At 35.2% G+C, this 60,948-nt stretch overlaps 1 protein-coding gene across 4 annotated transcripts; it reads right to left on the bottom strand.

Annotated features, from left to right (window-relative positions):
- Nucleotides 1-8,831: 8,831 nt before the first annotated feature.
- On the bottom strand, nt 8,832-51,950 carry TMEM168 (transmembrane protein 168). 4 transcript variants are annotated; one of them, XM_007504155.3, is made up of 5 exons: nt 51,727-51,950; nt 42,894-44,153; nt 19,650-19,792; nt 15,185-15,459; nt 8,832-12,237 (listed from the first exon to the last, which is right to left on the bottom strand). In XM_007504155.3, exons 2-5 carry the CDS (start codon nt 44,019-44,021, stop codon nt 11,690-11,692), a joined length of 2,094 nt encoding a protein of 697 aa, XP_007504217.1. In that variant the 5' UTR covers nt 44,022-44,153; nt 51,727-51,950; the 3' UTR covers nt 8,832-11,689. The 4 variants fall into 4 exon arrangements, with proteins under 4 accessions (XP_007504217.1, XP_001363649.1, XP_056655541.1 ...); XM_001363612.5 differs by lacking the exon at nt 51,727-51,950 and adding an exon at nt 51,165-51,300; XM_056799563.1 differs by lacking the exon at nt 51,727-51,950 and adding an exon at nt 24,659-26,198 and having other exon boundaries at nt 42,894-43,027.
- Nucleotides 51,951-60,948: the final 8,998 nt, after the last annotated feature.

Here is a 60,948-nt window from a genome sequence, read left to right on the forward strand (position 1 = left end):
TATCATCTGTATATCTGAGATTATTGATTGTCGCTTGGCAATCTTAATTTCAATTTTTGATTTGTCCAGCCTGGCATTTTGCATGATGTTTCTGCGTGCAAGTTAAACAAGGTAACAAATATGCATTTTTGTCAGACTCCCTTACCAATCTTTTTTTTTCTTTTTAATTTTAAACATTATTTTATTTGGTCATTTCCAAACATTATTCACTGGAAACAAAGATCATTTTCTTTTCCTCCCTGCCCCCCCCCCCCCCACCACCACCTTTCCCTCTCCGATAGCTGCCACACGATTCCACTGGTTATCACATGTGATCTTGACTCGAACCCATTTCCCTATTGTTGGTATTTGCATTAGAGTGTTCATTTAGAGTCTCTCCTCAGTCATATCCCCTCAACCCCTGCAGTCAAGCAGTTGCTTTTCATTGGTGTTTTTACTCCCACAGTTTATCCTCTGCTTGTGTATAGTATTTTTTAGATCCCTGCAGATTGTTCAGGGACATTGCATTGACACTAATGGAGAAGTCCATCACCTTTGATTGTTTCACAATGTATCAGTCCCTGTGTACAATGTTTTCCTGGTTCTGCTCCTTTTGCTCTGCATCACTTCCTGGAGGTTGTTCCAGTTTCCATGGAATTCCTCTACTTTATTATTCCTTTTAGCACAATAGTATTCCATCACCAACATATACCACAATTTGTTCAGCCATTCCCCAATTGATGGGCATCCCCTCATTTCCCAATTTTTGGCCACCACAAAGAGCGCAGCTATGAAAATTCTTGTACAAGTCTTTTTCCTTATTATCTCTTTGGGGTACAAACCCAGCAGTGCTATAGCTGGATCAATGGGCAGACAGTCTTTTATCACCCTTTGGGCATAGTTCCAAATTGTCCTCCAGAATGGTTGGATCAATTCACAACTCCACCAGCAATGAATTAGTGTCCCCACTTTGCCACATCCCCTCCAGCATTCATTACTTTCCATAGCTAGCCAATCTGCTAGGTGTGAGGTGATACCTCAGAGTTGTTTTGATTTGCATCTCTCTGATTATAAGAGATGTAGAGCACTTTTTCATGTGCTTATTAATAGTTTTGATTTCTTTGGCTAAGAACTGCCTGTTCATGTCCCTTGCCCATTTGTCAATTGGAGAATGGCTTGATTTTTTGTACAATTGATTTAGTTCTTTGTAAATTTGAGTAATTATACCTTTGTCAGAGGATTTTGTTATGAAGATTGTTTCCCAATTTGTTGCTGCCCTTCTGATTTTGGTTACATTGGTTTTGTTTGTACAAAAACTTTTTAATTTGATGTATTCCAGATTATTTATTTTGCATTTTGTAACTCTTTCTAATTTTTGCTTGGTTTTGAAGTCTTTCCCTTCCCTAAGGTCTGACATGTATACTATTCTGTGTTCGCCTAATTTTCTTATAGTTTCTTTCTTTATGTTCAAGTCATTCACCCATTTTGAATTTGTCTTGGTGTAGGATATGAGGTGTTGATCTAAACCTAATCTTTCCCACACTGTCCTCCAATTTTCCCAGCAGTTTTTATGAAATAGTGGATTTTTGTCCCAAAAGCTGGGATCTTTGGGTATGTCATATACTCTCTTGCTGAGGTCACTTACCCCCAGTCTATTCCACTGATCCTCCTTTCTGTCTCTTAGCCAGTACCAAATTGTTTTGATGACCGCTGCTTTATAATATAGTTTGAGATCTGGGACTGCAAGACCCCCTTCCTTTGTATTTTTTTTTCATTATTTCCCTGGATATCCTTGATCTTTTGTTCTTCCAAATGAACTTTGTTATGGTTTTTTCTAAATCAGTAAAAAAAAATTTTGGAAGTTCCATGGGTATGGCACTAAATAAATAGATGAGTTTGGGTAGGATGGTCATTTTTATTATATTGGCTCGTCCTACCCATCAGCAGTTAATGTTCTTCCAATTGTTCAAGTCTAGTTTTAGTTGTGTGGAAAGTGTTTTGTAGTTGTGTTCATATAGTTCTTGTGTTTGTCTCCGGAGATAGATTCCTAAGTATTTTATTTTGTCTAAGGTAATTTTGAATAGGATTTCTCTTTCTAGTTCTTGCTGCTGAGCTGTGTTGGAATTATATAGAAATGCTGATGACTTATGTGGGTTTATTTTGTATCCTGCTACTTTGCTAAAGTTGTTGATTATTTCAATTAACTTTTTGGTTGAATCTCTAGGATTTTTTAAGTAGACCATCATGTCATCTGCAAAGAGCGATAACTTGGTCTCCTCCTTGCCTATTTTAATGCCTTCAATTTCTTTTTCTTCTCTAATTGCTACTGCTAGTGTTTCTACTACAATGACAAATAATAGAGGTGATAATGGGCATCCTTGTTTCACTCCTGATCTTAATGGGAATGCATCTAGTTTATCCCCATTGCAGATGATATTAGCTGATGGTTTTAGATATATACTGTTTATTATTTTTAGGAATGACCCTTCTATTCCTATGCTTTCTAGTGTTTTTAGTAGGAATGGGTGTTGTATTTTATCAAAGGCTTTTTCTGCATCTATTGAGATAATCATGTGGTTCTTGTTGGTTTGCTTGTTGATGTGGTCAATTATGTGGATAGTTTTCCTAATATTGAACCAGCCCTGCATCCCTGATATAAATCCTACTTGATCATGGTGGATGACCCTTCTGATCACGTGCTGGAGTCTTTTTGCTAGTATCCTATTTAAGATTTTTGCATCTATATTCATTAGGGAGATTGATCTATAATTTTCTTTCTCTGTTTTTGTCCTGCCTGGTTTTGGAATCAGTACCATGTTTGTGTCATAAAAGGAGTTTGGTAGAACTCCCTCTTTGCTTATTATGTCAAATAGTTTGTATAGTATTGGAGTTAGCTGTTCTTTGAATGTTTGATAGAATTCACTGGTGAATCCATCAGGCCCTGGGGATTTTTTTTTAGGAAGTTCTTTGATGGCCTGTTGGATTTCATTTTCTGATATGGGATTATTTAAGAATTCTATTTCCTCTTCTGTTCGTCTAGGCAGTTTGTATTTTCGTATATATTCATCCATATCATTTAAATTGGTGTATTTATTGCCATATAGTTGGGCAAAGTAGTTTTTAATGATTGCCTTAATTTCCTCTTCATTGGAGGTGAGAGCCCCCTTTTCATCCTTGATGCTTTTAATTTGCCTTTCTTCTTTCCTTTTTTTAATTAGATTAAACAATACTTTGTCTATTTTGTCTGTTTTTTCAAATTACCAGCTTCTAGTCTTGTTTATTAGCTCAATAGTTCTGTCACTTTCGATTTTATTAATTTCTCCCTTAATTTTTAGGATCTCTAGTTTGGTTTTCTTCTGGGGGGTTTTAATTTGTTCGTTTCCTTTACCAATCTTAAAACCAATCTGAATTTGGTTCCAAATGTTGCTTCTTGGCCTGTATACAGGTTCTTCTGGGGACAAATAAAATGATCTGGTACTCCTTTTTCTTAGAGAACTTGTTCTGTTTTTAAATTATTTGATATGAAATGCTAATTTGGCCAGAAGTATGGACATTTGACCTGAAAAAGTAATAAGTTCTAAGGAATCACTTAATATTTTTTCTACTTCCTTTGAATTCAGTTTATTAGGAACAAATAATAAAACTTAATCTCCTTATCTCTTAAGTTATCTTATCATTCCTCTAAAATTACAAGTTTCCTTCTTTTTTAAATTACCCATTTGGGACACCACTATCTTTCTAATAACCCATGTTTAGAACAATCAGTCATCTTTGGCTCTTCCTTTTCCCTCATCCCCTATATTTAATGAATTGATAAATCTTTGTTAATTGTACCTCCATGTCTTTCTACTCACTCTGCTACTATGCTAGTTGTTTTCTTTTCACTGGGACCACAACAGAAGTCTCATGACTGGTCTCCTTTCTAGTCTTTCCTTCCTATACACCACCCTTTACTTAGTTTTCAAAATACATTCCCCAAGCCACAGAATTGGCCATGTCACTCCCCTGCTAAAGGATCTTTAGTAACTTTCTAATACCCTTATGGTCAAAACCTGGCCTAGCATATAAAGGCAACCACAAAAGGATTCTAATCTAGAGATATATTTCATATTGCTGCCCTTCTTACATGTATATCCCAGGCAATTTAGGTGTTTAGCAATCCATCTCCCATTCCATGTGGATGTTTATTTTGGACTTTTTTGATTCTGAGGTACATCTTGGTGGGAATATATGTGGATCTGAAGCTTAGAAGGATCAAAACTGAAGAACAAATTTGGAAATGATTTGTCTAGAGATGAAATGAGAATGAATGAGATTATTGAGGCATAACTTAAGTCCTTGAGGGCAATGGCTGCCTCATTTTTATCTGTTTATTCCCAGGGCCTTGCATATTGTTGGCAATTAAGGTTTATGAAATTGAATTGAAGGGAGATTGTAGTTAAGGGAAGCAGCCCAAGGCCAGAACCCTGGGGAAGAATCATATTATGGATTTATGGTCAAGAAGCCAACAGAGGAGACAGACGAAGAAAAAGCGATGAAGCAATGTGGAGGAGAACCTGGAGCAGCATCCTGGAAGCATCAAGACCAGAGTGCACCTAAAGGAGGGGATGGTTATGTATAATTGAAAATCAGTGATCCTAAAAAAGAATATTTCCCAGAAGCCTACTGACTTCCTGTCATTATGTACTTCCTGTAGGCAGGGGATAAATATTGAGTGGGCAGTCCTGCCCCTCTCTCTTTGGCATGATGACATCGAGCTTGGTGGTGGTGGTAAGCTAAGCACAGGGATTTTAAATGGGTTGATCAGTCATGGGTATGTGGTCTTTATTTTGTATCCTCTTGATTTCCTTGATTTCTAATGATCATTCATAAATCCCTTAAAACATGTAATTTTTATTATTGAGTTTTAATTTTAATAGCTAATCAAATTAAAATGGACAGAGAACTCTTGGAAGATAAGGCCTTTGGCTAAGGTGATACGGCCATTCTTTATTATTTGTGATGAGGATCTGGCCAAGAGTTGTCGCTGACGTCTCAAAACCTGAATATAAAGTAAAAGTTTATCAACTTGGTGCCTTACCGGCTAGTTTTAGAAAGTAGGATACACACTCATTTAGCAACCTGACTAAATTCACCAATTCAACTTAACTCCTAAGTAAACACTTTCAGATAGTTAACTGAGTAACATCCACTTTGGAATCCAGAATGCTCCAGTGAGATGCCATTTGTTCCGTCAGGGCCTCATCCAGTCATTCTTCTTTGGGGCTAACATTGAATGTATTTGCAGATCAAATCCTAGTATCATGGCGGGACAAATTTAGTGCTGGACGAGACCTTGAAAATCATCTCGTTCAACCGCAGAAAGATTTGAACTTGGGTCTTCCCGAGTCTAATAGCTGCCATAAAGATGTCTCCCAGCTGCCTCATTTGCGTACTTGCATGTATGCATATAACATATATATAAACACACACACACAGCATATTTGCATATATGCCACCATGCTTTTTAAAGAAGGAAATCAGACCTCTGCCCCATTGGGCCTCACCTAGCACTTTGCTTCTCTCGCTCAGGTAGTTTTCCTGTAGCATCAGGGTTGAGATCCATAAACAGGAATTACTTTGGCTAAAATGTTTTTTATTTCATCTTTCTTAGCATGTAACACAGTGCCTTGCAGATAGCAGGCACTGGACGTTTGTTGAATTACAGGGGAAACTAACCCAAACCTTTCCCACCCCCAAAAGCTGGCAATCGCTGCCCCACAAATTAAGTGATTTTATAACATGGCATGATTCAGTGATAAAATGCTAGGGCTATCCACAGCCATTTCCAGATTTTATTACACCTCTGTAAATACCCTATAAATACCCCAGCTTCCATGCTAATTGGAATGGCTGCTCAACTGGCATGTGTTTCTGTTCCCACTGGGGTGGGCCAATTAAGAGTTTCTATTGAACTCTTACCTCAGCAGATACTTGAGTTACTGAGTCACTGAAGTAGGCAAGTGCCTCTAGTCTTTGAAAAAAATCTGTGTGGGGGAGGGGAGAAGGGAGGGGATTGGTTCACCCCAACCCCCCATCCCCAAAATAACAAAGTGATTTGCTGAAAGGTTGGGTTTTTTTTAGATTCATAGCAAGAAAAATTGTTTAACAGTTGGTTGAGGAAAGACAGGGAGTTAGTAGCAAACTATATATGTCTCTCTATAGGTGGGGTATAGTGATATGTATGGGCCCAATCATTAAACATTTTAAGGTGACCTCGCATTATTTAAGTGAAGGGCAGAGGCCTTGATATGTCAAACATGATAAAAACTCTAGTTGTGTTCTGGGTCTAAATCATATTTGTTCCTATTGTTTGAATGAAGATGATCAGTCTTGTCTTCACATAGCAGCACCTGAAGTGCTGACCTGAAATCTGACTTTTGTGCCAGCTGGTGTGTGGGAGATGTTATGGCACTTCACAAAGGATAAAGGTTTAAAACCTCCCGGAGCTTTGGCTTGTTTTAGAGTAGGTTCTGCTCATATCAACGTATAGGAAAGGAAGGGGAAAATATTCAACAGTTTATGTATAAACAAATGAATGTTTCTAAAACTAAAACCTTAGACCTTTGTGCAAAAAAAATTTAAACTTTGGAGCTAATTAAAAACTTGCCTGTAGGGGCCCTGGACCGCTCTCATGGCTGAAGTAGGAGAGATTCAGAATCTGGATATCAGAAAGTAAATTCACATCTAGGCTTTGCCCTGTTGATCGGGTTCACTTTTTCCTTTGGCTCTTAAATGGTCACTCTTACTCTGAAAAAGCACTTGCGACCACATTAAAGATTTTTGAATCCCGGCAGGCTGACAGAAAGGGCTGATTTGGGTTAGGTCATTTAAAAGCTAAAGCATTCCTGGATTTACATAAACTAAGGATGAAAATTTTACCTTGTGTAATAATAGATTAAAACTGTTTCATTTTCCTTACTATTCTTTAGGTATTAACACATACACAAAATCAATCGATCAGTGTTTGAACTTGCAGAACTCAAAACTTCTAGAGAAAAATGAACTCTTGCTTTAATCCGACTATTAAGTAATTTTACTAGTTCTTTCCAAAAATTAAGTAATTTGTGGAAAAACTCACTTTGCTTGTTCTGTGTCCCACTCTAAAACATTAAATGCTCTACCCATTCAATTATCAGTGTACTAAAACACATCTCCATATGAGCGATGCTATGGAAATAAACTATCAATTATTGGTCTACACTTTGTGGATAAAATCATTCTACCAGGTTTTATGCTTCACACTGGTTGTTTCAGTGTCTTATAATAAGTAACACTGAGCATAGGCCCATGATGTGGAACAAACTCTCTTTACCAGTGTGGATCAACAACTGTATAATATAACTAAAATAATAAATAATTCTGTTATAGGTCATACACACACAAATATTAGTCAAGATGGTCAATTTGTATAAAAAGAAAAGTTGTCAGATTGCTTAGTAGGTGTACAAAAAATATGAAAATCTTTGTGGTTTGCCAGAATTCTTTCTAATTAGCTGCACAAATTTCATCAGAAAGACAAGAGTGGGTTTGTTTACTTCCTCTGTATAAAATCACAGCTTATTTTCTGACTCCAAGTTATTTTCAATACAATAAGCTGCTTACAAAGTTTAAATAATATATAAAAGATTTGAATGAAGACAAGAGTATTTTAAGTCTACATACTTACATTGGTTTCATCACTCATCTCTACGTATTGCAGAGGCAACATTAGGCATTCTACAAACAAGATTGGATGCTGCCAATTCTCTTGGGATAGCACATAGCCCTTTTCTTAGTTTAAAATTTAATTGCTTGTAATATTCCTATCTTCCCTTCCTTGTGAGGCAGCATAAATGATGCAGTGGAAAGAATGCTCGACTTGGAATGAGATCCTAGGGCTCTGCCATTTCATATATGTGACTGTGAGCAGTGACAATCTTTCTAGGTCTCCATTTCCTCATCTGTAAAGTGAGAGCTATGAACTACATGACTCAGGTCAGGTCCCTTGTTCAAAAAAATATGATCATTATACTTTTTTGGTAAGATTTTTCTTTTTATAAATCACTTTGATTGCCAAAATCTTTAATCTGCCAAATGTTTCTAGTAGGGAAAACATAAGTGAATGCAGAATTGCTATTGTATAAGAATTGCATCAAAATTCTTTTTTTTTCTTAACATAAGCTCATATGAATTAATTTTTCTTCTAAAAGCTTGACAGTATTAAATATCCATTATGGATATTGGTTTTATTATTGTCCTTTCATTAACTAATTTCATAATTGTCACTTTATTATCTATGAAGACCATGAAATGGCTGGTCTCCAATAGGAAGGCATATATAATAATTTTCATAATTTTGTTCTATTAATGTCCAGGACTATGGCAATGCTGACAAAGTGGAGCACGTTGAGGCCCACACTCTTGTTGGCAGGGATGTATTTCTGACTGTGTTCACACTGACAGAGGATTTAGATCTGGAAAAGATCTTGGAGATCACATAGTTGGAACTCCAATGGATACCCAAGGAAACTGAGGCTCAGGCTAAATGAAGCCTTTGACGTCACACAGATTGATAGCAGGTAAGCAGAGTTAGCCTGAAAGTTCAGCTATCTGACTCCTAAGCTAGTGCTCTTTTCGCCATACCACAGAGCACTTATTTTTCTGGAACACACAATTTCATTTGTTCCATAAATGTTTACAGTGCCTACCTAGTACTTTGTGAAAAGCTCTGTGCTGGATAACAGGGTGAAAATATATAAAATATAGTTCATGACCTTGTAGAGTTTGCTACAAACAGAAGTGATATTAAAAAGTACTGAGGGGTCATAGCATAATTCCTTTGAGTCTTTACTAGTGAATACGATTCTATACATTTATATATAAGTCAATGCAATAGCAAGTTTTCCTCTGATATGGTTAATTCCTAGCCTGAAGAAATGTAATATAAAGCATCACTTTTAAACAAACTCTGAATATGAAAGATTATATGTTAGAAGTATCCAAAACAGCAAATGTATTTTTAGAGCAAAAGCATTACAAACAAAAATATCCATTTAATAAATAGATTCCAATAAAGATATTTTACTTAAAACAAAAATTCATCTGCTAACACAACATAAAAATTCATTTTAGCTATCAATATAATTTTAAGAAAACATTGGTCATAAAAATGGGCTTTTGAAATAGAAGTTTATCATAGTATCATGTATGTAATAAGAAGAATAACATAAAGCTATTAAACAGTGATCCAAGCAATTCATGGAGGAAAGTTTTTGACTTAAGCGGGGGAAAACCCAACTTTTTTTGAAAGAATGATTGCACATAAATGATTAAAACATAACTCATGTTTTTACATATGGGGACAGACTTATACTCTACCTGTTATTTATCGTATGTTCACATTTTACACCTTTTGAAATTGCCTGCAGAAACTATTATTTTATGGCTTTAGAAAGGCATATGCTTTGAGGAAATGAATGAAACCAAATTCATTTTTTATTGAATAAACATATCCAAATCACCTATTACTTTTGGGTAAATATGAAAAATGATTCAATTTCATGCCTCTTACTACCAAAAATTCCTTTCTAAATATGTGGTATGACCAAATAATGAGACCGAGGCTCATAAAAGCCATTCCACCAGACTCCCTACCACACAAACATGAGAATGTTTCATTACTTTATAGTTAAACCATATAAAATGCCAATTAGTAGATAAATCATTCTATTTTTCCTAAAACTCCCAATATGGTTATTGTCATTTAAAATGTGTCATGTGCAAAGCTCACTGGCATCTAAGATATCAACCTCAGAGAAGCTTTCACAAATTCAGAGAGCTAACTGGATTTATCAGTCATTTTCATTTTTCCTTTGGTGAAACTAGGTCTCAAAATACAATCCTTATGAATATTTTAGCATTCATATATAGCTCAAGTCACATTTTTTTCCAATGTTCCTTTTTGGCTCCATTTTTTTCCTCCAAAAACAATGCCTGTCCTATCAGAAATGGTTAAAAGGAATCATGTATCAAAAAAGAATTAAAAAGTTTTGTAGTCCTTAACATTGCCTTTTCCAATTTTTTTTTCAGAACCACTTTCTTGATACTATTGTACAGATGGAGAAAACAATAGGTGTAGCTATGTTCCTCTCTAAATGAAAAAAAAAATTTAAGCTAAATGTGCTGATGCAGCACCTTCTAGGGAATTAGAAAAAAAGGAGACTCATTTAACATTCTGGAACTATAGGCTTCTAATGCCTATAAAGTTTAAATTCTTGCCTTTCAGATTACATTATTTTACTAAATTATTACCAAAATTAATGTCAACATATGTTAAAATACACTGTTGTATATATTATATAAGCCAGAATTGGTAAACTGGAGCAATGCATTATGGATAACGTGCTTATTTTTGACCCAATTGTAACTAAATTCTCGATTTTCAGCAGGTAGAAAGAGGTAGAGGTCCAAGTCTCTGTTGAATTGGAAAAATAGCTTAATTCTGAGGAGCTACACTAACTTAAATAGAGAAGTACTAATAGACCCCCCAAGTTTAATCCTATTCACTTCTCAAAGAGAGAAATCTAAAATTTGAGAATTTATGAGTAGAAGCGAACCATCCCTCAAGGAATACACTGATCAAAGACTATAGTTTAAATATAGAAAACATTGTTATGGTAAAAAACACTTTTACATAATAAACCATGTGTGTAACAATAGAAAACTTACCAGCCTTAGCTAGACAATGTTAATTTTTTTATTGGGTGAAAAATATCATGGAAGAGCATGGGCACTGATAAGCTAGAATGTCTTTTTTTTTTTGCTTCATATGTTTTGACTGAAGTTCAACAACTCCTTGAAAGTAAGAGACTGAGTTTGTTTGGAAGGTGTGCATATTTGACACTTTCCATCATTAAGAAAATGTTCAATGACCCTGAGATAAGACTATAAAATAGCCCAGTCTTTTGATTCAGGTGCTACCAACAGTGCAAGCAAAAGGAGTTTTTCTATTTAGCCTTTGGCCTGTTGTTGTTCCTACATGGATTGCAGCTAATCTGACTAACTGTGGATTCTCTGCTGTCTTTCTAATCCTGTAATAGTCAGAGCAAAGGCAATGGAAGGCACTAGCCTGCATGCTTTGCATATTTATATCTTAAAATTCATTATAGGAAGGAGCTTTACTCTTTCCCAGCCTGTTCACAAAGGGCCTGATAGCCTTCCAATGGTCTCAGCTCAGTCAATAATACTATTCAGAGCAAGAGATCTTTTATTGCCAACTGATTCATAATAGTAACCAAGTGAGTCTGTTTTCCGGGCTCTAGTTTCTTCCTAGAAAGTAAGGCATTTATGTTCTTCAATGATCATTTCAGAGCAGTCTTGGAGATTTTTTCCCCTCTAATACATATGAACATGCAACCTTTCTTTAAATTGCATGATCATATTTAATAGATCATATGCATATTCAGAGAATTTCAGTTATGGATATTATTCACCAAACACACTTTGTAGTTTAAATTAATATGGTTCCCAACCCCTTGCATATACTGCAATTGCTTAAGAAAACAGTGCAACTATAAAGTAGCAAGATATCTTTCACACACAAAAAAAATACATATAAAAAGTGGCAAGTTAGTTATGTTTGATAGTAAAACATGTCGTGTTTCAGTCATGTTCCATCTTTGGTTCCTAATTATGATTTGACAAGTTTGAAGCCTTGTCCTGTGTCCAGCACAGCAGGAAGAAACCACCTCATTTTTAACCTCTTCAAGCACCTAAAACAAGCCTTGCAGATCCAGAAAAGGTTTAGGCCACACAGCCAGTTTGCCAAATGCACCAGAGGATATGTAATACGGGGAAAGTAGAGCATCCAGTGCTTGGCAACATCGCTTCCCGTTGGCAGATGCAGAGTGTAGTCACTCCATCGTTTTGATACCCCATACATGGCTTTCACAGCTCGCCCCTTTTCAGTCCAGTTGATGTTACTGTTAGCATTGCAGTTGTATTCTACCCAGTCTCTTGTAAAGTCCCCGAGCTGAGCAGGGTCGGCTTCTTCAAGGTCCACCACCTTGGCCATCTCTGCTCCCTGCACTGCAATATATTGATCATTAATTTTTCTCACTTCTTTAACCCAGGGTATTGAGTTCTCACTGTCGAGTACAATAATAAGTCGGGAACAGAAAGACCCATTCTTTTCTCTCCACCATTCCAAAAGTGTGTCAAGGCGTAAGGTGTCTCCACCTGCAAAACCCAAGAAAATTCAACAATAAGATTCTGTCTGAAGATACTTGGATTAAAGAAACTGAGGCTGAGATTTTAGAGGAGGTCTCTGAAGGCCTAACATTTACCAGCATTTCCTTGTGGTGCTGCTTTCCCCTTCCACCTACAACATGGAATATGCCTACATTCCTCTAAAAGGAGACAAATCTGGGGGCAGCTAGGTGGCTCAGAGGATTAAGAGCCAGGCCTAGAGACAGAAGGTCCTGGGTTCAAATCTGGTCTCAGACACTTCCCAGTTGTGTGACCCCGGACAAGTCACTTAACTCTCATTGCCTAGCCTTTACTGCTCTTCTGCCTTGGAACTAACACACAGTATTGATCCTAAGGCAGAAGGTGAGGGTTTTAAAAAAATAAAAGTAGACAAATCTGTCCCAGGGACTTGACTGGCTCTAGTTCTCCCAACACAACTCCTTGGTTACCTAAAGGCATCAAAAGTCCTACCCATGGTAACTGGAAAGCCTCTGACTTAATGGTTTTCTGAAAATCATGAAAGTCATAACGTTGCATGCCATATTCCCTCCCTGGTGATCAGAAGCATTTTCAGAGGGACTCTAGGGAGAATGTATACAGAGAAGCTAAGTACCACTACATGCCACATGAAAGTAAAGGAAGTCTCTTTTTGTGAACTGTTCAGTGACTTGCAAGTGCTTCTTTTCATTCCGGAATATAACCTGAACTAAAAGAGTGCTTGTGTTAAAGGTACCTCCACCAAGGTCACATAATTAATTAGTGTCAGAGCTAGAACTTGAGTCCAGTGATTTATCAACTATATTCATATTAATAATCATCTCATTTAAACTTTAAATAAACTCTAAATTCTTAGAATTAAATACATAATATAAAACTACAGTCTTTCTTTATAGAAAGCATTTTAAAATTTTATACCAGCAAAAGCTATCCTTTTTGCATCAAAAGCAGATTTACTGAGCTAGTCAAGCAACTTGTTTAATAAATTTGAATATGGTTTATTTTAAAAGAATGATGCTTATTTAATGAGAAAGAAAAATCCCATTGTACTTAATGATTTTTGGCAAGAACCTAAGGATCTAATTTTACTAGAAGTACTATCAATGGTTCTAATTTTTTAAAATGTTCTAGTGCATAAGAATAGCAAGTAATTAGACAAATATACCAAGAAGTACATCTAAGGCAGAGGTGTCAAATGCATGGGCAGCCTAAAACACTCCTGATAGAGGAGTCAGATTAAAATTTAACTGGGAAATATTTAACAAAATTAAGTAAAAATGCAACATTGATAATGTTAATGTGTGATTTTCTAAGTCAACTTGTAGCCTGTGCTAGTGCTTGTTTCTATTTAAGTTTGACACTACTGGTATAAGGTATTTAAATTTCAGATATTGCTCTGTAGTTTCAAAATTATCCTTCATTTAACCTGGGACATAGGCACTTAGTCTAATATTCAAACTAAGGAAACTATTGGTTTGATTTTTCTTGATTTCTCCATTTTAGTCTAATATTCAAACTAAGGAAACTATTGGTTTGATTTTTCTTGATTTCTCCATTCTTCTTTCTAGGTAGTTAGATGCTGGTAGAGAAGTTATCAAAATATATTGATATTCTTCATTCCTTTTTGCCTCTTTTAAAAAAAATTTAAGCTAGTTTACATTAGTTAAATAAATGTGCTTTAGTATCCAGTTATTTTTAAAAAGTGAGAGGGACTTATTTAGGATCAAGAATAAAAGTACAAAATAGATGAGATCATTGGTATATTTTTCAGAAAAAAAGGAACTAATTGGGGGCAGCTGAGTGGCTCAGTGGATTGAGAGCCCAGCTTAGAAACAGGAGGTTATGGGTTCAAATCTGGCCTCAGACCCTTCCCAGCTGTGTGACCCTGGGTAAGTCACTTCACCCCCACTGCCTAGCCCTTACTGCTCTTCTGCCTTGGAACTTGTGAATCTTAAAACTATTCAGACTCTACTTTAGAAGATTTGATTACGCTATGCCCCATTTTTAACAATGAAGGTACTTGATCAGGAACGTATTGGGAACTTTTAAAATTACTCCACCCTATTCAGACAGTGCCTTAGGGGAAGATAAAAGTTGAAAACTCCTGATTGAATAATGAAAAGTCCCTAACTCATACTTATAGTAAAGCTAGAACCTTAAGCTAAGTCTATTTTTAGATCTAATACAAAAGGGTGCTAAGCACCTATAAAGGTTAAATTAGTACCTAAAAGGTCAAGCAACTTACAAAAGGCAAGCTTAACAAAAGAGGTGTGAGGTACTCAGAGGATTTAATCTAACCAAAGAAGATGAGAACTATGAATGAGCAGTCCTTGGAAAAAGCATCTACTGTGGTTAGTAGATGTGAAAATTTAGGGGAGGTGACATAAGAGAAAAGTTCTTTAAAAGGAGAAGTCAGTTCAGGCAATTCAATTTGGATTGGAAGTTAGTTTGGAAGTGAGTTGGAGTTCGGAATTGAAGTGAGGACATTTTGAATGAAGGTCGCAATTGAATTCAGTGTGGAGTTAGACTCTGAACTGAGTTCAGGACAGGAGCTTGCTTGGAAATGGTCTTGTGGTGAGTGAGGTATTCATTTATTCTCTCTCTCTCTCTTAATTCCTTCATTTATATTAATTAAAATCTCCATAAATCCCCAGCTGACTTGAGTATTTTTCATATTGGGAACTTCCCATGGCAATCACTTATTTTGATTTTAACTCAAAACACTAAAAATTATCCTTTACAGTTTGGCCAAAACCTTTAGTTTTGGCATGTACAGTTTTTAACATTCACAAACTAATACACAGTATTGATTCTAAGATGGAAGGTAAGGGTTTTCTAAAAAGGAACTGTCTACCTGAAAGCAGAACACTCTCTAGGGCACATTTACCATGACTGTTTTTCCTTTTTCAAGGAGCAAAAATGGCTAAAGTAGACTAATTACCTGCCAGGGCCCATTCTCCAGTACCATGAGTGTGGCCACTGTAATACAAAACATAAGTATCATGCCTGGGCCCATCTATAGTCCGAAGTTCAAGGAAAGCTTTAAGCTTGGAATGTAGAGTATCCAAAGAAAGTCCACTCGTAGAGTAGTCACATCCATATGTTTCAATCATGTGATAAGCAAAAAATCGTTGAATGGCATTGAGCATGCCAGTAGACCTCAAGTTTAGCTCCTGAACATGCTCTGGTGGAAGAAGTGTTGGCTGACCATCAGGACTACAGGGAAAAAAAAAAAACAGACAAAAGAATAAATTAAGACAGGAAGGATGTTAAAGATCATCTAGGCCAGAAGTTCTTAACCTTCTTTTTATCAAGGACTCCTTATGAAGACTGATAAGTCTATGGATTCCTCCTAAGAATAATGTTTTTAAATGCATTAAAAAACTAGGAAACATTATGGTGAAATATAGTTACAAAAAAACAATTTTTAAGTCCAAATGCATGGGCCCCAGATTAAGAACCTTGATTTAAGCCAACCCTGTCACACAAATGTGTTTATTCTAAAAATATCTCCTGTCCAGTACTAAAATTAACTATGGAATTATCAGGATAGATAAAAGAGAATTCCAAACAACAAACTAGAGGGTTTTTTAAAAATATTATCAATATTATGCAATATTTTAAAAATATCTCTATGAAAGACAGTATGAATATAAAGATGAAATAATGGTAGAAGCCACTACTTTAAACTGGGAAAATCAGAATGTGAATTCTAAATTGTTTCTGAAATAAGAGGCTTTTTAGGAAGAGACAATGCTTTCATTACCACTTCATTTACCATTGATGGTCAAAAAATTAATTAATAATATTTTCTAGAAAAAGATTTTGATACACATTTTGAGACAAAACCCATTTTAAAAACTCAAGTGTGGTCAATAAAGAAAAAAAGACATAAGTTTCTTAAGTTAAAATTTCAGAATATAAATTGATGACCACTTCAATCACTGGCTTAATTTCATCTTTAAAATAAGTCATCATAAAAGCTTATTAACTTTAAACTTAAACTGAGATTGAGAGGGATATATTTGGAAATGAAAGGGATATGAAGCCAAAAGACAACATTTTTTAAAAAATAACATATTTCAAAGTCAATGTGGAAGAAGCTGCAAGCCCTAGGTCATATTTTCAAATTTGGAAACAGGTTCAAAAATATCACGGTGAAAGAGAAGCATAACATGATAAACAATAAATGAACTAAAAGCAGATGCATTCTACCCTAAAAATAGCATGTGAATGAGTGGTTGATAAAATTAGTGTGCCTGAAATCCCTAAAGGGAGATACTCCTAACTGATTTATTTAATGGAGAACTCTAAAACTCAGTTCAGAACAAATTTCATAACTAAATAAAAAAGACAAGGCTATATCTAAGATTCCAAAAATGATGATAAATTTACTCAAATCTAGTAAAGAAAGAAGAAAGTTCAGAACTGGCCAGAGTTTTGAACCACTACTTTGCTGAAAGGGTGTTCTGATTCCAGGCAATCAACATTCTTTAGACAAACACATGGGAATGAAGACAGTGCAGGAACTCTAGTCTATGACATTCAGCCTTAGATAGTTGCTTGATGTACTACGAGGTTAAGTGATATTCCCATGGTCATGACATCAGCAGTCGGTCTATCCACTATGACAGCCTGCCTCTGAAATTTTCTGTCAGGACATAATAACTTACATTTATGAAGTCATTTAAAATTTAGAAAATAAAACACCTAACACATCCTTTACTACAATGTTTGTAAAGTTCTTATTTCTTATTCTATTCCCCAACTTTCTGACTATAATTTGTTCTTTACCAATTCTCATATTAGGTTAAAAAAAAATTTTTTTTAATAAGGACCTGATGTTTCCACCAAAAGTGTGACAACTTCCTCATCCAATACCAAAACTTCCTTATAACCCTGACTTAAAAGTAACTCTATGGCTCAGAGGTTGCCTCTTTTATAGGAAAAACCAGTGATTTTATTATGTGATAACCTCCATTTCTGAGATGGTAACTCCTAAGGAGTCAGAAGTTAAGTAATTTGAGAAAGTCAAATATAAAAGGGAAGATTTGGCCCTTAAATTCCACATCACCTCATCAATTGGCACAACCGACACTGGGTAAGTCATTTAACTACTCTCTAAAACTGGTGAAGGAAATGGCAAACATTCCAACTGATCTTTGACAAGAAAACTGCAGGGACAGTTGGTCCAGGGCCAGAGATGACTGACAACGAGGTCTCTCTAAATTTATGATCCTATGATTTTTATCTCCATGCTATCTCTGGAATCTGTCCTTTCTATTCTATCTGCCATTATTTCAGAATATAATTCCTTATTACCTCTCATCTAGATGATTATAAAAGACTCCTAAATGGCAATTAGACATTCTCTACACAAGATATACATTTTCCTACTTTTTCATCTTTGCTCACACTGTTGAACCAAAGAACCTTGGAAATATAATGCTTCTGACTCAGTGCCCTCAAACATCCTGGGAAGCAACTCCTGTGGAAATGTGGCCTGGCAATTGCTCTTGTAGGTGCTATAGACCCACCGCTACAGAAAGCACAAGGGGAAAAAAAAGTTCTTGCCACTAAAGATTTTGGCACTGCTAAATGGCCCAACATTGGAAAGTGATATGATTTTATCAGTGGAAATATCCAAAAAAAAAGAAATTAATATATGCTTTGCCACTGCGCCATGGAACTTTTCCATCCTTCAGCTAAGCTTCTATATGTACTATTTCTCCCAATAAAATATGAGCTCCTTAAGAGCAAGTGCTGTCTTCTTTTTCCATTTCTTATCACTAATGCTTAGCACAGCTCTTAGCACATAGTACAATGCACTTAAAATGCCATATTCATTATTTGTATAACTATCCCATTTTTGTATTGGACTATAATCTCTTGGAACAATGTACTTAATAAAGTGGCAGTGAAAAAATATCAACAGATTTGAAATCAAGGAACCTTAGTGATCAGTCTGGCCCTCAGCTCTCTTCATCTGTAAAATGAGGTGTTTGAAATAGCTGAATTCAGAAATCCCTTCCAGCTCTAAGTCTATGGATCTTGGATCCCATGAAATGAAAATAGCTTTAAACTATATCCCATGGGTATTAGAACAGAAGAATGAATTTTTGGGGGAAAATTCTGCCATTGGTTACTGAAAGATTATATTTGTTTCTATTATTTGTAACTCAAAAAGTTGCTCTGAGGTTCAAATAAAATAAAGTAAAATGCTTTTTAAAAAACCAAACAACTTTAAAGTGCTATAAAATATCCATTATTATTATATCTCATGTTATTAAAGTTTGAAGCTTAAATAAAGCTTATGTGACTATCTTTTACATATCAATGTCTCAAAAATATAATTCTCAGTTCAGATGAGAATCCTCTCATTTCCTTCTTAAAAGAAATAAAAAATTATTTAACAAAATTATCTTAAAATAATCTTTTGAAGGAAGTGTCAATATGAATCAAGAAATCGTAATGTACAAACTAACATTTCCATGCACATTTTATTTATCCAGTGTTATAATTTTCTTTCTAAATTAAAAAGACTTCATCATTTGCTATAAGGTTATAGCTTTTAAACCTTTGACCTTGCATATGAACATCTACAATTTAAACAAGGGACAAAATTTAATAAGGCTTTTTGAGAGTTGAATGCTTGTAAAATGATTAAAATAATTTAAAGTTTTAAAGGTGTATTCTCACCCCCACTTAAGTGGAAAGAAGACATTAAGTTCTACAATTGGGAACTTGGTGGCAAAAAAATATTTTTTTTGTCAATAAAGGGTTCTTGCAACATGTATGCAAAATCAAGGCATCACTTACATAGAATACATTAATTTCATATAGTACTTCTAGGTAAAAAAAATCCAACACAATAATCTTATACAAGCCATCAACATCATAGATAACTGATTAATAGAATAGCTATTTAAATTAGAAATTCTTTTGTAATAAACAGAAATCATTAAACTTTTCTATTTTGGAGTCAAAATACTTTTAAGAATTATTTAACTAGGGGGCAGCTGGGTAGCTCAGTGGATTGAGAGCTAGTCCTAGAGACGGGAGGTGCTAGGTTCAAATCTGACCTCAGACACTTCCCAGCTGTGTGACCCTGGGCAAGTCACTTGACCCCCATTGCCTAGCCCTTACCATTCTTCTGCCTTGGAGCCAATACACAGTATTGACTCCAAGACGGAAGGTAAGGGTTTAAAAAAAAATTATTTAAATAAGTAATTTTAAATGTCTTGAATATGCCATGCTTACTTAGAGCAAGATTTTTTTAAAATTTTTTTTTCCTGTGAGTAAAAATGCAATGCATTGTCATGCTTATATTTCTTAAAAAATGTGAAGCAAAACTGATTTAAACTTGTGGTCATAAATATTCTGTTGCCTTTGCTGGATCACTGTACCTGCAGAAGTTGGTGGGAATCACAACAGCATATCCAACACATGTTCCTCCTAAACAATTACCCAGTTCATGGAAGAGTCCATGAGCCATGGACTCCAGTGGCAAAACGATAAGAAACATGCTCAAGAATATTCCATTTGTTGGCTAGAGGGAACAAACAAAAAGGGCATATATCAAATGTCTATTTCATGTTTCAATTAAACAACTCATCCCATTCCTGCAAACAAACAAAAACTCAAAATTTTTCAAACTAGTTATTTTATTTAAATTCCAACTCTACTAGTTTATGACCCAAGAGAAATCACTTTAACTCTCTCGGCCTCAGTTTTCTCATTTGTAAAATGAGAAGTTTGGATTAGAAACTTTTTAAGGTCTTCATAAGGATATAAATCCTATGGTGCTAAATAAGTGTGAGTTATCTTAACATATCACTGACAGATCTTGACTCAAACTGCCCAGAAACAGCCATCATATTCTCATCTGCAAAATAAAAAGGATGGAGTAGATAACCTCTAAGGGCTTTTCCAACTCTACATCAATTATCCAATAACCTATGAGTCTCCTGACAGTAAATGTCCATTGGACAGAACACATACTTTGATTAATTATGGTCTTGATGAAAACACTTGTACTAGGCTCTCTCATAGAATTAAGATTTTTTTTTTTTGGTAAAATTTATAAATGCTACCAATCAAGGAAAATTTTATAAAAATTTATGTTATAACATGCAAAATGTGTATATCACTCTTTAACATCTTTTCAAATAGAGTAGTCACACATTAAGAGAGATAGAATACATATCTACGTAGGTAGATAGTATATACACACACATATATCTGAGAGGGAATATAATTGTAATTTTAAAAAATCATAGAACAGTAATCATAAATATCAGATGTCAGATACAAGAAACCAGGGAAAAGAATTAATCTTTTTTTTTGTTTCAAAAGTTACTAATAAATATTTTGCTAGTTCAAGTGGATAATGCAAGTATTCCTTTTTTTAAGTGTTACAGAGTTGGAATATTCCCTTAATCAAGGATATTGAAATTCATTTTGATGTTAACTTCGTTATTTCTTTTTTTCCTTTTTTCTTTTGAAAGAACTATATAATCCTTTCCCAATATTGGGACTTGGCTCAGAGTTCTTAACTCTTCTATCCTCACATCTCCACCACCAACATGCAATCCAGAGTTAAGTTTTTATTCTACTTCCGTTAACACCTCTCACATTAAAGTCCTTCTCTTCACTTGGCTCCACCATCACTCTAGTCTGAGTCTTCCTTGTCTATAATCTGGACTATACAATACCCTCTCCTTCTAATCCTTACACTTGCCAGCTTGATTTTCCTAAACCAATGATTGTGTCAGTGCCCAAGCAGAAATTTGTAGAGGGGTCCCCATTGCCTCTAGGATAAAATATGGATTTCTCAGCTAAGAATTTAAAGCCCTCAATAATATGGTTCTCATTTAAGCTTTCCAATCTCCAATAGTATACACCTTCTCCTTCATACACTCTTGATTCCAGTCAAATTGGATTACTAGCTATTCTCCATACACATTCCACACCCTGTTATTATGCCCTTGCACAGAAAAATCCATGCCAGTAGTGTACTTGCCTTTCCCTCTTAGAATTCCTATCTTCCTTCAAAGCACAGTTTAGGAGCTATTTCCCATAAAAGTCTTTCCCTTATTCTTCCCTTTCCTATACATCTTATCAATGTTTTCTTCTTTAAATTATATTGCGTTACTTGCTATAAACTAATATTGGCTTTTGTATAATGTAGCATCCCTAGTAAAAATGTGAGTTCCTTTAGGGCACAGATTGTTTTGTTTTTAATCTTTGCATTCCCAGCCTTAACAAATATTTTTGTTCTTCTTGTTGCTGAAGTTAATAGAAATGATACGTTCTGATGATAAGAAAAGCTGCTTTTAATATAAAAGATTTAGTGAGCATAAATTAATAGGGGTAACCTCTAGAGAAATTCTTATATTTCTGTGTAAATTAAAATCAACTATTACTGTTTCTTAAAAAAAATTTTTTTAATTTAAATTGTCAAAGGCTGTTTATCACTTCCACTATACGGGTTTAAAAACTGCTTACTTTGGGGGGGAATGGCTAAACAACATGTGTTACTGCACCAAAAGAAACAAATATCAAGAATCAAAGAAACACTGGAGGGCTGACAGGAAATTATAAATAAAATGAGCAGGATCAAGTAAAAAAAATATACTACTATAATAATGTAAAAAGAAAGAACAGAAATTGATACTGAAAGCTATTATTAAAATTATTATAAAATTATGAAAATTATTATAAAAGCATAATGAACAAGCTTATTTCTAGATAAAATGTAGCTCCTCTCCTTTCTTTGAAGTTAGAAAATGAGTATGATATATGATATATAAAGTAATTAGTAATGTAATGACAAAGTAAAATTAGACTGATTAATTTGCCAAACTGTCTTTTTTTTCTCTTTTCTCTTTTTTTGTTATAAAAGATAGCTCACTAGATGTGAGGAAAGGATGTTTGGAAATGAATGTAATGTAAAAATAAGATATCAACAGCTTTTTTTTTTTTTAAGTACAGGTATAATAAGAATAACTTTCACCTGTTTTCCAATTTTTGCTGCTTTTCTACAGATTCTTGGTTAATCATTCAACTTAATGTCATTGAGAACTTTAGGCAATGGGATATCTTTCTGCAGTTTTATGTTGATCTTTACATGTTCTCTGGAAGTCCATTCAAATTATTTGCATTTTAGGTCAGTATGACAAATGCTATAACTTTCCCTATATTTTCTGTAGGGTTTCATGCCATTCAATATGTAATATGTAAAAAATGTGATTAAATAGAACTTAAATGTCTATACTTTTTGATATATTTTCTAAAAAACTTTAAAAATTATGACTAGAAAGACAATATTTCAAAGATACTGTTATTTCTTAGAACATTTTTGCAACTCTTTTCCAAGAAATTGTCTTCTGTTACTTGCCCGTGTTCCCCATTTCTTATCAGATAAAATACAACCTCCTGCACTGGCATTTAATACTTCAGTCAGGTTTTACAGATTATGTCATTCTATTTCCCTTGGTATGCTGGCTCTACATTCTGGCCAAACAGGAAGGATGATAGATACCCAATTTCATCCTCCCCTCTACTTTCTCCAAATATTGGGCATTCATGAATGCCTTCTTCGAAACTGAAATTACAAAGGAAATACAATTAGTGAACTGAACATGAAGTCAGAGTATCTGGATTCAGGTGTCAGCTCTGGTACTGCTCAGTGACTGTGTGACCTTAGGCATATTATTCAGTGGAATATGCACTGTCCCCCTCTCTGAATAGATGATAGGGTTGAAAGAGGAGCACTGGATGGGTAGCAAAAGAACATGAGTTTCAAATCTCATTCTGCTTGCTACTAAACAACTTGTGAGATCTTCAGAAAATCAGTTAATGTATCAGTTTATCTAAATGAACAAAGCAGATTAAATATTCTCTGAAGTCCCTTCTATTTCTAAGTCACAAATTCCTCATTTTCTACTTAATCACTTAATCTCTTTGGCTATTGCTTTTTATAATTTTGCTATCTTACTGCTTACTTTCCACAGAAACTATTATGACTACAGACATCTATTTCATAAAAACTTACTACTCCACCCCAGATTCCCTTAACCTAAAAGAAATTATTTTTTAAATTGATTTTTAAAACTTTTTAGAAGCAGGGGGTAGCTAGATGGCTCAATGGATAGAGCACCAGGCCTGGGATGGAAGGCTCTAGATTCAAATCGGGCCTCAGACACTTCCTGGCAGTGTGACCCTGAGCAAGTCACTTAACCCAATTGCCTGACCTTTATCACTCTTCTGCCTTGGAACCAATACTAAGTATCAATTCTAGGACAGAAGGTAAGGATTTTTTTTTAAACGTAAGTATATAATTCTAGTTTTACTTTCCTAATTCCGTCAAATATATACAGAATAACAACACAGTTACTACTGCATAAGGCAACTGCTTTAATAAACAAAATATATTACCTATATCTGTATGTATATGAATATATGTAAATATATAATGAAATTAGGGGTAAACTGTAGATTCTATAAAAATATTAAGTTGTTCTTAATATAACCTGTGAAATATAGAAAAGTTTAAACTATTTATCAATTTACAGGTTATTCAAATAGGATGACTAATTTAAAACTCCAATTTAGTATTAGCTGATGAAAGTATCATATAACAACATTGAATAACAACACCTAGTACTAGTAAATACAAAAATATATCTCAGAGCAGTAATGAATTAAAAAAAGACTTTCGGCGAATTATTGTTCATAATTTTAGCCAACTCCATGTGCTACTTTTGTTACTAAACATCTGATTTTAACAGCCTTAAAATTGAAACTTAATGAGTTTCTAATGTCTTTAAAAGTATTGTAGATTCAAAGATTGCTTTGCTAAAATACAGTAAAACATTAAGATAGCATTAAGGAATAATTCTATTTTTTTAAAATGCATATATCAAACTTATTTGACAAATGAGAAAACAGCAGTCAGTGCTCTAGAAAAGTTTTTTTTCTGACTACCAAGAGATTCCTTATGAAAAGATGAGCTTTCATCAGTTTTGAAAAATGACATGCTGAATTTGAAAACTATTTTTTTAAATGATGGGAAAGTAAGCAAAAAACACTAAGTAATTACTTCAGGTTGTTTATGAGTTAGTAAGCCAGAAATGCTACCATATATATTCTATTAAGATAAAGTAAGCCAAAGAGAGGATGGCTATCTAATATTCAAAGACCTGACAGTCATATCCTTAGTTGAACAGATGGTAAACACATCTAGGAGGAGCCAACATGGATTAAAGGTTATTTCATCTGCCTGTCCATTTTCAGAAAGTAAGAATGTTACTGGTATGTAATCATCTGCGACCTTAATTCGTCCATTCTATTTTAAGTAGTTATTGTCACAAACAAGACAGACAGCCTGGATGATAAAAATGAGAAGACTTACCTCTGAATGTTTTCCTCTAGAATTAGCCTTCCAGTTTAGTCAGTCCACTATAAATCTTTAGAACATGCCTAAGTTTCAGGGAGTGGCATATAATGAGTGAAAAAGTAGATAATGAGCCATCTTTACATCTGTAATAACTGTTGTCCAAATATGGACAGTGTATATGTTAGTTCTTTAGAAATTCTTCTTAAGGTTGTAACTATATTTATCTTTGTAGTCTTTCTTCAGAAATAAATCCTTATACATATGCAAAAATGGTTAGCAAGAATCTTATAAGTCAAACTGATATTTACTTAAAAGAATTGCTAATTTAGGGTCTATAAAATCCTGGCACTAAAAAAGGTTTTATTTACTTCAATCTCCTTTATGCTTGATGCATCCCCTCTATCATATCCCTAACAACTGGCTATCCAGGCACAACTACAAAGGGAGTACTTTATAAAAGCTAGCTAAAATGATGACAAAATATATTTTGAGGAACAAAACATCTAGAATCTTTAAGGAAACAAGAGGAAAAAATAGGATTGAAAGGGAATATAGTATTTGCATACCTCAAATTACATTACACACCAATAATCACCAAAATAACTTGGTACTGGTTAAAAAATAAGTAGACCATTGAAAAGATTAAAAATAAGAATCAGAAATTCATGAATTGACCTGATTAACTACAAAACACAAATTACTTAAAGAAAGGCTCTTTATTTAACAAGAACTGATGGGAAAACTAGAAAAAGCTTAAAGCACACATACCACCACAAACTAAAAATACACATGAGACATCAATATCAAAATGCTCATAGCAGCACTTTCTATAGTAACAGCCTTTTAAACATAATAGCTCTCTAATTACTGAGGAACATCAAACTGTGGTATATGACTATATTGCTGCATCAATAAAAGAAATTATGATATGAAGAATTCAGAGAAGCCCGGGAAGACTGCTACAGAGGAAAGTAAGCAGAACCAGGAAAACAATATATACAATGACTACAACAAAGTAAACAGAAAACAATTTAAAAGGAAGCAGTCTCCAGAGAACGGGGAAATCTGTTTATTCACCATGCATTGCAATTGTGAGGTATTTTGGGTATGGAATAATGCACATATTGCCAACATGTTGATATGCTCCTTAGTTTTGCTTTATTTTTAAATTTTGTTATTTTAATATTTATTTATGGGATATATGTTTCATTACAATATGTATTACATATTATTTGTTTTCTTTATATTATTTTACATTTTTTATTTGCTTTATTTCCCTCTAACTTTTAAATTTTTTTCTTACACGGGATGGATTTATGGAGAGTGATGGGGTGAGATAAGTTGAGAAATTAATAGGATATAAAAATAAAAATTAATAATATAGTATAAATATTTTTTAAAAAGAAAAAGAAAAACAATAGGATGAGTATTATAGGTGGTAAGTAGGTAGGTATCACTTACTTACAAAAACAATCCATTTCATTTCCAGTTATTCCTAGTTGCTGAAAAGTTCTCTGTTGAACATCTTAACTCCTTCAAATTATCCTTAGTTTTGCTGGCAGGGAACAAGCAGAACAAGTCTACTTTTTATTTCCATATGATAATTCCTCAAATATTATAAAATTTATCATATTCCCTGTAAGTTCAAGTTTTAAGAAAATGTATTCCATACTATAAACTATACTTCAGTACATAAAGAATGTTTCCAATGTTATGCCCTAAGAAGAGGACATCTTCCCACTACTAATTATCAATCAACATATGATATTTCTTGAGCAATTTCAACTCTTTGACAAGGACTGAATTTCTTACTTGGGTGGAGGTTCTTGTTAATTCACAGATTTGTCCCTTACTGAGTGTGTCTCCTTTACAAGGTGTGAGCTTGTCTGGACATGGGAAATTTTCAGATCTTTGTTCAGGATAAAGAGAACAGAAATTCTTCCTAAGGAACAATTGGGTTATACATATCTACAGATATGTACTAGGCATGTATTTAGTGTATACAGGTAGAGTGTATATCTATATAAACAGATGGAAAGATATATCAACATAGAAGCTCATCATGCTCTGCTCTGAAAACCTTTCCCCCAACTCTACTTTTCAGCTTCTTTTTATATATATCATCTTCCCCAATTGAATGTAAGATCCTTGAGGCCCAGGACAGTCCTATACCTTTCTTGCTATTCCCAAGGCTTAGCACAGTGACTGATATGTGTAGGGTGCTTAATAAATATTTGTTGCCTCTCTGTGTATATGCTTTCACTCAGTGATAGTACTACCAGGTTTATATCTCAAAGATAGGAAGGAATCAAGGCAAGATTTACACATTAAAAAATATTTATAGCAGCCTGACTATAGCAAAAGTGGATGCCCATTAATTAAGAAATGGTTGAACCAATTATGGCATATTAACATAATAGACAGTTACTGACCAAAAGAAATGATGAAAGGAAGAAATTCTTCAGAGAAAACTGAGAGGACTCTCATGAACTGAAGTAGTATTAAGTCATTAAAAAAACAGGTAAACAATTTATATGACAATATTTTAAAGGAAGGAAAAGCTAAATGAAGTTAAGCTACTTAAGTACCACATCAATGCTATGTCCAATTATGACTATAGAAAACTAATGATGAATCATGCCACCTTCTTCATCAGAGAGATGAAGAACTAGAGATGCACAAAATAAACAGTTTCAGATATGGCCAATGGGCAGATTTGTTTTGCATAACTATATTTATTTGTTATAAGAAGAGCTGGGGGTGAGGGCTAAGGGGGAAGAAGGCAGAGTTAGGGACAACTGAAGATAATTATAGTGATACTAAAAATGGAAAAAGTAAAACTCAGTGAATTACTAAAAAAGCATATTAAAAAGCATAAGAAAGTTCAGAAGGGAATACACACAAGCAGAGCAGTATTGGAGAATTATTATAATAAATGTAAAATATATAAAAAAAGGATAAGACCCAGAGTCTTCTTAAAGGAAGATTATAGATTTTCAAGTTTTCTTAATTCAAAAAAGTTTTAAAAAATTAAATCTAACTATTGTATTTGAATTCTTTTTTTTTTTCAAAGGAGGCTGGGGCAATAACAGTATTAACTCACATTTATACTGTACTTTAAGGTTAACAAAGTGCTTCACTCACAATAATTGTTGGGTATTATAGTAAATCAGGTTATATCATATAACACATTATAAATCTCCTGTCTTTGTGGCCTCAGAAGGGAAAAGAGGAAATCAGAAAAACAAACATGTTCCCTTTTGTCTAATGTTAGAAGTATCTTAGCTTCTTGCTTGGATGGTTGCCTGAAAGGGAACATGTTTGTTTTTCAGTTAGGCTGATCAACAGCTATGCCAACAAAACCTAAAGTTTACACCAGACCTATGGACCAAGACATTCAAAGAGACACTAGAGTAAGTGACATCTTCAATTCAAGAATGAAAGGGAAAAACAGTCAGGCTCCCAAGGGCAATAGAAAGGGCAAAGTGAGTACCAACACAACCAGGGAAGGGACATATTGCAGGTAGCTTGTGAAGCTTTGGGCCTGGGAGCAATAAGAGTGAAAAGGTCCTTTCAGTCCCAAGAAGCAGACGACATGATGCTAACCAATATTATGTCTCTGAGGATTAAAATATTCTATCTTCAGCTACCAGAAAGAGTCGTGATTAACCAGTCCAATGAACCTTAAAGACCCAATATTATAACCCTAGGAAATGGAGGTCAGTAAAGAACCCAGAGGACTGAGAGTGAAACCAAGCAGGACCAAATAGACCACTCAAGATTTTAGCAGAGGCAGACTAGTCCTGGACAAAACACTAATTTAAGAACTAAAGCTGTAGAAAGGAGTGAATCAAAGAATACAACAACTAATATTTTAAAAAATTACAAATTTAGCCCTGTAACAAGTTAGGTTGAGACCAAAAGGAGGAAAAAAAGGATTTTGCACAAGAATTACATGAATAACTTGAAGGAATAAAATACCATATAAAAAATAGAAGAAAATCTAAAATATCTGACATGAAAAAAAAAAACTGACCTGGAAACTAAAAAGGAGAGATAATATATGATTCACTAGATCCTCTAAAAACTATTTTTTAAAAAAAAAAGCTTGAACACTACAATTAAAGAAATTATAAATAATTTGCAAAAGACAAAATAAATATATAAGGAATCCATCTATCATTTCTTAAAAGGAACCCACCAAAAGAAAAGTACCAAGAATGTCACAGCCAGAATCCAAAACTATCAAATGTTAAAAGAAAAGCTATTATGAATCCAAACTTCTTACATTGTGTCATGTGAAAGTTGACAGATCACGTATTCATATTAGAAAAAGGGAGCAAGTGCTCAGACAAACACAAGAACTATATGAATGCAAACAATATTTTTCATACAAAGTCAGATTTAAATAACTAGAGATTTTGTTGGATGAGAAGCAGGCTGATCCAATATAATAAAAATGATAATACTGCCTAATTTACTAATTTAGTACCCTGCCAATCAAACTACCAAAAAATTACTTTTTACGCTGGAAAAAAAAAAAGATACATCTGGAGTAACAAAAGGTCAAGAATATCAAGGAAATTAATGAAAAGAAAGAAGACTAGCAATACTACATCTCAAGCTATACAAAGCTGTAATCAATCACTAAAACAATTTGGTACTGAATAATAAATAGTGTAGCTGATAATTTGACAAAAACTGCTGGGAAAATTGGAAGACAGTTATGGGAGAGATTGGGTTTGGATCAACATCTCATACCCTATACCAAGATAAACTCATGATGGGTGAATGACTTAAATATAAAGAAGGAAACTATAAGTAAATTAGGTGAATATAGAATAGTATACATGTCAGATCTTTGGGAAAGGAAAGATTTTAAGGACAAGCAAGAGTTGGAAAAAATTACAAAATGTAAAATAAATAATTTTATTATGTTAAATTAAAAAGTTTTTGAACAAACAAAACCAATGTAACCAAAATTAGCAGGGAAGCAACAAATTGGGGGAAAAAAATCTTCATAACAAAAACCTCTAACAAAGGTCTAATTATTCAAATTTATAAAGAGCTAAATAAATTGTACAAAAAAATCAAGCCATTCCCCAATTGATAAATAGGCAAGGGACATGAATAGGCAATTTTCATCTAAAGAAATCAAAACTATTAATATGCACATGAAAAAGTGTTCTAAATCTCTTATAATCAGAGAGATGCAAATCAAAACAACTCTGAGGAATCATGTGGCAAAATCAGGATATTAATTCATTGCTGGTGGAGTTGTGAATTGATCCAACCATTCTGGAGGGCAATTTGGAACTATGCCCAAAGGGTGCTAAAAGACTATCTGCTCTTTGATCCAGTCATAGCACTGCTGGGTTTGTACCCCAAAGGGATAATAAGGAAAAAGACTTGTACAAGAATATTCATAACTGCGCTCTTTGTGGTGGCAAAAAATTGTAAAATGAGGGGATGCCCTTCAATTGGGGAATGGCTGAACAAGTTGTGGTATACGCTGATGATGGAAGGTGATGCCTAAAGGAATAATGAACTGGAGGAATTCCATGTGAACTGGAACAACCTCCAGGAACTGATACAGAGTGAGAGGAGCAGAATAGGAGAACATTATACACAGAGACTGACACATTGTGGCACAATCGAACGTAATAGACTTCTCTACTAGTAGCAATGCAGTAAATCAGAACAATTCTGAGGGACTTATGAGAAAGAACACTATCTACATTCAGAGGAAGAACTTTGGGAGTAGAAACTCAGAAGAAAAACAACTGCTTGATTACATGGGTCGAGAGAGATATGATTGGGGATGTAGACTCCAAATGATCATCCTAGTGCAAACATCAACAACATGGAAATAGGTTTTGATCAAGAACACAGTGGAATTGCAAGTCATCTACAGGAAGGTGGAGAGGAGGTGGGAAGGAAAAGAATATGATTCTTGTAACCAAGGGAAAATGTTCTAAATTCACTAATTAAATAAATGTTTAAAAAAAGAGCATGCTGGAATGAAAAATAACAACATACAAAAAAAATGAACACAGTAACCTAGTGTTTGATAAACACAAAGATCCCAGCTATTGGGCAAGAATTTGCTATCTGACAAAAATTGGAAAATAGTCTGGCAGAAACTGGACATAAAACAACATCTCACATAACATACCAAGATACAGTCAAAATGGGCACATGATTTAGACAAAAACAGTGAGCTCACAAGCAAATTAGCAGTGAATGGTAGTAATTATCTGCCAGATCTATGGATAGGGAAAGAGTTCATGACCAGACAAGAACAGAGAGGTTCACAGAAAGTAAAATGGATAACTGTGATTATATAAAATTTAAAAGACTGTGCACAAAAAACCCAGTGTAGCTAGAATTAGAAGAAAAGCAGGAAAGAGAGGAAAAAACCCTTTGCAGCAAGTTTTTCTTTGTCTTACTTATCAAAGGTATTGGGAAATGGGCACTAATAAACAGAGAAATGCAAATTAAAATAATTTACATACCAACTCACACCTCTCTGATTAGCTAAGATGACAGAAAAGAAAAACAACAAACAATGGAGGGCATATGGGGAAAATAGGTATACTATTGCAGTGCTGATGGAGTTATGAACTAGCCCAACCATTCTAGAAGGCAATCTGGAACAATGACCCCAAAGCTAGTAAACTGCGTGTAACCTTTGACCTGGCAACAGCCTGACTATGTCTAAACCTCAGAGAACAAAGAAAAAGAACCCATATGCATAAAAATATGCATTAAAAAAAAAGCAATTTTTGTGGTGACAAAGAATTGGAAAGGGATGTCCATCAGCTGGGAAATTACCAAAGAAGCCACAGTATGTGTGATGAAAGGAAGAAGGATAAGGTGGGAGAGAATCTATAATTGAAAATAAAATAAAACTGAATTTTTCAAAAATGGGAGTAAACTGTACTTGGGGATTTTAAACTGCTTGGTTTTCCCTGGGGTAACTGAGGCAAATACTTCAGTGTTTCTACAAAAACAAACAAACAAACAAACAACATTATCAATAAACCCAAGAGAAGGTCTGTGAGTATACTTGGCAATATAAGTATTATTTTAAGTATTACTTAAAAACATTTCTGGAATCTGTTGTCTAGACATCTTATTTCTTAATATCCCTTTTGTCTAGATGTAAGAAATAGCAATGGAGCACTGAGTGTTTTCTTGTGTCTGGCCAAAATATTTTTCTTTCTATTTTCCTGTGCATTTGTTCTTGATACTTCAGAAATGCCTACACTTCTCCAATAAAACAAATATAAAAATTCTATAATAAGGTTTGCTTATTGACAATTTTAAAAAGAAACCATAAAATAAGGGAGAAAACAGTGTAGTCAATGAACAATGTAGTCAATGAACAGTGTAGTCAAAGAAACAAACAGCTGTAATGGAATATTTTAAATTCAAAATGAGGTTTTAAAAGAAACAACAGAAGTTAATGGAAAGCTTCAGCTTTTTAATGTAAATTACTTGGAATGATACTGCTGAATACATTTTGAAAATATTACTAAACAAAACAGGCAACAAAAAACTATTCACCAGAAAAGACTTTTAGAACTATGAAGAACAATTAAGTCCAGTTCTAGAAGAGGGGAGCCCTGAGTTCTAATTGTACTCTGGGACTATTGTAGGTCATACCCTTTGACTCAGCTATACTACTGTTGGGTCTGTTTCTCAAAGAGATCAGGGAAAAAGGAAAAGAATCTATATGTTCCAAAATATTTGTAGCAGATCTCTTTGTGGTGGCAAAGAACTGGAAATTGAAGGGATTTCCACCAATTGGGAAATGTTTGAACAAATTGCAGAAACAATATCTGAAGAATATCTTATGCATGTCCAGCTCTAGAGAAAGAACTGATTAACAGAAACATAAAATACATAATTTATATATACATATTTTTTCTTGGATGATGCCTTGTAAGGTGAGGGGAAGGAAGAGAAAGGGAGAGATACCTGGAAATTTTAATGAAACAAATTGGTAAATAATCTTTTAAAAAACCAAGCTATACACAATAAAGATTCATTGCTTTACATATAATCATTTTTATGTTCTATTTTCTTCTACTAGAGGCAGATGATGATGGTAAGAGCCCTGAGCCTGAAGTCAATAAAGTCTTGAATTTAAATGCAGACTTAGACACTTATTAGCTCTACCCTCAGCAAATCACTTACACTGTTTGCCTCAGTTTCCTCAACTGTAAAATGATGATAATTATACACCTTACAAGGCTGTTGTAAAAATTGAATGAGTTAATATGGCATATAGTAGTTGTTATATAAATGCTTATTCTCTTCCCATTTTTTGATGTCAGTTGAGTTTAATAAATATTTCACTACACCTTTTATATACTAAATAGCTTTAATGGGGTTTTTTAAATAAAAGTAATCAATTGGGAATATGTTGTGTCTAGCTAGAAAGAAAAAAATCTTCAGAACAACTGGTGATCTGAGAAAAAGATCAAAGTGAATATAAAGAATTCTATGCATTTGAAAATATTGAATAATCCATCTTTCCAAAGCAGTAATAAGCCAGAATCTTCCTGGGACATGATGCTTATATTAATATCATTAATATATTATATGGAATTGTTACATATTGTATAAAATATGAGAAAGAATATTTTGAAACTTAAGTGCTTACATTTTTAAATGACTTAAAAGCAAGTCATTCTAGTCTAAAGGGCTGTGACTCTTAACCTTTCCCCACTTTTTCTACATTTCTAGCATCATTCTGAAAAGGTAGAAAGCTAATCTGGAACACAATTCTACTCAGCATAATAAATATGGGTTATAGTAGAAATTTTATTCTTTGCCTCATATATTACAGTTTTAAGAGAATAAAAAGATATGGATGTATAATTTTTGTCAACATGGTAAATCCATGTATTTACTTCATCACAAATTTATGAAATGCCTCCTATATGTTAAATGCTGAGTAGGTATTTAATACATGTAAGACAACAACATGTATAACAATAATAAACTAGCATTTTCATATAAATTTATAAAGTCTACAAAGCTCTTTGCAGTTATTATCATTTTTTAACCTCACAACCCTGAGAGGGAAATACTATTATCATTTTTACAGATAAGGAAACTAAGGTAGACAGAGGTTAAGTGATTTGCCCAAGGCTCACACAATTAAGTGTCTGAGGTTGGATATGACTCCTGGTCCATCACATATCTATAGCCAGCTCAATTCTTCCACTTAGCTATTTCATTGGCTGAAGAATTTTAATCATAAAAAAATGTAAAATAACTAAATTCTATAAGATTTGGGGGTACCAAATAAGATTAGTTTAAGGTATCAGCCTCCTGGTTTTATAGTCATGCATAACAGTCTCACAACAGCCATACAAAAGGATTCAGAACAAGAAAACAGAAGGGACAAGCAACACTTGGTATGCCAGAACCTTCTGCCACAGGCAGTTACTATGGGCTTCAATTAAGAGAAGAGCAGTTCACATTATCATCAACTAGTATTTATATGACATTCCCACTGAACCTTTGGGCATATTTACATATCTAACTACAAAGTTAAAGCTAATAATAGAATCTGAAAACCAACACTTTGGCAAAGAAGGAACAAACAGATGGGTCTTAGTACCTTATGCCATTGGCAAGCATATATAGACACACCAGGGACTGAAATTCCAAAGGCATGGACAACATACCAAATGTCCAGCCTTAGAGGGACTTTTAGTTAATTAAGCTATTTCATCTATACTGTTTCAGTAGATCCATGTCCCATATGTTAGATATCAGTATGAGATATGAAATAAATGCCCCATGTATATGAAAGCATATATATTATTATATGCATATATATGCTTTTAGACAGATATTTTAAAACATGTTTTAAAACATAATTTCAATAAGAAAACTTTCAAAAGTTAATAACTTAAAAACAGCAAGTGACTAAGGAATAGGATGGAACATAATCTGTGTTGATGAAGTAGCTACACATAGAATCAGGTATCTCTGAAATATTTCATTTTCAAGCATGTGAATTCAAATGGGCCTGTCTTCAAATGGAACCATGTTATACATGAGACCAAATGGAAAAAGGAACTGTAGCTGTCAACTTTTAAGAGTACCCAATATGGAAAAGTGGTAGCCAGGCATATAACAGATGGAGAGCTGGTCTCAGAGTCAGGAGGATCCTTGGTCCTGTTCTTCCTATGATACATCCTGAAAGTGTGGCCCTGCTTGACCAACAATCTCAATACTGTAAGTGGTCTAGTAGTACAACTGGATCTGCATTGCTAGAGGAACGTTCTCATTAGGAGTTCTCTATACTGATGAAATCAGAAGCCTAGTTAAAAAAAATATGTTAAGAATATTAGGTGGGTGTCTAAGCAACACTTGGACAATACCCTCATCAGAAACATCTTCTAATTGAAACAAGGATTAAGGAAGGTTCTTTTGTCCATATTACCAAAAACTAATTATTCATTAACACTTAAGATAAATGTCTTGACATCAGTTAAGAAGATTAAACTAGTTTGGATTTCTAGTTTATTAAAAAATCAATTACAATATGCCAGGATTAACAATGTTATCTTTCAAAGTAGGCTCTTTGTTTTTCAAAGGAAAAGTTCTGAGAAGTTTTCATCGCTCATAATTATTTTAAGTTTCTATGTTGACTTTTCATTTCCTCTTTATGCCTGTGTTGAATTTATTTTATACTTATATAAAAATGCTCATTTTGGTTGATGTTTATTACACTTATAGTAAAAAAAACTTTTGTTCAATTTTGACGCTATACTTTACTTGTTTGATTAGGTAAAGTATCTATGAAATAAATAGGCTTACTTTAGATAGGGCAAAGAGAAGTAAGAATGGACCCTTCAATATGTAGTACTCACTTTTTTCCTTAAAGTTAAAAGTTTGCTAATTTGGCCCAAAAATTATTCCAATTTTCTATTTACAAACTATGATATAGATTAGTTGGAGCAAGGCTTAAAAAAAAAGTTTCTGGAGTACTCTTTCAGTAACCTATCTGCTATCATGCCAATTCTCCAAATACATATTTATCATTCTCCCACCTATCAGCTGTTACAGAATCTTTTTTACAACTTCTGACCCCTTTTGTTCTATCTCATACTCAGCTGCTTTTAAGAAAGTGTAATAAGGGATTATTTGAATGATAAATGATAACTAAAGATCAGGGCTTCTTCCTTCCTCTCTTTCCTCCCTTCCTCCCTCCCCTTTTAATTGCTTCTTTTGTTGGTCTTTCTAAATCAACTTTGAGTTTTATGATGTCTCAAATAAAATACTCTTTCTCTTCTCTAAGATTAATAAGTAAGGGTTTTATTGGGGAAGAAGGGAAAGATAGGGAAATGGAAGGAAAGAGGGTTTCCCTAATACTAGAATAATTCTTAGGTTGAAGGATTGTGGAATATAGTTCAGTTTGGGAAAATGGGCTGATAGGTCTGGAAGTTCAGTAACTATATCACAGCAGAGAAATCAGAGAGAGATGGACTTTTGTCCTTCTTTCTTCTGTCTCAAAAGTCAAGAGACCTCAGACTCCTTTCTGTCTCAAAAGCCCAGAGAGACTCTTCTCCTTTCTGTCTCCAAAGCAAAGAGACTCCAGACTTCAGTTGGTCAGATCTTTTTTTCCAACCATCTTTCCTGGTCACATCCTAAAAAGAATGTTCTCATTTGAATGACAGGTCAGCAGTCCCAGCTACTCCAGCTCCGCATTCCCAATTTTTCACTTCCACAAAAGGTACTAATAACTTCCTTCACACTACTCCCACCAAACACTAATTGTTCCAACTGACTCAGATTCAGTTTTTTCATTTTTTTACTTTTCTTCCTACTGGCTCTGAACTGTCTTTTTATTTTATTTGAACCTTTTGATGGATTAGTCATCTCCAAACATACAGTTTCCCTCTGAAATAAAGGGGGGGAAAACAACAGTAAAGCAAAGCAAACTAACATTGTGACCTCTCTGACACCATATTCCATTTCAGACAATCCACCTCTGCAACACAAGATGGAAAACATATTTTCCCAACTAATCTTAGAAATAAGATTTGATCATTATAATTACAAAATCTGAATTATCTTTTTTAAAGGCAGTAGATAGCAGTGGGCAGCAGTAATAGTTCTTAACTAATTCTAATCTAAGTAAAGAATTTCCTTCATTTTAATACCACAAATATTAAAGGGTCTAGACTCTAAATTTTCCTTCAGAAAAGACTTATAATCATATCAAACACAAAATATAATTAAGTTTCTCCACAATTTATATATTTTTATTATACATACATTAATTTAATTAGCATTATTTCCATTTTTTGTTTTTACAAATGCTCTCTGCTAGTATGAAATCCTCACCAAGAAATAGGTTGTCTGAATGATGTGGCACCAAGTTCCTTGTCAAGCAGCCCTTTTTCCAAGATAGAGCATTTTGATATATAGCTAGGACCCACAAGCTCCATCTCCACTAAAATCACACTTTCTGCAAGAAGCTTTTTTCTGATTCCCTTTAATATTTAGCTATCTTCACTTTGAAATAATTTCCAATTTATGCTGCATTTCTCTTGTTTGCAATGTTGTTTCATTCATATAAGCTTCCTAAGAGATAGAGCTATATTTGCTTTTCATTGGGCCCCCAGCACTTAGCACAGGGCCTGGAATAGTAAATACCTGTTGCCTTGACTGGAATTGGAGTTCATTCAATGTCTCCTCATCCTAAATGATGCTCAGAGACTGTAATGTGACAATCTGAATGGATAGAAGATGTTTCCAATGCCACATTCCTCACATCAGTTAAATTATTAAGACAAAAAAATACTTTTGTCATCAATTTTTGCCTAGAATATTAGGTCATCTAGTTTTTGTCTATATAGTTCCTCTCAAACACCAATAAAGATGCCAGAGGTCTGGAAAATGGATGATAAGCAAGCATTTACACTTTTTGAGGGGGTACTTTCAGAACTGACTGGCTTGGGGAAGAGTATGGATAAGTTGCAGCTCAACTAAAGGTGAGAAATGTGATCTAAAGGAAGATGGATAACACTACTAAGACAATCATCTCTTCTCCCACTGAAGAGTGACTTCTTTCTTATGTAGAAAATGTCTCTATTTCCCACCTCCCTCAAGCATTAGGCCTCTTCAAATTCTCCTTTCACATTCCATGGTAGGAGGACATGACATATGATACTAGATCTTATGGCCCCAGGAGTTCCTTCTGTTTTTTCTTCCCTAAGTACAGGTGATATGAGCAACAATCCTGAGATGGATGCTCCTAGTTTTGGAAGCAATCTCGGGAGTTGAAAGCTCCTAACTCTGGGTACAAATTTCCCAGCAGAAGGGACTTCCCAGAGATGACCACTCGCAGAATAATCCACGTGGCATGCCCTAGCCTGCCAAAAATTATGGACCTCTTGTGGTCTGCTCAAACAATGCAGATCTAGGCACTATGCTGAGCACTGGGGATACAAAGACAGGTAAAAAACAGTCCTGCTCTCAAAGCAAGCACAGTTTAATGGAGGAGACATGTAAGCAATTATTTATAAGATACACACATATAGATACATACACACATGTAAAAATTGTGGGTAGTTTCAGAAGGAATATATTAAAATTAAGGGCTATGAAAGGCTCCTTGAAGAAATTCAGACTTTATCTGAGACTCAAAACCAGGAGGAACAGATAAGGAGGGGTGCCATTCCAGGCACAGATGTTAGTCAATGAAAATATACAGAGTCAGGAGATGGAGGGTCTTGTGTGAGGAACAGCAATAATTCCAGTGTCACTGGACAGCATAGAGTATGTTGGAGGAGAGTAAGGTGTTAAGTAGACTTTAAGAACCAAAGGATTTCATATTTGATCCTGGAGACAAAAGGGAGCCACTGGAGTTTACTGAAAGAGAGAGGGTAGCAGTGGTAACAGAGTCAGACCCATGCTTTAGGAAGTTCAATTTGAGAGCTGAGTGGATGGGACTGGAGTGAGGAAAGACTTAGGAAGCAGGAAGAACAATCCACGGTTTATTACAATAATCCCTGAATGAAGTGCTAACAGCCTACACCAAGGTGATGGCAATGTAAAAGGCAAGAAGGGGTCAGAAACAAGAAATCAATGTTTTGAAGACAGAACTGGGGGCGGGGGGAAGGGAAGAGAGACAGAGACAGAGAGGGGGAAGGGAAAAAGAGAGGGAGATAGTGGGAAAGATAAGGGGAAAGATAATGAGGATTCATTTTTGAACAGACTGAGTTTCAAGATGTGAAATGACATATGTGTTCAGGAGACCCTATATAAAGTGTTTCATGTTTTAAGTAGCAACCTCTATAGGAAAGTACAATAGTAATGATGGATTACTGTTCCGTGTTGTATCTGTCAATGTGCGCTTATGAGTCTTTTTGTGTTTTAAATATTTTTGTGATGGAAGAGATAAAAAAATGGTTTATAAATTATCTATTTTTTTACATTGAGTACTTTTCTAGAAGGAATTCTATAAATCCCTTTTTGAGGAAGCCTTGGAAATAAGCTATTCTTAAGATTTGCTTTGGAGACTTTCCCTAGAGTTCAACTCTAGGATATAAATGTAAGAAGCCAAAAAGTTCAAGAACAGTCTGATACCCTCTTTTAGAGGTCAGGCTTTCCCAGAATTAAATCTAGTCAGTGTGAGCCCAGAATTGGGGTCCCTTAGTTGAAGAAGGAACCATTCTCACAGATGTTTACATGTCACTGATTTTCTTTAGGTTTTGATAATTTAACACATCTTGTCATAGTTGATGAAGTTGCTACCACACCCTCTGTCCTTGAAATTCTCAATACTCTATTAATGATGCTCCTTTCAGGTTTCTTCTCTGCTTCTTTTTTCTTCAGCCCACAAAGTATATGTGGGCATCCCCCAAGGCTCACTCCACTGGTACTTTTTTATACCCTCTTTTCAATCTCAACAAAAGCTTCTTTCACTTCAATTATCTCTTCTACATGAATGAATCAGAAATCTATTTCCACATCTACTTTTTTCCTTATCTACAAGTCCTATTTTCCAACTGTTAGCAGAACATTTTCATATGAATGTCTTGTTGACATCTCAAACTCATAAATCCAAAACTAAACTTTACTCCCCTGAAAACCTCCTAACTTCTCTAAGCTATTATACTATTACTTTTTTAATTAACTAGTCAAATGACCTATCATCTTTGATTCTTAAAACAGTTATCCTCTCCTTTTTTCCTACCATCCCAATCCCTCTTTGTCCACACTGAGCAACCGAATTCAGGCTTCAATCTCTTATCATCACACTTAAAATAGCCTCCTCATTGCTCTCTTTACTTCCAGTCTTTCCTCTCTTCAATAAATCCTACACACTGCTGCCAAAAATAACTTTCCTAATAGGGCTGAATTTGGCTCTCATGTTCAAAACTCTTCCAGAAACCTCTCCATTGCCAACAGGATAAAATACAAATACCTTATCCTGACATTCAACATCTTACACAATTTGGCTTCAGCTCCTCTTAACAGACAGAATGTAGTCAGCCAATTTGAACTATTACTCTGTAACCCTGTCTTGTTCTCTCATGTTTCTGTGCATTGCAAAGATGGTTTCTGCCTCGCCTCTCCTCCCCTCCAAAGTTTGGAACCAGTTCCCCATCCTTTCCCTAATAGTAGTTACTAATTCTACCCCTAAGCTCTAAGACCTGTCCTATGCAAACAGCCCATTCTAAATTATGTAATATAGGCATACTTCATTTTATTGCACTTGACTTTATTGTGCTTTGCAGATATTGCATTTTTTACAAATTGAAGGTTTGTAGTAACCTTGCATCGAGAAAGTCTACTGATGCCATTTTTCTAACAGCATGTGCTCACAGCATGTCTTTACACTTTGAAAATTCTCACACTATTTCAAACATTATTATTATATATGTTATGGTGATCTATGGTTAATATTCTTTATGCTGTTATTGTAATTGTTTTGGTGTGCCATGAACCTCACTTGGTTGATGTTGAATTTAATTAATGTTGAAGTTATAAGATACTGAACTTAACTGATAAATATATCTATATCTCTCCTTCTTCTTGGGTCTCCCTATTCCATGAGACTCAACAATATTTTGAAATTAGGCCAAAAAATAAAGCTATAATGGCTAATAGGTTCAAGTTAAAAAAGGAAGAGGCAATTGATGTGACAAACTTCATTGTTGTTTTGAGAAAGTGTCACAGTTACCCCAAACTTCAGGAACCACCTCCCTGATCAGGCAATAGCCATTAATCACAAGAGACAAGACACCCCCACCCCAACTGGCAAAGAGATTACAACTCACTAAAGGCTCAGATGATGGTTAATATTTTTTAGCAATAAAGTATTTTTAAATTAAGGCAGTTACATTTTTTAGACATAACATTATTACAACTTAATAAACTATAGTATAGTGTAAATATAACTTTTGTTTGTATTGGAAAGTGAAAAAATTCATATGACTTGCTTTACTGTAGTGGTCTGGAACAAAACCTGCAATATCTCTGAGGTATGCCTATATAGTTATTTTTGTACACAATATATATCCTCTACTGGAAGCTAAAATCCAAAATTTAAAAGATACTTAATATATTTTTGTTTAATTAATTCTTTAATTAAGGTTAATGACAAAATGTAAACTAATTGCAAAAGCAAAACTAAAGGATAGTATATTTTTTTGTAAAGTTTCTCTTTTATCCAAAAATGAATTTAAAAATGTTTCTCCTAACGATAGTAGACAATTATCCTATGGTCTACCTGGCAATATTAGACTAACCAGATGGAAGGTCTTTATGGATATTAAGAAAAAAATAATAATTCCTTCAAAAGTATCTATGACATCATTGAAACAATCTTATATTCTGGCTTGATTTTTCACCACAGCAAATATTTTTGACACATTGCTATGTGTAGCAGCACAGGATAGAAATATGATACATTCTTTTTCCAGTAGTATGTGTTTTTGCCCATGGCATAGTCTGGCACACAGTAGATACTCAATAAATGCTTGTTGACTGATATGCAGCACATAGTAGGTAACCAACGTATATAGCATTGAAATGAAATTTCTCACTTTAGGGAAAAGTCAAGCATACCTTTTGTGTCAATTGGTCTAAGATAAGTGACATTTGCTGTCATGTTACATTAAAGTTAAGTGGGAGGGCCTCAGAGAAAGAATCACAGTATTTCCCCCATTGAAACTTTTAGAGAAGAATGTGGAGAGAAAAGTCAAGTACAAGGCACCTTTTCAATAAACAATATTGCTTGTTGTTTTCTGGGAAAGATGATGATTTATATTATCAAGACTGTTCTTTCAATTATAAGCCCAAAGTTAGGATACAGAAAATAAAGATCTTTCACTCTACAGTTCTTAATTAACTTAGTATATTATTACTACCTGCTTGGAATACTATAATAGCCTTATAACTACTTCCATAATCTATTCTCCTATAATCTATCTTTCACATTATTGAGGTACTAATCATAATAATAACTATTTACATAGTATGTTAAGAGTTTGCAGAGTACATTTACAGACATGATTTCACCTGAGCATCACAATTTTGAGGCAGATATACACTAGCCCATTTTACAAAAGAAACTAGGTCTTGTAGAGGTTAAGTGACTTATCAATGATACATATCTGGAAAGTGTCAGAGGCAGAATTGAAGGTCAGATTTCCCAATGCAACTTTCCTGACTCCTACTCTACCCATTACAATGTAACAGTCCTAACTCTATTAGGAAACTATATCAAAACCCTTCAACAGTTTCTTAGCACCTAATGAATAAAGTTCAAGGCTAGTGGAATGTTGTGCCAGCTTGTTTTTTCAACCTTATTTTAAACTACTTCCTTCTATGTATATACACTAATCAAACTGGAAAACTTACACCCTACTATCGCCTCCAAGTAAACATGGAGTATTTTTCACTCTTTCTGACTACTTAATTCTTAGCCAATTCAACAAATCACCTTCAACAGGAAACATTCTTTCACTGCCCCAGTTAGTATTACTAAATATATAACTCCTTTATGTAACTATCATGTATTATTTTACATAATGCCTACTTATGTACATGTATAGCTTTCTAGTAGGAGAGAATTCTATCATTTTTCATTTTTGTGAGTGGCTAATATTTATTGTATTGAAATTAAACTATTTAAATTGCCATTTTTTAAAATATCATGCTAAAATAATACAATTATACAAGAGAAAATTGATAAATATTAACTTACCTGCCAGGATACTGCACCCAAAATTGCTGTTGCAAGAAGACTAAAAAAAACTAATTGTTCTGAAATTAAGCAAAAATGCCGCATTCCTTTAGATGCCATTACTCTATCAAGGCTATTATTATCTGCCCTGTGAGTATAATAAACTTTATGACAGTCATTTAATTTTGTATGGAACCCCCAAAGAGTTATAAGAAAAATAACATGGCAAATCACCCAAAAAATTCCAAAAATAGAAAAGCCTGGTATTACGAAGTACCAGAGATAAGGACTCCCAAGCTTGAAAGCTGAAAGAATAAAAAAAGTAAGCTCAATAAAGCCAATGGAAATGACAGAAAATCTTCTACAAATTCTTCCACGATACAAATAGGGTTTCCACCTTTCAGTAACTGAAAGTCCACTAAAATAGATGTCAAGGAAAGGATCAGTAATTAGACAGATAAAAAAACATGCAAAGGCAATTGGATTCCGAGGAGTTTCCAATGAAGAAAAAAACAATAAGATGCCAAAAATCACCAAATTTGGAATTGCTAGGAATGACTTCATTCTTAGGTCAATAATCAACATCGCCAAACCTACTACAAGCAAGATAACACTCATAGACTTTTCCACCAGCATAGTAGTACTGGCAATAGCAAATCCAACCAGTTCAAGGAATTCAACTGTGGTCAATAAGGTGGGTCGGTGACGAATACAACCACAAATTCTCTCCACCAAAGCACATAATATCCTCAATACTATGGAAGTCAGGAGCAAATACTTAGTTACTTCTTCTTTGACATCTTTTTTAAAAGGTGTGTTATCTAGGAAACAGAGGAGACCAAGCAAGAATCCAAACCAAAGGTTGGAGAGGCTTAAGCTTGCTGCTTCCATTGAAAAATAATAATAAAGAATGCTGGCAATCCCAAGAACAAAAAGGCCAAGTATAAAGATGACCAGAATTAGGGAATCTGCCGTCTTTTCCCATCTTACATAGAGACCTAGACATATTGCTACCAATAGATTGATTCTGGCTAAGTAGCCCAGATATCGAACTGAAGAATGCATGTTCACTTCTCTATTTACTTCCTCCAGTCTTGTCATTGCTGTATAGAGACAATGACTAATACAGTAACGCAGTGATCTACACATGTAAACTGGCAATTAAGGCTCTTTTTCCACACTATAAAAATCGTTTGCACTGCACTGCATCCAGGAAATCCAGGGTATCAGCAAGCTGCTACTTTGACATTTCCTCAGATTGAAATCTTATTTCTTGAAGACCTAAAGGAAAAAAAAAGGATTTGTGTACATTAAAATTTGTTTTCAAGGTAGTTTTTACATTGTACAAATAAGGTAACATAAGATGAAATTGTTTCTCTTGAAATATAATTTAGCACGGGTGTACATTTATCAAAAAGGAAATATTATTAAATTTATGTTAGTACTCTCTTCCAGCCAAGTATTACTTTGATGCCCTATCAGGGTGCAGAAGGTGACCCTGAATTCCTGAAGGCTATAAAGTACAATTTCTGCAAAGTCAATGAATCAACAAGCATTTATTCAGCATTTGCAATGTGCCAGGCACTATGCTGGATCCTAGGGACACAAAATGCAAAAATACTTTCCCTAAAGGAGTTTATACTGTAATAAAAGAAATATGTATATAATTAAGTATATACAAAATAAATGTGGTACAATGGGGTAGGAGGAGGCACTAGCAGGTAAGAGCATCAGGAAAGGCTTTATATTAGATGCATTCAAAAAGCATCTGAGAACTCTGGCTTGCTATGTTTGAAGAAGTTCATTAGCAAGTTGCAATGTTGCAAATTTTTTGACTATAGCATCTTCCATAGATCATATAATAAGGATCTGAGGGACTTGAAATCAGCATAGAGGGACTATCCAGACCAACTAAATCCTTGATGATGATGATGATGATGGTGGTGGTGGTGGTGGTGGTGATGGTCAGCATTTAAAGCTTTATATGTGTGTGTACACACACACGTATAAAGGTTTAAGCACTTTTCATATGTTACTTCATTTGGTCTTCACAATAACTCTGTGATGAGGTATGCACTACTGTTATCCTTATTTTACAGACAAGAAAATTATGCTAACAGTAGTTAAGTGCTATAGCCAAGGTCACACCACTTAGGAAGTATCTCTGAGGCAGATTCTAAATAAAAATCTTCCTGACTGCAAGTCCAACACTACATCAAACACATAGCTATTTCCAAATACTGCCTTGAAGTACTGAGGTATATATGGTAGTAATCAATAAAAAGAGATTAGGTAGTAAAGTACTTTGCAAATGTTGGGTATTGCTATGATAGCTAGTATTTATTCAAGTCTCTAAGGTTTCAAAAGCCCTTTATAAATATTATTTCCTTTTATCCTTACACCTCAGAATCTGTGCTATTAATCATCTCCCATTTTACAGATGAGAAAATGAGATAGGCAGAAATTAAAATACTTGCCCAGAGTAAGTAACATAGTTATTAAGTATGTAATGCTGGATTTGAACTTGGGTCCTCCTAACTCCACCTTGCTACCTTTGTTAATTTTATTTAAATAAAGAGTTTTACTTATAATTAGATTACTATATTACTGACACCAGTAGTAGGGCAAGAGCTGTTCTCATCATACATTTAATATCTGGTACTCCCTAGAACCAACAGTATATACCTGGAAGTCTTAGCTAAGGTGCAATTTATGTCTATGAAGAACAAGGTTTATAATAAAAGACTTCTAGGAAAATTCACAAAGAAAGATATCAATAACACTTCTATTTTCACAAATGAGTAAATGTTTTCTGAAAGGAAATATTTTATATTTATAGAAACTCTTCTTAAAATTACCTTATATTGTTTTTATGAGGTCTCTCGGGTTCTATGCAATTATTGGCTCTTAAAATAAGACTTTAAATTAACAAAAATGCAAAAAAAATGGTTTTAATACATTAAGTCTACTCAACCCATAAAGTTGTTCCACAATTATCTTTACAATTCTGACTTTATTACGACAATATCCTTCAATTATCAAAGCCAGTTTCCAACTTTTAAACGAACAACTGTGTCATTGTTTCCAAGATGCCTAAATTAATTTCTGTTATAAAACAACTTTAATTTTATTTCCAATAATAAAAATTTTCAGCATCATCATTATTAATTTTTAATACAAAATTAAATGTTATTACTTGAAATGCCTTGTAAGCTGTATTTCAAAATGACAAGGTCTGAACTTAAAATGGATGATTGAAAAATAATTTAAATATATGTTGGATAGCAATTTTAAAAACTGTAAGATTATTTCACAGGAACAGACTGATGTTGGATAGGACAGTTTTTTGGCTTATAGTGACAATAAATCTATAGAAACTACCAACCAGTTTAAAACTTAAGGGGAAAAATCTTCTGAGATCTAGCTTATGATCAGCATATCTGAAATTCTCTACTAAGATGGACACAAAAAAGAAACAGCAGGTCACCATGTAATTAGCAATCCAGAGTTGGCCATTTGGCTGGGAGAAATGTGCCCACCATGTGACATAATCTGCTAAGCCTAGATTGGTCTCATCTGTCATCTTTGGATGCCAGCTATAAAACATTCATGGAAATGACATACTTGTCCAAGAAGGAATTGCAGATGTCTCTCGTAGAATCATTCTTTAGTTACTTTGCTTTTGTATGTTCAATTAAGATTTTAAGAGGCTAAATATTTATCAAAAAGTTGCCATTTTATTTGTTTCAGTAATAAAATGAGTTGAGCTCTGTTAGTTTCCTAAACATACTACTTCGAATAATCCCCTACTTATATGTTGTTTTAATCTTTTTCTTGACAATAAGAAAAAGAAAAAAAAAAGAAAATTTTCTATTTTTCATTGATTTATAGTAACAAGTCTGAGAGCCAGTACGGTACAGTGGACAAAGCTGTCCTTGGAGTCAAAGGCCCATGTTCACATCTAGCCTCACAATTACACTTGCCTATGTGACCCTGGGAAAAATCACTCAACTACTGAGTAGACCCAGTAAACTAAGTGTATACTGTAGTTCATCATCTTTTGGCCACATTATTTTAAGAGCTTCCCAATTAGTCTCCCTAACTTCAGACACTCTCCTGCTCTAATTCATTCAAAGAGCTGCCAAACAGATATTCCTAAAGCACAGGCCTAACTTCACTCTCTTTCCTCAAGAATCTCCACTGGCTTCCAATTGCCTCTGGGATAAAATACAAGCTTTCTTGATTGGTATTTAAAGGTCTTTACAATCTGGTTCTGGCCTCCCTTTCCAAATTGACTGCACGATACCCTCCTTCACACACTCTCTATTGTAGTCAAACCAGACCACTTGTTCTTCATATAGAATATTCTCTCGAATTATTAACTATTAACTCCACCACATGTAGAATTGACTCCCTCCTCAGCAGTGCCTCCAAAAACCCTGAATTTTTTTCAGAGCTTAGCTCAAGTGTCCTCTCCTACCTAAGGGTTTTTGCATTTCCCTAGTTGTGAATGCTCTCCTTATTCCATCTCCTTCCCATCTCCTCATCAAAATTTTTTTTTTGCTTCTTATCCTACTGTATAATTCCTTTTTGGCATATAAGGTTTTTGTGCATTTTTCCCTCTTCCAAAAGAAGTTCCTTAACAATAGAGACAGTTTTTATCTTTGCATTCCCAGGGCCTTGCATAGTTCCCGAAACATGGTAATGTTTCATAAGTGTTCATAAGGATCACAATTTGTACTACTGAAGAGAATAGTTACTTGAAGTCATGACATATCTACTAAACAAACAAAAAATTACATCTATGTAATTCAGTCATACAGTAAACACTTGCCATTTAATATTCTTGTCAGTATACATAAACAGTATGTGCAACAAATTTCAGATGATGCCAAGCTGGGAGGGATAACTAACACACTAGATGAATTTAGGATCCAAAGGCTCTTAAAGATTAAAGCATGAAATGAATCCAATAAGATGAAATTCATTAGGGATAAATGTAAAGACCTGCACTTTGGTTTAAAAAAAAAAAAAGTTCAGGGGCAGCTGGGTGAGAACCAGGCCTAGAGACAGGAGGTCCTGGGTTCAAATCTGGCCTCAGATACTTCCCAGCTGTGTGACCCTGGGCAAGTCACCTAACCCCATTGCCTAGCCCTTACCACTCTTCTGCCTTAGAATCAATATACAACATTGATTCTATGATGGAAGGTAAGGATTTTTAGAAAAAGTTCAACTTTACAAGAATAAGATCGAAGAGAAATGGTTAGAAAGTAGTTCTGCAAAAGATCTATGAATTTTAGTGAAGTGAAAGCCTAAACAGTCAGCACCCAAAATGCTAATGCAGGCTGCATTAAGAATCTAGGCATCACTTCCAGAAAGAGGGAAGGGAGATCCCCACTGTGCATGATACTGCTCTCATCAAACTATATCTGCAATAATGAGTTTAGGTTCAGGCACTATAGTTTTAAGAAATAGAATAATAAGATGGAGAGTGCCTAGAAGAAGGTTGAGCCTATATCATATGACATTTTTGAGAAACTGGGTATGTTCAGCCTATAGAAGAGAAGTTGCAGCAGATACATGATAGTTTTCTTCAAATATAAGGCTGTCATGTAGGAAAGGGATTAGATTTGTTCTGTTTGGCCCCAGAGGACAGAACAAGGAATAATGGTAGAAACTGAAAAGAGATAAAACATGCAATCTACCTCTTTCCTGAGAAGTCTGCCACCTAAGAGAGAGGTGATAGATTTAGTATGGAGAATGTAATGCATATGTTTGGATATGGGCCATATGGTAAAATTCATTTGGCTGACTTCTTACAAGGATTGTCTTTTCCTTTATTTTTTTGGGGGGTGGGGTAATGTAGGAGAGAGAAAATTAAATTTTTAATCTTTTTAAAGTAAAATACAGGTTAGATTAAAAGAGGAAAATAACAAATAAGACATTGAATTCCACTAGGTGGAAAGGAGAATGACCTGGAAGCCTTTACTTTTGGACAATGAGGCTATATAAGAAAATGATGTGAAAGTCAAAAGAGGAAAGATTGCTGAGCAAAGGTGACAAAAAGACAGTATGGAAATGTCAGTGAAGAACAGAATATGTCTACTCCTTCTTCCTATAGGCCCAAGTTTTCAGGAACTCAGTACTAGAGTGGTGGCCATGGATTCAGTTTCTCCAGGAAGAAGCCAAATTTTCTAGTGTTTAAGTAATTAGAGTATGGAAGAAAAAGATTGAGGATGTGGGGAAACTATTACAAACATAACTAAATGGTCATGATGAAAGTTGCACTTTCTATTTCTCAGTTCTGATTATTTTTTTAAAACATTGCTAGGTGTTGGTTGATTTCATATCTTTCTTCACAGGTCTGTAGTGATGAGTGTTCAGTCATTCAGATTTCTGAATAAAACTTGTGCTCATAAGAAAGAAGAGAAAATAAAAGGAAAAAAATGAAAAGAAAGATATTTCAAAGGGGCAAATTTATGTTTAAGTGTCACAAATTTCTAACAATTAGAGCTATCCAAAAGTAGAATGAACTACCTCAAGAGGTGGTGGGTTCACCTCCCCAGGAGTTTTTTAAACAGAGGCCAAACAACTAGTGGAGATTGTTTCTGTCAGTGAGTTGGGCTGGAGGACTGCTGAGGTCACTTACAAATCTCAAATTCTGTGATTATGTGTGGTGTATTGGACACTAAGTGCAAGAGCTCTAATCAGAAATCTCAGTTCCTGGGATAAATTCAGCTGGGGATAGGGAGCTGGGAGGGGATGGGAAGAGGGAGGGAGAGAAAAGAGATAACCACAAGACAGAATGGCCTGGGTTTAGGTTGGATGCTAAGGAAAGAAAGGCTCTGAGAGACCGTTCCACTAGAGATATAGTCTTGGAGGGATAAGGAACAACACCTTCTCCCCTATAACCTCCAATTTCAGCTGCTAGAAACAACCCACAGTCCTAACCATATCATCCATTATCTGGAGGACCCTAAAGCCTAGAGAGCCTAGGATAAAAGACAAAAATTTGTCCTAAGACACTGTTTCTCAAAATGATGTTCACACTCATGAAATCAGTTTAGGAGTCCAAAAGGTCAATATTACTTTTATAATAATATCACATTGTTATCTCTGTTAAAATACTCGGTTTCCCTTTTCCAGCTACATAATTGTGGGAGCCTGGATTTTTCATACTTTTTCATATATTCATCCAAAACAACATATTGCAACAGACATGAGAATCCAGCTGTCTTCTATTAAGCCAGACCTTCAAGAGACTTGTAAAAATAAGTAAACAATACCACTTTTCTTACAATTTTCTTTGTTTTGGAAAACATACTTATTTTTCATAAAAACAGCCTATTTGTATCAGTTTTTACTTCTAATATAGTAATATAAACAAAAGCTCTTTTGTCTCCTCAATAATTTTTGATAGTGGGTCTTGAGACCAAAAAGTTTGAGAATCCCAGCCCTAAGATATGTACATGGATAATTAAAATACAAGACAAGAAGCAATCTTGGGAAATAAAGGAGAGAACTAGGCAGTACTTATTCCTAGTTTGTTCCAGGAAGGGAGGCTTCCTCTGTCCCTTTCTGAAGAAACTGAAGAGTTTCAGTTTACCCTTCCAGAGCCAAGGCAATTCGCTTCAATAAAAGCTCCCCAGCCTAAAAGCCCCTGCAGCTTCCTCATCATTAGGTACAAGGCATTCTAAAGTTTCAGGGGAGTTTTAAGTTAGAAAAAGCTTTTGGGGCAAAGAGAAAGTGAAAGTACTAATACCAACACCCGGAAATATCAGGTTCCCACCCGTTCTTTTTTTTGGGGGGGGGGGGAGAACTGGCCCCTCTCAGGTGAAATGAGTGGCTGCAAAGTCGATTGTTCCCGCAGAGACCAAGAAAAACCCAAATTCTCTCCCTTCTTCAGGGACCATCAAGTCCCACAATAGAAACTTGCGTTGTTCTGTCACTCCTGTACAATCGCGCTTTTCTCAGTAGTGCTACCAATGTTAACTCCATCTTTTAGATGTGGAAACATCTAACACGAGGTGAAGTGACTGCGCGATCCCGATCGAGCTCCAGCTCCTCATCCCCTACTGCCTCCCGCCCCGAGGTCTTTCCCCAGCGTCTCGCGGCCCACGCGCGTCAGGGGGCCGGACGTCCCCGGGCCAGTACTCTGGGCCGAAGCCCGACGTCCTTCTTTAGGGGGGGACCCCAGGTCCGGGGGCTTCTGGGGGAGGGCGGAGGTAGGGGCTGCCGCCGGAGTAGAGGAGCTGGGGCTGCCCGGGACCCCCAGTCGCCGCCTCTTCCTACCTGGCTCTGCTGGGGCCCGCCTGCTCCACTCGGCTGGGCCTGGATGTCTTGGCGTTCCGGGGGCTTAAAGAGGTGGGCCCCAAGTGAGGCCTACGCCGCGTAGGGCGGGGACCGGACCCGCAGCGGACTAGGAATTAACAGAGACCGGAATGTTGGGAAACTTTCTCCGTTACCAGTCGGGCCGCGGCGGCGGCGGCGGCGGCGGCCATGATCCCGCCGCCGGCTCAGCGGGTGGTACGGAGCGCGGACGGGGTCAAACCGCGCGGCGCCTCCTTCCAGCTCCGGTCCAGCTAGCCTCCCCAGGACCGATCCGGATTGCTTGCTCGTGCGCTGCTGGTCCGCGGCCCGCCCTGCGCGCCCCCCTTGGGTCTGGGGTAAAACTGAAGGCAGCTTTCCCCGCTAACCCGAGCCGGGCGATTGGGGAGGGCCTGCCTCTCGGATACAAACTAACCCTGTGGAGCAGGCCACTCGGGGGTGATGGTGGCTCCTTCTGAAGCAGCGCAATCAGAGTAGTACCAGGGGGAAGCCCCGAACTGAGTTCAAATCCTACTTCACTACTTACCAGCTTAATCATTATACCTTGTTTCCTCTGTAAATATAGAGGAGTTGGGCTCCAGATCTAAATCTGGGATGCTATGGCAGAACAGTCTCAATCGTCAGCTGAAAGTATAGGGTTTGTAAGACTTTTGTTTTTTGGGTTTTTTTCCGGTTTGAGATTTAGTGGGCTTGGAGAGCCTACGCATATCAGCCACGGTTTTGATAAGTTTGCTTCTAAAGAGAGTTTTTGCCTGGGGCTCAGTGATTTTGAATGTGTGTGTCCGGGGAGGGGCTTAAAAATCAAGGTCTTCCTGATTTAGAGGCCAGTTCTCAATCCATTAGGCCAGCTCCCTCTCCTTCATCTCCTTAATCCAAGTTAATAATTCCTTTATGGTTCTGACCCCATGCCTAGAATGCATATTCTCCCTCCTTAACCCTGCCTCTTAGAATCCTCATTAGTGTCCTTAAAAGGCTCATTTCAGTGGCCACCTTCTGCATGAAGCCTTTCCACATTCCCCCACTTTTCCTCACCAAATTGCCCTGTATTCATTTTGTATAATATACTTGGTCTGGCCAAGAACAGATCACAAACACAAGCAGAAAATCTCATCAAATATAATTACAACACGAAGCAACAGTGCCTGGCTTTTAATGAATGTTTATTGATTGACATACCAGAGTTTTTGGATGAAGCTAATGCATTCCTTAGGGGAACATTTATATTTGCAAATGCTTTCATCAATGGAGAGAAAGATCAGATCAGTGAATGAGCATGCAACTAAAAAAAAATACCTCGAAAAACAGCAAATAAAAAAATCCCAACTAACCACCAAATTAGAAATTCTGAAAATTAAATATGAGATTAACAAAATTAAAAGAAAAAAAACCACCACTTTGAATTGGTAAGTAAAAAAAAAGAAATGCTTTAAAAAGACTAAAGGAACAGTGAGCTAGTCTGATAAAAAAAATTGTTGGTATCAAATGAAAGCAAATTCACAATTGATGAAATAAAAGATGCTATTAGTAATTTTTAGGCTTTATTCTCAAATATGCTAATAAAACTGGCAATATAGTAAAAATGGAAGCTTATTTGCAAAGTATAAAATACCCATATTAATGAAACATTATTTAAATGATGTAAATAACCCAATATTAAAATAAAGAAATTGAATTAGGTATAAAAACTTTCCCAAAGGCCCTCAAGACTAGATGGACTTGAAATGAAATAGATCAAGCAGCCAATCAAGTCATTCCAAAAACTAATTGCAATAATAAAAAAGAAGGGATCCTGCCAGATGCATTCAACTATTATATGTGTGTATATACATATATGTATATAGATACATATATATAATATATATCCTTGGTATCTACAGCAGGGAAAGACAAAACAGAGAAAACTATCCTAAATTTTCCAAATGAATGCTGATTCAAACATTTTAAGTAAACTATTAGCAAAGAGTCTATATAACACCATTATTTCTTTAAATAATATACTATGACCAGGATATATTTATGCCAGGAATGCCAGTAGGACTCATTTGTAGAATATTTTTCAAAAAATGCATGCAATTATATCAATAGATGCTGGAAGAGAAACATTAAGAAGTCTAGGAGTAAATGGGTCTTTCCTAAATTTGGTAAATATCATATCCCAGCAATGGTGAAAGGCTACAATCACTTTTTTTTCCTATCTCCTTTGTTATTTTTATTTTTTTAAGTTTAATTAATTTAGAATATTTTTCCATAGTTACATGAATCATGTTTTTTCCCTCCCCTTATCCCACCCCCCACCCCCTTACCGAAACCAGCAATTCCACTGGATTTTTTACAAGTGTCATGTAATTACTTTTTAAACTTCAATTCTATTTTATTTTCACTTCTAAATTCTCTTCCTCTCCCTTTCATTTCCACTACCCATTGAGAAGGCAAGGCAGATAAAACAAATACTAGGGTCATTTCCAATAAGCTCAGAGATAAATCAAGGATGTCCATTATTACCACTATTATTTAATACAGTACTAGAAATTTCTAGCTATCGCAATAAGACTAAAAAAACTGAGAGAATAAGCAAGTAGAAACAGAACTATCACTATAAAGAGTCAGCTAAAAATTAATTGACACATTAACTTCAGCAAAGCTGTAGGATATAAAAGAGTCCCACATTAAATCTTCAGCATTTCAGTATATTACAAACAATACCTGGCAAAAAGAGATAGAAAAATACTTAAAATATAAAAATACTTAAAAGTACAGAGCATATAAAGTATTGGATGTTTGTCCACCACACCACACAGAAACTTTAAGTATACAGGTACAAAATACTTAAAAAAACAAACAAATATCTGGAGAAAGATCAATATTTTCTAAATGCATAGAAGAGAGCATAAGGAATATTAGAAGGTAACAGATAAGCAGGATAACTTTGAAATTACTTGTTGATTTTATTATATACCTAAAGTAAAAACAATTTATATGTAATAGAGCCTCCAAGCTTCATGCTTAATCTTTTGTTCTTTGAATAAGAAAATGCTAATTTTATTTTAATTTCAGGACAGAAGATAAAAATGTTAAATGTATTCCTTTTAATCTTTATACATACACATGCAAAAATTTCTCCTTTCATAAGATCTTTGAATGAGGAAAATATTTTCATTTTTGTATCCAATGTGACTAGCACAATATGTGGCACCCAGCAAATGATTAATAAGAGCTGATTGGTTATAATTTCATCCAAGCTTGTAATCTTTCCAATGATGAAGAATGAAATCTATCCATGCCTACTCCTTCCTATACAACTTGCCTAGGTCTGAGAAGTTGGAGGACACCTTATCTATTTGGGACTTTCTGCTACATTTCTTGACATTACATGGATACCAGTAAAGAACGTAGGTTATCCTTCAGTGATAACTGTTAGCATCCTGATAAGCAGCCCCCCCTTTTTTTCTGAGTCAAACATCTTTCTGATGGCATCTTTTACCCTGGTTTTCCTGGATTTTATACAAGATTCTCCTGTACTATGTTTCAGTCAGCTAATGTCTGTTAGGTGCCTTTCCATTGCCCTTTGGGTGAACCACAGCTTCAAATCTTAGAGAACATTCTATGATTCAGAAATATATATGTATATTATATATATATTAACTAATAAAGCTATTATTAATGTGGCACCTTAAGGATTGTAAAATCAGCCAAAGAATATTATTATACACAAGACATGAACCTTTGGTTCATGGAAGAGGTTGGAGTCAACAGGGAGTTCCTCAATGACATTCCAGTTCAATCTCCAGTTCACGTGCCTTCATACTTTTACTTATGACATAATCGCTACATCCTCTCAGATAATCTAAATCCTATTCATTACTGTTGCTAGGCAAAGCACCAGACAATAGTTCTGAGTTCTGGTTCTGGTTCTGAGCCTGGAACAGTTTAGGGATAAGATCCTAAATATAAAGAATGTAAATTTATACCTAGTCAGCAAAAGCAGTGGAACATAAAAATATAAATATAAATGCTCACATACATATCCTTTCTTTTTGAGGATGTAAGAAGATAAGATGGTGAAAGGAAACAGATGATTGGAGTGTGGTTAGAGTTTAGAAAAAAAGGATATGGTTTACTTAATCAAAAAGTTTTCATTGAGTACCTATCCATTGAGCTGTGTGGTTCAGCAAGTACTTGCAGTATGAGGACCTGGGTTAAAATCTCAGCTCTGTTACTTACCATATGACCACAAATAAGTTTCTTAACTTGTGTAGTTTTCACTTATCTATAAAATGGGAGGAGTGTATACTTGGCTTTTAACCTAGTATTTTAGGTACCCAGCACTGTGTTGAGGAGTTAAGTTTTTCTAAGTCTAATGCTAATACTAGATTACAGGAGAAATACCTCATCTAAATTACTTAATTCAGCACTCATTTATTAAGTTCCAACAATAAGCAAGCAACCACACAGCTCCTGGGAATACAAAGACAAAAGCTAAATGATCCAAGAAGAAATATGAAAAATTCAGAAAAATATGAGAAGATTGCTAGTTTATGTAAAGGAAAGAAAGTAGAATTACCTTGACAAAATAGTGAAAATGAAAAGAATATTTACTGGCAGCTAAACTCTGGGAAACTGTAATGATCAGTCTTATTCCCAGTAAACAGATGAAATATGCTTCCTTCTTCACCACAGAAATATAAAAGACTGGCAGCAGAAAGTTACAAACACTTTCAAACATATCCACTGCATCAGTTCAAAGGATCATATGTTTAAACCTAGAAGGGACCTTAGAGGTCCTCTAGTTCAACTCCCTCTTTTTACCCATGAGCAACTAAGATGATTATTATCATATGGCTGTAAGTGGTGTACTGCTATGATGTGGACCCAGGTACTGGTGCTCTGGCTCCAAAATGCAACCTTCTTTCCACTTTACTAGATTGGTTGTTTTTACTTTTTGTTGTTGTTGTTACAAGAGAGGCTTCCATGCCGAAGGAGAGTTAGGGTTAAAATCTGATATGATTATGATATAAAAATGAAATACATCAATAAAACTTATTTTAAAATAAAAATAGCCAAATAGTCCCTGCCCCGAATAAGCTTATGAACTTCTTCAGTGCTCAAGAGAGGGTAGTAAATAAAGAAGATAATAAATGTTGAATTAACATGTGTTCATTTGATCTCTGCATCCTCCTCCTCCTTAACTATGCTTTTCCTTTCCTGGTGTTTCCAAATTAGTCCTGGGCAATGAGGTGACACAATCCAGGCCTGAAGTCAATAAGAGTCTTCCTGAGTTCAAATCTGGCCTCAGATACTTACTAGTTACCCTGGGCAAGTCACTTAACCATGTCAGTTTCAGTTTCCTCATCTATAAAATAAGCTAGAGAAGGAAATGGCAAACCACTCATATATCATTTGCCAAGAAAACCCCAGTTCAGGTCACAAAGAGTCAAGACAGGACTAAATAAGAACTGAACAAACTAGTCCTATTGACTGATAGACCATCTTTTCTATTGTTCTCTGATTAGGATGATTATTCCATTCTTTCCTAACTTATGCCAGCTGACCTTCCTCAACCTCTGATTAGTACATACAAAAATCTGGTAAAAAGTAGCCTTTAAAGAAAATAGCTATCAACTTGACACTACAGGGAACTGTAAGGGATACAGCAAAAAATGGTAGAATTTATGAGTTGTTATTAACTGGACAACAGGAAAATTAAATGTAATAGTCTGTCCAATTTAGCACATAGTAGGTGCTTAATCAAGGTTTGTTTCTTTGCCTCCCTTCTTTATGCACAGGCAGAGGGGTTAGATGCAGCTGCCTATGTGGCTTCTGCATAAAGCTGCCTTTACTGAAATTAGAACTGTCAGGGCAAACTCCTGACATCTGGCAAGTCTACCTGAGCAGCTGGATATAGGACAGTCACCATGGGACTGTTGCAGTGACAGGAGATTTCAGCCTGTGGTTATTAATGACAGTATAATGATCATCATAACCAGAACATCCATTCTTTTCCACCTGCTTCCATGCAGGCAAGACCTGCACACTCATCATAAGCAGTAACTCCACACAGGGTTATTTCACCCACAGGAGATATTTCAGACCAGGAACACCTGTTGAAAATGTATAATCATGCTAATAAGATCAAGAAGAGAGAAACTCTGAAGTATCAATGCAAATGAAAAGGGGATAATTCTATTACAGGGATAGATAGAGCTCGCTCACTCTCTTGCAAGGAGTGACATAAACCAGAGGGGTTCAGGATTTCTGAGGTCCGTGAAATTATTTTTAAAAATATTTTCTTAACAACATTAATATAATTGGCTTCTTTTGTGGTCCTATGTATTTTTTATTTGCTGCATCTAAAAATATTGTCCTATCAAAAGGCCCATAAACTTCACCAGATAGCCAAAAAAGTTCTGATCACACATTAAAAAGCTTTAAAATCCCTGGTTTAAAGGACAAGTAAGAGACCAAGGAAAAGAAAGGTCCTTTTCTTAAAAAAAAAAAAAAAAAAGACCTTTCTTTTTCTGTTCCAGTCTTTTTGTTGGGTCCCTCTCACCTGTTCAGAGTCTTAGTGTTCTTAGTGTTCACCTCAACAAGACTTCCTTAGAAATTCTCTTGAACTTCTGGGGCAGCCTTTTTTGGTCAACCAAAAAAGCAACATAAAGGCAGAAGGGACAGAAAGGTTAACACCCACCCCAAATGCAGTGGAATTCCACTGCACTGTCAATGAATCATGGTGGGGACAACAGGGAAGTAGAGAGGGAGAGAAGTTGCAACAGTTTTCATTTCACTAGTTTGTCTTCATCTGACAGCTCATTACTGGTGGCTGGTATTTTGCCTTTTCATTCATTCTGTTCACCTCAAAATGAAGAGGATGCTGACACATTCTCCTTTTCATTTTCTTCAACTATATTTTGGGGGGATCTCATTGACACATTTACTCATCATTTCAGCCCTGAGGCCTTTTCCCCTCTGAGGGCAAGTGACCTTCTGAAAGGGTCTTAGTGATTGGCTTTTGTTCATTTTCATCTGTTTTAGGTGAAAGTATCGGAGCCTCTGATCTTCTGAATTTCAAGTGGTTAGGAGAATAGGCCCCAGAACCCAAAAGTCATAGTAGTTTTGCCCCGACAAAGGCATGACCTTTAGCCATGGCCTCCATGACCCAGCCTAGGTAGCCAGGACAGAGACTCATCTAGGAATCAAAGTACAACCAGATATGAACTTGGCAGGACCAATAGAATGTAAGAATTTAACTGAATATACCCCCAAGGGTTGAGAGAAAATGTTTGCTTATAGAAAGGAGAGATGAAAGGAAAAAAGAGAGGAGAGGGAGAGGGAGAGGGAGAGGGAGAGGGAGAGGGAGAGAGAGAGAGAGAGGATGTTTATAGAAGAGGAACCATGCCATGGAGACAATGTTGCAAGGCCAACTCCTTTTTTCAATGTTTGTGTGTCAAAGAACTGCTGCTAATTGCTTCCTTCAAAAAACTTTCCCAACTTGAAATGATGAATTCACCTCTCTTGCAAATCACTTTATGGTTTGGTTTATGATTTGGGAACCAATGTAAAAGAAGTGTACTGTAATGCTCTGATGAGTGGCTACTCCCTCCGATGTTGCCAGTTCCAACCCAATGATAACATTTCATCTAACATTTCATGCTGAGAGGTTCTTGCCCATGGCTTCCATAAATCCTCCACAGGATGCCCACTCAACATGCCAGGGGCCTTCATCCACATCATCTAGATCTTTCTGACATTGTATGAAAACCAACAAAGTTCACTGTCCATTGGTTATCCCTTACTAACATGACTGCTCCTTCGCCTTTTGGGGGCAAACCTTTCTAGCTTCAAAGAAAGCTAAGCACATATAAATACAATCCTGAAGTATCACTTGACTCCAGAGGATCATAGATTTAGAACTGGAAGGGACTTTAAAGATGATCAAATCCAGCAACCCTCATTACCGAATTCCGCTATTTTTATATCCAAGGTTATCAACAATATCTATTTATTTCTCTGTGCTCACCCAGCCATTAATCTACTTCGGGCCCTTATTAACTCTTCCTTAAGACTAAGCAGCAGCTCCTTTCAAGTCTCCCTACTCCAAATCTCTTCCCTCTGCAATCCATCAGGGATATAGTTGTCAAATTAGCATTCCTAACTCATTATTCTCACCACACCAATCCCTTGTACAAAAATCTTCCATGGCTCTATTGCCTCTAGGATCAGAGACAAAATTTTCATCCTGGCATTCAAAGCTATTCACAAGCTGGATCCTAACTAGACAGACATTTCATAATAAGTCCTAGCTACATACTCTCCAGCCAAACTGTCACACTAGCTGCTCTCTGACCTAGACAACTCTGCTTTTGTACTGGCTATCTATCACTTGGAATTCCTTTCTTCCTTCCTTTTGTCTGATAGAAAAATCCCTAGCTTTATTCAAGGATCAGCTGCCTCCTACTCATAGATTTTTTTTTTCTCATTTCTCCAGGTATTCGAGTTCTCTCCCATTTGAAATTATTTTGTTTGTACTTTCACTGGATATGTTGTAATGCCCCAGTAGAATATAAGCTCCTTGATGGGGGGAGTCCTTTTTATCTCTAGCATCTATCATAATGCTTTACCCACAATAAGTACTTTAAAATGTTTGTAGATTTGACTTATTTACATAAAAATACTCATTATCATAAATTCATAATAGTAAAAGCATTGTAGGTAATCACATGTGTTCCAACAACTGGGAGATGACTAAACAAATTGTTATGTGAATATAATAGAAAATTACAATATTATAAGGTATAATGAATATGATGGCTCCAAGGAAACAAGGGAAGATTTGTACAAAATGATATAGAATGAACAAAAAAGAACCAACTCAACACCCCATAAACCAACAAAAGATATAATCACTACATCTTTGTAAATGAAGATTATTTTAATCAAGAACAAAGCCCATAATAAAACCGTTGGGCAACTTTAGTTACAAACATAAAGCATATACCAGTCTTTTCTTTTAAAAAATGGAAGGCTTGGGGGCAGCTGCATAGTTCAGTGGATTGAGAACCAGGCCTAGAGACAGGTTTTGGGTTCAAATCTGGCCTCAGACACTTCCCAGCTGTGTGACCCTGGGCAAGTCACTTGACCCCCATTGCCTAGCCCTTACCACTCTTCTGCTTTGGAACCAATTGACAGTATTAATTCCAAGATGGAAGGTAAGGGTTTAAAAAAAAATGGAAAGCTTAGGGGAAGCTAAGTGGCTCAGAGGATTGAGTCAGGCTTTTAGAGATTTTGAATTTGGTCTTAGATACTTCCTAGCTGTGTGACCCTGAACAAGTCACTTAACTCAATTGTCCAATTGACAATTGACAATAATTGTCTATCCCTTACTACTCTGCTTTAGAACCAATACATAATATTAATTCTAAGATGGAAGGCAAGAGAGGTTTGTTTGTTTTTTTAATGGAAAGTTCCCAAAGAACAAGTTTGTATGTACTATTATGACTGCAAAATCATTCTTCAGTGTTGTTTTATTTACTTAAATGTTTTCAGGTGTGTTGTCTGAAATTCAACAACAAATAGCATAATATGTTGAAACAACATTTATCATTAAAAATAAAAGCAAGATGAGACACTGCTCAGAAATGGAACATATTGAAACCTTCTAATCCAAGAAATAAGGGGAAATGGAGAAATCAGGAGAAGTGGTATAAATTAAAAGCAAAATATGTAATACCTATAATAATGGTCTTCTTTGCAA

Source organism: Monodelphis domestica, chromosome 5 (genome assembly GCF_027887165.1).
Source record: "Monodelphis domestica isolate mMonDom1 chromosome 5, mMonDom1.pri, whole genome shotgun sequence".
In the NCBI taxonomy this organism is placed as follows: domain Eukaryota; kingdom Metazoa; phylum Chordata; class Mammalia; order Didelphimorphia; family Didelphidae; genus Monodelphis; species Monodelphis domestica.

Coding starts and splice junctions, on each gene's coding strand:
- TMEM168 (XM_007504155.3), bottom strand. CDS start 44,021: ATGTGTAGATCACTGCGTTACTGTATTAGTCATTGTCTCTATACAGCA. Junction 19,793..42,893: donor TGGGTGCAGTATCCTGGCAG/GTAAGTTAATAT, acceptor TGTTCCCTCTAG/CCAACAAATGGAATATTCTT. Junction 12,238..15,184: donor TGGAGAATGGGCCCTGGCAG/GTAATTAGTCTA, acceptor TGGGTTTTGCAG/GTGGAGACACCTTACGCCTT.